The sequence below is a fragment of the Pseudorasbora parva genome, chromosome 18 (genome assembly GCF_024679245.1).
Source record: "Pseudorasbora parva isolate DD20220531a chromosome 18, ASM2467924v1, whole genome shotgun sequence".
NCBI lineage: Eukaryota > Metazoa > Chordata > Actinopteri > Cypriniformes > Gobionidae > Pseudorasbora > Pseudorasbora parva.
Window position 1 is genome coordinate 20,690,738 of NC_090189.1, and position 60,079 is coordinate 20,750,816.

At 40.2% G+C, this 60,079-nt stretch overlaps 3 protein-coding genes and 2 long non-coding RNA genes across 7 annotated transcripts; all 5 read right to left on the bottom strand.

The window, feature by feature from the left end:
• Positions 1-469: 469 nt before the first annotated feature.
• LOC137046706 (uncharacterized) lies at positions 470-2,137 on the bottom strand. The gene is made up of 3 exons (XR_010899026.1): positions 2,021-2,137; positions 1,089-1,140; positions 470-634 (listed from the first exon to the last, which is right to left on the bottom strand). It is a non-coding gene; the product is annotated as an uncharacterized lncRNA (long non-coding RNA).
• A 5,844-nt stretch (positions 2,138-7,981) lies between these two features.
• LOC137046875 (uncharacterized) lies at positions 7,982-9,183 on the bottom strand. The gene is made up of 3 exons (XR_010899104.1): positions 8,971-9,183; positions 8,660-8,882; positions 7,982-8,544 (listed from the first exon to the last, which is right to left on the bottom strand). It is a non-coding gene; the product is annotated as an uncharacterized lncRNA (long non-coding RNA).
• Positions 9,184-9,198: 15 nt separating this feature from the next.
• LOC137046023 (uncharacterized) lies at positions 9,199-18,981 on the bottom strand. Its single transcript, XM_067423079.1, has 8 exons — positions 18,783-18,981; positions 18,093-18,348; positions 17,756-18,004; positions 11,275-11,586; positions 10,964-11,190; positions 10,829-10,879; positions 10,551-10,650; positions 9,199-10,447 (listed from the first exon to the last, which is right to left on the bottom strand). Exons 1-8 carry the CDS (start codon positions 18,979-18,981, stop codon positions 10,252-10,254), a joined length of 1,590 nt encoding a protein of 529 aa, XP_067279180.1. The 3' UTR covers positions 9,199-10,251.
• On the bottom strand, positions 18,832-25,272 carry LOC137046874 (uncharacterized). Of its 2 annotated transcripts, XM_067424315.1 has the most exons (6): positions 24,775-25,272; positions 24,464-24,690; positions 24,329-24,379; positions 24,076-24,152; positions 22,930-23,959; positions 20,132-20,877 (listed from the first exon to the last, which is right to left on the bottom strand). In XM_067424315.1, exons 1-5 carry the CDS (start codon positions 25,266-25,268, stop codon positions 23,762-23,764), a joined length of 1,047 nt encoding a protein of 348 aa, XP_067280416.1. In that variant the 5' UTR covers positions 25,269-25,272; the 3' UTR covers positions 20,132-20,877; positions 22,930-23,761. The 2 variants fall into 2 exon arrangements, with proteins under 2 accessions (XP_067280417.1, XP_067280416.1); XM_067424316.1 differs by lacking the exons at positions 24,076-24,152; positions 24,329-24,379; positions 24,464-24,690; positions 24,775-25,272 and adding exons at positions 18,832-18,995; positions 19,102-19,889 and having other exon boundaries at positions 20,000-20,877; positions 22,930-23,762.
• An 11,313-nt stretch (positions 25,273-36,585) lies between these two features.
• On the bottom strand, positions 36,586-53,757 carry LOC137046804 (uncharacterized). Of its 2 annotated transcripts, none has more exons than XM_067424212.1 (10): positions 53,560-53,757; positions 52,247-52,320; positions 51,698-52,158; positions 51,287-51,602; positions 47,866-48,631; positions 47,595-47,777; positions 44,418-44,749; positions 39,090-39,340; positions 38,788-38,955; positions 36,586-37,052 (listed from the first exon to the last, which is right to left on the bottom strand). In XM_067424212.1, exons 2-10 carry the CDS (start codon positions 52,289-52,291, stop codon positions 36,602-36,604), a joined length of 2,973 nt encoding a protein of 990 aa, XP_067280313.1. In that variant the 5' UTR covers positions 52,292-52,320; positions 53,560-53,757; the 3' UTR covers positions 36,586-36,601. The 2 variants fall into 2 exon arrangements, with proteins under 2 accessions (XP_067280313.1, XP_067280312.1); XM_067424211.1 differs by having other exon boundaries at positions 38,788-38,988.
• Between the last annotated feature and the right edge of the window lie 6,322 nt (positions 53,758-60,079).

A 60,079-nucleotide genomic window follows, 5' to 3' on the forward strand; every position in this document is an offset into this window, starting at 1 on the left:
TCCTGAAATAAATTAAATGTATTTGGATTCAACAGTGATTATTACAACTCGCCAAAGAACCAGTATTTGGCCAGGAATTGGACTTTCAGACATTTATATGTACCTGATTCCAATGCCGGGGAAATATATAAAGCAAAGCCTGTGAACACTTTATCTGCTAAACAAATACTATAAATACAGTTTAGGTAGCTCTAAATCCAGATGATTATATAATCGTCATATTACGAGTTGTCAATACAGTATATGACCTAGTATATGATTTTAGCCCAAAATTTTACATATCTAACATAAAATGTTCTGATGTCTGGATTCAGGTTGTTTCTGAGAATAGCAGCAATCTATTTGTTTGTCTTTCTGTAGCTTTCGGAAGGTTGTACAAAGATTGCTCTGATTTATTGTTGAATGTGCAGTCAACTGTATCTATTTGTACCTAACCCTTTCCCAGATGTGTTTTGGGTGTTTCGCTGTTTTTGCAGCATTCACGCTGAACACCAATCCTGCCACTCAGTGTTTTTGCCACTCAGTTGGTGTAATACAGTTACACTCCGTCTACTGGGACATCATGTGCACACTCTTATATTGGAACCTCAGTTCTAACAAACTGTTGCCTTCTCATGCCGTTCTAAGGCAGCATCTGAAACAATAAAGAAGATAAAAAATGTTGCATTAGTCAGTGGCCACTTGAGGTAGTTGTGATTAAGTTATTTGTTGCATTCTGCAAGTTTCATAGCTTAAAACATCCTCCTCATTATAAACAAAGCATTGATTTAATCCAAAAATGGATGTTGCAGGATCTGTAATTATATTAGCACGAGACTGCTTCCAGAGCAAGACATCAATAAATACTATTTTGACAAAGAGAACTGATTGTCTCCTCTCCAACAATAAGCTGGGATGTTCTCGTTCAATGTGGCTGTTGTCGTGTCATCAAGGTGGATGATGCACATTAGTGGTGGAGGAGATTCCCCCCTTCCATATGTAAAGCGCTTTGAGTACCCAGTAAAGTGCTATATAAATAACTATTAAAAAAAACATAACCCCAAACTTTTGAATGGTACTAGTGCATGTTTGAGATTTTACATACGTACCGGTACATAGGACCTCTGAGATAGGACCTGCAGTCCATCAGCATGGAATAATCTAGAAAAATAAAAATGAACAATTTGTCAAAGTGCCAAAAAAATATTGTTTAAAATGTCAGTTTTAAAAGAAAAAAAATGCATGTTTTTTTTATATATTTTTTTTAGGTTTACTAATTTTGTATTGTTCATTCAGTGTCACTGTACATACTGTTTGACATTTGGATGTCAAAGCCGTCTTAAAATGAGTAATAAGATATATATATCATTTTCATAAGAAATTTACAGATGCAAAGTGATACAGGTAAATGTTGTGAAAAAAAATTATATTAACTTATTTAATTAGCTTTTTCAGTTCACCACCTGTATTTCTGTAAGGCTAAACCTTACAGTTTATGGATAGATGCTATATAAATGCTACATGTACAGCATTATCTACTGTGTTTGTGTACAAACTGTATTCGTAGTTTAGTGGCTTTCAATAATGCACATTCATATTATTAAATGTATTAAAGCTTTCCTTTGTTGTAGAGGTTTTTTATGTCGCTCCTGAAATCACAGAACATTTGATCCATATTTGTTTACCATGAGAGACCAGAACAGGTTTCAACTACTTGGATTTTCGCACTCTGCGAAGTCCGTTAGGTTAAATAAATGTGCTTATTGCTATCATCCATTGACAAATTTATCAGCAAAACCTTTACATAACTATCAAAACCTCTCATCTAAACATAAAATGTGATTAAACGTTCAAAAACAATAGTTAGCCTAAATTACCTGTTTTAAAAAATGTTAGTTCTGTTTTGCATATCTACTTCTTCAAAGACACTAACGTCACATTTCTATCAAGTAAATATAACAGAATCGTTTCAATTAAAGGTAAGAAAAGTGTCAGGAACAGTAATGTGTATTACTTGTGTGATTTTATGGACTAAACTCACCTTAAAAGCGGCGAAAACAACAGCGAGAGCCGAAGTTTTACTGCATGTTTGTCGTTTCCCCACACAGATGCAGGTAGCTCGTAGGTAGATCATTTCTAAAGACGTACATAAATGAATGCGCATGCTCAAGCGTCTACGCCAATAAAATTCGCTATATTATAAACCAATGAAATTGGGTGTAGGCGGAGCGACACGTGTCGCCCCGCCTTAATGTGTCGCCCCGCCCCATCGTCCAGACTGCACTCTGGGGTTACTCGATAAAAACGTGTGTTCCATGGCTCTTCAATAAACATCAGAAATACGATTAATGCCTCCTTGCAAATGCATACTAGACACCTTGCTGCTTCTGAAAGTGTGCAGAACTTAATACTTTTAGTAATATTACGAAGTCAGCATGGCAGACGAAAGGTAATATATTTATTTTAACTTAGCAAACAGTAATTATCGGTTGTATTTTACGCGCATTTTCATAAAATGTAGAGACGTGGTGTTTGTGTACACTACTTTTGGATTCTCCCTCCACTTTGGTGCATTTTATAACGTGTACAACTTTTGGTGAACTATAAGAAGCACTGAACACAGTGATAAACTTGCTTGTTAAAAACATGTCTTTAGATCACTGGTGCGATGTTCGACAGGACGCTTTTTCAAATGCATTTTAGTCGAATAGGTTAAGTGCTGTTGGCGCGCGCCACCAGTAGTGTTGTGACGCGCGAGGATGATTTTTTTCACCAATCGTGAATTTATTTTAGCAAATATTAATCGTTAAAGTTTTTTGCATCAATTTAATGTTTGGTTTCATTGCTTTATATAGGGTTTTGTTTGTCTGAGACATTATAGGGGCTATATTTGGTATCAAAACCGCTCGCGACAAATGGCGGGCATCACAGAACTTATGGGAGCGTGGGATCTAAAGCAGTAACTTATGCTGTCAGTTTTCTCAAATATTACATAGTGTAGTAAGAGGTTATGCATACTCATTTTATACATTGTAGTAGTAGGCTGAACAACATAAGGGAGATGTATAATTGGGAACACGAGGAAATGGTTTCATATTGCTTTCTGCTGCTAACGTTACCTCTATAAATATCACCTTAATCTTTGTTTTTATGTAGGCCGTTTCAAGAACTGAGTGAGAATTTGGAGGGGTCCTTGTGCAGGCCTCAGAGAACTAAATGGAAAAGGCGGCCCTCCTGCAGCGGGGGTCTAGACACTGAAAACACTCCAAACGAGCTCATCCAGCAGTGGTCACCCCCGCATAAAAAGCTCCTGATCTCTGCAAAAGGGAAAGAAAATGAGGAAAACGTCTTTGTTTTAGCCAGACGTCCTAGGAAAAGGAAAGAATCATCAGGTTTGTGTCTGAGAATTTTAACCCTATAAAGCCCACTACTGTCATATATCTACGTCAAGATCTACGTCATGCATTTTGCCCACTTATTGATAGTTCATACTTTTTAGTAATAAAAAGGTCATTTTAGTATAATTTTAGTTTGTGGCGTGAAAGCTTTGAAATTATACAGTAAACTTTTATAATAAAAAAAATTCAAGAGGAACATTCACTGAATGCAGTTTACTTCATTATTCATGAAATTGCTTAAAGAAAAAACATGTTCGAGTTCAAGTATAAAACATCAGGTTTTTTGTAGTTTTATATTTTATAGTTTGATACTGCACCAAATTCATACAGATTCCCTCCTCCCCTCCTTGAGTGTGAAATCAATGTTCTCACGGTATCAAATTATATTTTCCATAAAAGCTTGCTGTATCAAATATGAAAAGAGACATCTATCCAAGAAGCACAAATGCAAACATGTGCGTATGTTTAGCATTCATATATATATTTTTGTTGAAAGGTTTAATACAAAACACATGTTAGACTACAGACTTGAGCAATGAGCAAACTTGTTATTAAAACCCTGGAAACTACAGACTAACCCTAGTATCGTAGTATCCCCTTTTTCAAGATGTTCCTTTTGGAAACAAAATCTTGTATTTTTATAAAGAAAAATTGCTTTTTTTAAATCCTATTGCATATTTTTGACATTTTAATTTTGTGTTAAGAGTATGGTAAATACTGGTAAATGTTACAATGATCACATTTAAAAACAAACATGTTTTATCATGCCATAAAAATAATGTAGTCTAAATTATATCTTTTAGTGAAAACCATGTAGCCCACCAACATTTAATTGAACCGTAGAACTGAAATTGTAGCTGTAGGGAAGTGGAAAATTAAAAAAGTTGTACATTTTAAAATCATGTTGCGTTTTTGTGCTTGCAATCTTCTAACATTACACTCGTTGAGACCGTATTTCTTGGCACACTCGTTTTACCCGTGTTTGCCACCACCTGTTGTTACGGGTGTAGTATTTATGTGTAAAAATCTAGACCCTGAATATAAGTTAAACCTGTGTTTTTAGCTGTGTTTCTAAGATAAAAAATATATATATATTCTTTTTATATATATATATATATATATGAAGAGTTCGGTTGCAAAACGCGATAAACGCCATTTTTTGACATTTAGATTTTATTATTGGAAATCACTGTTTAGATGTACCTTAATCTATGTGTGAATTGCTGCCATTAATAAGATTTAAAAATGTACATTTTAAGCCTCCTACAAAATGTATTTTTTCACACAACGCGATATCCGCCAGCCCAGTTTCTTTACAAAGTGCGATAAAGTTCGTTCAGGATGCTGAGCAAGCTCAGTATGTCACGCGAGGAGAGAGTCACCGCCGGCGAAGTGCTCAGAGTTTGCTCAGTGATTTAACAATAATAGCAAAACAAAAAACATATTTTTAAAAAGAGGATTCAATAGGCTAACTAAAAAAGGTTTACCATTTAATTGTTTATACTGTAGGCTACGTCACTGATCAACAGCTGTCTGTCTGTCAGTCAGAGAATCAAAGCTTCAGAGTCAAGCTTAACGTTATGGATTTCGATGACTGATTGGAGCCGGTCAGGAAGGCATCTAAAGAAAATCATCAAATAGACCAAACGGGCAAGGCATTCAGGGGAGGGAAAACATCCAAAGATTTATTTTTGTTGGTCTGTGTCATGCGCGCACACACACATTCACTAGCTTTTCTTAATGGTATTACAGTAGAATAATATAGCCTATGGTGGATATATAGCGTTTTGTAAAAAAAAAACCAAAATGTTATGTATGTTCTGGCCAAAACTAACTCGGAATTTTATTGTTAATCAATCTTTGTATATACTATTCCATATATTTATGATGTATTGTTTTTTTTAACCAATTTAAGATGTTTGACAATGTTAAGATAAATATGTTGCATTTTGACATGGTTTTTGACTTATTTATGAACTATTTATGGACATAAAATTAAATAAAAAATATCCTGGATTTGAAGAATATTGTGTCCCTGGCCTACACTGAGCTCAAGTAATAGTTTAATGTACAAAAAATTGTGAATGAACTTTACTGTTGATGTCTTAAATAATAATGTCAAATAACCAACATTTCTCAAAATGGATATCTCGTTTTGCAACGAAACTCTTCATATATATATATATATATATATATATATATATATATATATATATATATATATATATATATATATAGTCTTGCCTTATATTCGGAACATTACGTTACTTTAATTGGCACTAACTGATTTGTAATATAAAGATGTAGCATGGGCTGTAATTTGTTTACTTGCTCCTACCCCAGCAGGCTTGTGTTGGGACAGTCTACCTGATCTAACTGCAAGGTCTCCTCAGGACATCACGGGTCTGCAAGCGCTGGCATCGTTTATCGTAAGTTATTATGCTTTTTTTTTTTTTTACAAAGCCAGTTTTGGAAGTTTGGTAGACCACTGATCACCTGTTATGTAAATAATAATAGTCAAAATTCTGCATTTGCAGGTTTGATGAGTCTCTGTGGACCTGGTGGGAAAAGCTCAGTTAGATGCCGAGCTTGGGCAGGTGCTCTCAGCTGGGGCGTTGAGGCTGCGCTCTCCACACACCTGCATCGGTCAACCCGGTTTTAAAAGTACAGAGTGAGTAATGTGTGTTTTCGTAGTGTCCCACTTAGTGTTGTCATGATACCAAATTTTTGACTTCGATATGATACCAGACTAAAATACCTCGATACCGATACTAAATCGATACCACGGTAAAAACAAACAAAAAACAGGTAATATGAATAATATGACAACTGAACTTATTATTCTATTTTTTTTAAACTAAAAATTCACTTGGCCAGCATGTTACTGCCCCCTAACCCACCCATTAAAAAAACCACACTGACCTCCAGTTATCTCTAAGGAGGAGAAGATTCAGGGAGAGCCTGAAGCTGCTCCATCAACAAGCCAGCAGTGGCCTCCAAAGCTGAAAACTGTGAAAGTATCAGGTAAGATCTTTAAACAATAAATCAATGTAAAGGAATGAGCTCGTATGAAAGTATGTCTGAAATAACTTTTTTTTTTGTCTTTACAATTCCTCCGTGTGCAGAATTATCTGTGCATCCTCCTCCTCCAGCTGCAGCCCTTAGCAGAATTCCAAGGGCCACTGCGTGGAGAAGAAAGAAGAGGGCAGAGGAAGATAGGAAGGCCCTGAAATATAGTAAAGCTACCGCGCGCCGAAGGTATCCAAAGGGGTATCCCTGTCGGCAATGCAAGCAGCCCAAAAGGCTCGAGTTTGGACACAGTTTTTTTTAAAGGGAAACCTTTCTGTGCCACAGCCGAGGGACGGACGGTCTCAGAGTGGCTATCAGAGCAAAGAAGACAGGCGGGAGCAGATAATGTCAGAGATGTTCCTCAGACGAGGGCTTGGAGGTGGAAGAAGAGAGGAGAAAGGCCTTTCTCCAAAAAAGGAAAGAAAAACTTTAACCTGCAGCCTCTGCCAGCAACCTAAAACCAAACAGTATGGTCACTCGAGGTACCGCGGGAAAGCATTCTGCAGTTCGTATGAAGGGAAGAGTGTGGAACTGTGGTTGGCAAAGCAACGGGCTCTTGCTCCTTGTAAATAAGGTTTTTTTAAAAATGTTTTATCTTTAATTTTTTATCTTTAATTAATCTTTATCTTTTGTTTGACTGGGTTATTAAGGGTTAGAATTGCTATTAGTAAAAAAAAAAAAAAGGAAGATGATTAGAATTTTGTAAAAAAAAAAAAAAAAAGATTTTTTAGATGTGATTTCCTGCATTATGGTGCGTTTTAGGCCATATCCCTTTCCTATACCAAAAAAGACCTCAAACCAGTCAATAGTCTAATAAAAAGGCTATATTCATTTAACTGCCATAGACATCAACAGTTTCACAGATAATGATAATGAACAAGTTGCATGTTTCTTATGCTCCGTGTCCAGACAGAAAAAGGCTTCTTTACCGTGGCTATAGAGTAGGGGTAAGACGCATGGTATCAAGTTTTGATGCAAATCGCGAGCAAATGTTCGAATCCGCCTTTTGCCACACTCGCTCTACTCGCTTTCCCCATCACATATCAGATCGGAAAGGTATTTATTTTCAATTTTAAAAAAAAGATAATATTAGAAAAGGGGAAATAAAGCGTTTAACATGTTTAATAATAAGTTTATCGGTTAAGGGGTAGTCAATGTAAGCAGACGTGCTGAATTAGAGACGATAAAAGTGAGGGGGTCCTATATCATTGGTCTTAAAAAATGGGTGGGTCTTATCCCACCCACACACAATAGTTCCGACGCCCATGTAACAATGTACTAAAAAAATAAGATTAGAATGCTAATGCATAATTTAAAAACAATTACACATAAATAAATGGCTAAGACAATGAACTGACCTTTATGAAGGCAAATAAATGAAGGAAGAGCAATTTTTGATTATTTACATGAACTTTATTAAATACGAACACAGAATAATTTTATATATATATATATATATATATATATATATATATATATATATATATATATATATATATATATATATATATATATATATATATACATATTTACAGTATTTTACAGAGAAGGATTTCCCTGGCTTCTTTCTTGCAGCCACTCCTCCAGTGTCTTTCCCTCTGCCGTGGCACAGAAGAAGAATGTGCCCACCCTGTTGTGCCCAAACTCCTTTCTCATGGGCTGCCCACATCGACTGCATGTGTAGTCTGTTCGGGGTGGTTGCTGTGGAGGGGGCAGCCCTTGCCTTTGTGCTGAAAGTGCTGCTGCCTTTCTCTTCCTCCACTGTGTGGTTCTGCTCATGGATGTTGCAGCCACTGGTGGATGAGTAGAGAGGGATGCAGCCGGCAGAGGAGCAGAGAGGTCAATCGGCCGAGGAGCAGAGGGGGCAGCTGATGGTGGAACAATGGATGCTGATGAAGGGGGAGGGGGTCGCTGTCCGCGTCTTGTGACCTGACCTGACATGTCGGGGTTGTCAGAGTAGGGGAAAGGGTTCAGGGCTGGCATAGATGTTTCCATGATGGGTACAGGAAGCTGTGTGTGAAGGACCATTTTAATTGGTGGCAACGACACACTCAGCGCCAGCACATCAGTTTCTTGTATTTTCAAGTAGTTGTTGTGCCTGTTTGAAATTACACAAATAATAGGATTGAAAATAATATAAGAATTTTAAAATGACTTTTATAGCTGTCTTTCAAAGAAACTACTTATCAGAGAGAAAGCGTTTGCTGGTTGACCTCAAACAGCTGAATTTTTGCCCATCCCCTCAGTGCTGGGCAGTTCCCCACCAGCCTTCTTATGGCCTGGTAGTCCTGTAGAATGGCAGCCCAGCGGTTCAGGGAAACACCCCACTTCACCTTCCCCGCTGGATGAATGGAGCAGAGCTCCAGACATACTGCCTCTACAGTCCTACTAATGTTAGGCCACTGCGAAGGACCCGAGCCCTGTCCCAGCACACACCTGTACAATAAAAAGTGGATTACAAAGCATTAAAAAAAAGCATAGTCATTTATATTTTTATAGCTCATTGTGAAAACATTTAACTTACCGCTACAGGCTCTCTTTGCCAGAACAGGTAGAGGTCTTGGAGTGGGTGGCTGCGAACCTGTCTTGCACAAGTCTCGCCGGATAGGAAACGCCGGCCTGCCGGTCAGAGCCGAACAATTTCAGCGGCTTCCCTATCTGAGACACAAGGCTTTTCTCTGAGCCCGACAAGGTATCTGGCCAGCTCCCCCACTCTGTCATACCCCGGAGTCCCGTCTGGCCCCGCGGAGTCTTAAAAAGTCTTAAAAGTATTAAATTTCAAAATCAAAATATAAGGCCTTAAAAAGTCTTAAATTTGCGGAAGCATTGCGTTCTAGGTCTAATGTTAAACAGGTCTTAATTTTCCTACGTCCATGTAACGCTACCTCATTGAAACGCTCTCGCCTCCCGCAGCACGCGAGCACGTGTGTGTGTGTGTTTGTTCCGTGGTGTTTGTAGTTCTTTCTTTCGCTAGACCAACTATTGTTTGCTCTATTACAACTACAAATTAGACAAGCATGCATCTTATATTGCAGCCAATCAGCTTTCGTGTTATTGGCACGAGCCTCTTTCTGATCGTAGCCTACCCCACAGATTTTATTCTTCAGCTGAGTCTGACGGTTCTTGCAGTTCCGCGATCGTGAACGCGAAGGCGACTCTCTCACCATCTTGCTTAATGACCAAATAAAAGTATAATATACCCGATTGCACTAAAATAGTTAATAACAGTGATGTAAACTCCGATGTCAGGCTGCGCGTGTTTGCTGTCTGTCAGCGCTCGCGCGAGTGTATTGAATGTGTTATTTCTAGGCTCATTAGCCGTAAGTTACTCTTGAACGATCAAACCCGTATCGATACAACCCGTAACGGTCCCGGATCGAGCTGACACGTGACATCCGGATGTGACGTATAATGGCGAGCGATCTCAGCTTCAGCGCGGATAGTAAGGAGCTCCGTGGTCTCGACTTGTGTCCAGTTTGCGCACATTTCTGCTTGTTTAATTTTAGCTTCTTTTGTATACGAACACTCTCTGCGTTTAAAACACCGACTAGCTCTTCTGGTACAGCAGGGTTGTATTATTGAAAAAACAAGTTCTAGGAGTCGCACGATAACTACGTACATATTGCGGGATTAGTTTTGGCTTTTGTTCACACAGCGCTCATCCCGGATCGAACTCCGCCACGTTACTAGGTCCCTGACCCGGTTCAATTCGGTAATCAATTCCGGGACGTGGTTGCTTTCACACAGAAGGCGACCCGGCAATGTTCTCGGAATATTGCGGGTCCAACGTGCAGTGTGAAAGGTGCTAAAGAGGCCAGGTGAAGAACTCGTCCGGCGAGGCTGGAAGCTGTTGATACTGCAGACGTGGCTGGGGAGGAAACCACCACATCTGCAGGTTATCTGTCAGCACCGCCCTCCCACCCTGGCTTCGGAAGAGGGAGCGGCCAATCCACTCATGTTTTTTTAGGGAGGGAACGCTTCCAGGCCTCAGGGAGAACAACCTATACATACAGAAGAATTGGATATATGAATCATAACAAATTAGTAAATTAATAATAACAATAACATGTTCAGATTATATATTATCTAACGAAATACAAGCACATTGAAAACTGTACCTCAGAAGCCACTGACACCAGCCTTTGTGCGGCTCTTTGCTCTAAGCAAGGTGAGCGTATAGGCTGTGAAGGTGGTGGTGGAAGTACTGTGAGGAACACAATTTTAATTTTGTAATTAGTACTAATGATTTAATAATTTTCTGTTTGAAGACATTTATGATTACGTAACAATAGTATATGATATTAATGATATCTTCACATTTAGGATTCAGGTGAGCATGATTTTTTTTTTTTAATCCACACAAAAGAAAACAAAACATTCACCATGTGGCTCCACCTCCAAGGCTGAAGCCAGGAAGTCGTCATCTGTTGGCTCTGAGGGCAGAAAATTGACAATGTTATTCATAATTACATTACAGCGTGCATCGAACTATGCCACGTATAGATCTAAAAACTCACCCTGTGCTGTGGCTGGCTGGGAATGGAAGCTTTGGGTGGGGGGAGGAGGAGAAGCAGCCAGTAATGCAGTGTGCGGGGCAGCAAGCTGGGATGCCGAAGATGCAGAGGACGACCTTTTTTTCCTTTCAGCCCTAATTTTATGATGGTCCCTCTGCAGGATGTACTTCTTCAATGCATCCATCTTGCTACCTGCACTGGTGCGCTGGTTCCTTATGAACTCCACGTAGCTAGAAACAATAATATATTCATGATAAGAGTAAAATAAATGCAAAACAGCATACAATTAACACGCAAGCAGAAGTGTATATTACCTTTTCCTCTCCCTGTCCTTGGCCTCATAGCGCTCCTTATAGGTGCTCTTCCTGTGGGCCCCAAAGTCCACCAGACAGTCACCCTCACAGCCAGGCAGCGTGTCCTCTCTCTGCCTGCGCCCTTTGATGGCCTCTGCAACCTTCTTAAATGCGCAGGCATATTGGAGAAAGACATCCTTGTTGGCCATGAGGTCACCTCTGTCCAGTCTGCCAGCCTCATGCTCCCGCTGATCCCCAGACAGGATCATAAGGGAGTAACCAAGGGCATTCTCCAACAACCACTTGAAGGTCTCCACCGTCCATAACCCTGACCTTGGGGAAAAGGAAAAAGAAAATGAGGTGCATAGAAGTGGCACCATCATTGTTATTTTCTATTATAAGTTTAATACAATTACTATTACTTGATATTAGTACTGCTACTATTTAACATAAGTATTGTCCCAATATTAGTAACTGCAGCTGTAGCCATCCATTTAATGATTGAAAATGATGCGATTACAATAAAAAGATAGATGTTCAAAGCTGAGCAGGTTGGAAAAATCATGGCAGCGGTGTTGAAAAACAAAACAAACATAAGAGTGTAAAAAGGTGTCATTAAATTTGATCAAAAGCCCCGTTAGCCGGCACGACCAGAAGGTGTAGTAGACCTCCTTCAGGGTTCCTACAGATTTCTTCAAGTTAAATTCAAATATTTTTTAAGACCATTAATATAAAAAATGAATACCTATTTCACGTACCTATCAGCAAAGATTTTTTTTTTTTGCGCTTCTCCTTTGCTTGTTGCAGACCTGCAAACTCCTCAGAGAAGAAAAGGTGACAGTGTTGCGGAGGTGTCATTTGTGATTTTAATATGCAAATGACAATTTGCTGTTGGTGTATAGGCAAAAACAACACGCTCGCCAGATTGTTTATCTAAGTAGCCCTATGTTGTTAGAAACGCATCCCATGCAACAACAGATTAACACGTTGCAAAATTGCTTTATGTTACACTTACTCTCGCATCAGCTATTGAGTAAACAGTACCGTTCACATTTTAATCGGTACCAGCCAGTACCTGCAATTAGGTACCGGTACCCAACGATACCTTTTTTTTTTTTTTGTACTTAAGAGACACATCAATAACTGTAAAGAAACTGCAAGTTATTTATAAAAGTTTTATTGATATTATGCCAGAGCTACCTTGGTCTGCCATTGTCTGTGATGTTTGTTTACTGTAATATTTACCAGTAAATATAGGCCATAGCTACTGATTTCGTTGAATTCATTCAAACAAACGAAGATAATATTAATTTATACTTAATGAAACTTTTTTGGGTGCACAACTGAGCTTTATACTGTTCAAATTAAAACATGGGAGACAAATTGTGATATATTACTTTAAAAACAATGGTTTGATAATGAGTTTAATTGAGACGTCTCAACTCTACTTTACAACAGTGATATATTTCTCAAGTTAAACTGAACTTTTGTTTTTTTGGAAATGACGGAATCACGCGCAATTCTATGCGTGCGTGTGTGTGTGTGTGTGTGTGTGTGTGTTAAATAAACTGCGTCATTAATTACACAAACACGCAAGCAGGACACTCAGGATTCGCAAATGGTACTTTTGATGTTTAATATTCACAGACACTAGACCAGTCTATATCACCAGATACGTTCTCAATCTATTGATTAATCGGTATTCGGTAGTACGTAATCTGTCGGTGCCCTTAAAAGTAACGTTACCGAGTTTGGTACCCAATCCTAGTAAACAGTCACATTTAACTTCTTACCCACAGCATGAATGGCTTGTTTATACTTTAGCCTGGCACCGCAGTGCGAGCCTCGATCCGCTGAATGAGCGCGCATCTCTCCAAACGGATCAGATGATCATACCACTGATATTTTTTTTTACGGTCTATGGTTTAGACCCGACGCGCAAAACTGGTTGCCTGTGGGATGAGACGTATCCGTCTGCTCGGGCAGATTCGGATGACGTCATTTTTGCCGCGCCTACGTAGCGTTCTTAATTATTGGTTCCACCCACCACTCGTTATTTATACCACGTTATTTAATCAAAATAATCGTGGTTGACAAATGAAACTTTTGAGGAAAAATACGGAGAAATACAGCACAATTTTTTAGACCCAGAAATCAAAATTCAAGACTTTTTAAAGGGGGGGTGAAACACTCAGTTTCAGTCAATCTCATGTCAATCTTGAGTACCTATAGAGTAGTATTGCATCCTTCATATCTCCGAAAAGTCTTTCGTTTTATTATATTTGTAAAAGAAATATGGGCTGTACCGAGTCTTTCCGGAAAAAAACGAGCGCCTGGAGGCGTATCGTGTGGGCGGAGCTAAAGAATGACATATGCGCAAAGCGGTGACGTCCTCAAGCGTGGAGAAACCATAGACTGTAAAAAAATAGAAACCCATCGCTATCTCAGCTAATAGATATGATCCAGAATCTAATTCGGAGGCTGAAATAGAAACAGCAACAGCAGGACGTCCGTCTCTGTGGTATGTACTGTATTTAGAGGCCTGTCAACATGACATGATTTGGTTTATGGACTATTGTATGCGACCAAACCTTAGTAGCAAGCAAAACGGTTTTGCACGTCAGAGTAGTGTAACAAGTTACATTGAACAGCAATGAAGTCCGTTAGTGCATTTGAATGACGAAGCACGCGATCGTGTCGTTTACTGATGTTTACATACGCGACGATAAGCAACAGCACAGACATTTGAATCAGTTTTACTTACCGGCTGCTTCCAAAGCAGGACCGAACCTTTATCGCTGGGACGGCTCCGTCAAAAACACACTTCTTGGAGTGTAGAGATCCACTTTGCGATGCGACTGAAGCATTTCTGCGTTCAAATCGGTTCAAATGCAGCGCTTCCTTCCCAGAATGCTGTGCTGAAGCGTTGAAGTCGCTTAATGTCAAAGTGGAGGAATGAAGTGGAGCGCGGCGCGGACTATAACCGACATTAGTGTTCACGGATGACTGGATCTGCAGCTGAGAGCAGTTTACTGTTTACAGCATGCATTTCCTCTCTCGCGCTAGTGACGCGCGTGCGCGCACCCTACCGGGAGAAGAGCCCGTACGGCCCATACAAGGACCTTCCGATCTTTTAACGTCAAGTAGACCCATAATCGAAAAAAACTCTCCGAAACTTGTGAGAAACCGGAAGGAGTATTTTTGACACAGAAATACACTATCAAACGTCCAACATTAGTTTTTGAAACTTTGACTATGTTTAGGATGGGAATCCAAGTCTTTAACAGTGTAAAAAGCTCAGTATGCATGAAACAGCATTTCACCCCCCCTTTAAGGTATTATTTCCAAATTAAATGCTTTTTAAGACCCCCGCGGGTGTATCCACAAATCAAAATCAAAATCTATTTTATCTACTCAAAAAGAGCAAAAGAGCAAATGCCATCACCCCTGCTAGCACCCGTGTCCCCCATCCCCCAGCCAGAGGTTGCGGGTCGTTTTCACACCCTGATTTTTACCTACCTGACTCACTACAGCGGTATACAACAACCATAGTTTTACTTTTACTACAGTAGCTACAACAACCACGTAACTACCACAAAGCCATGAAATAAAACAATAACCAATAAACGTATTATTTTAAACTTGGCAGTTAGGTGTGATGTAAAATCACGGCGTCTCGTCCACAGAGTGGTCCCGCCCACTGGCCAATCGGAGAGCACGCTAAGTGGAACTCCTGCAAAGGACCAATGGGCAGCTACTCGCAATGACCATGTAGGGAAGCTAGCTAAGTGGAACAGATAGCGGGCCAATCAGGATGCAGGGAAAGTGGTACAAGTGGGACAGAAGCGGGACCGAAGATCGGCTCGCGCGGACGCAAGAAGAACCGGGCCAATCTTCTCTGTTGGGCCCAATGTGGCCCATACGCACCTGAGCCACGCCCATTCACCAGAGTGGCTCTCCTCTGTGAACCCAAGCCCCACCCATTCACCTGAGCCCTGCCCCCTGACCCACCCCTTCACCTGAGCCCTGCCCCCTGACCCATCCACTCACCTGAGCCCTGCCCCCTGGCCTACAGTCACTCCACAGGGTGAAATGTTGACCAGATCAGATCAACATGGCAAGAAAGATGAGATGGCCTCCAGTCCTCTCCAAAAGAGACCAGCAACGGAGGGAGATATTCAGAGAGAAGTTAGCGAAGAACCTGGAGAACACTTCTCTGCGTGCTTTCAAAAGAGGATCACAAAAGATCACAAATGCAGCATCACAAAAGATCTTATCATTCAGTAAACCACACTGACCTCCTGTTATTTCTCAGGAGGAAAAGGAGAGGAGGAAAAAATTCAGGGAGAGCCTGAAGCTGCTGCTCCATCTGCTTGTTGCCAGCAGTGGCCTCCAAAGATGGAAACTGTGAAAGTATCAGGTAAGATCTTTAAACAATGTAAAGGAATGTAAAGGAATGAACTCGTATGAAAGTATGTCTGAAATAACTTTTTTTTTTGTCTTTACAGTTCCTCCATGTGCATCGTCTGTGCTCCCTCCTCCTCCAGCTGTGGCTGATGCAGCAGCCCTTAGCAGAGTTCCAAGGGCCACTGCGTGGAGACGGAAGAAGAGGGCCAAAGAAGACAGAAAGGCCCTGAAATTTGGTAAAGCGACAGCGCGCCGAACTGATCCAAAAGGGTATCCCTGTCGGCAATGTGGACAGCCCAAAAGGCTTGAGTTTGGCCATAGCTTTTTTAGAGGAAAGCATTTCTGTGCCACAGCCGAGGGAAGGACCGTCTCCGAGTGGCTTTCTGAACAAAAAAGACAAGCTGCTGCAGATAACGTCCGAGATGTTCCTCGGACGACGGCTTGGAGGAGGAAGAAAGTGGAAGAGAAAGGCCTTTCTCCAAAAAAGGAGAGAAAAACATTAACCTGCAGCCTCTGCCAGCAACCGAAAACAAAGCAATATGGTCACTCCAGGTACGGTGGTAAAGCCTTCTGCAGTTCATATGAAGGAAAGACTGTGGAACTGTGGTTGGCAGAGCAACGGGCTCTTGCTCCTCTTGAATAAGGATTTTTTTTAAATGTTTTTTTGTTTAATTAATCTTTATCTTTTTTGTTTGTTCATTTTGTTATGATGCTTCCGATGTAAAATGTTTTTGTTTTGTTTGAATATTTCCATGAAGCATTTTTTTTACATATTTATTTTTTTCCTAATGTAAACTACTTAATAAATATTTTATTATCTTTGTTAATTTTGTTGTACTTTTTTGCTTTAATATTTCCAGTAAACATTTTGCTTACACACAAATATACTTTATTTTTTCCTAATGGGAACTTTTTAATAAATAATTTATTATCATTGTTTAATTCTGTTGGACTTTTTCTGCAATTTGCTTGTGCTTTAATATTTGCAATAAGCATTGTGTTTACATTTAAATATATTTTTATCCTTTATTTATTTTTTTCCTAATCTGAACTATTTAATAAATATTGTGTTTTTAAATTTGTTGTCAATTTTCTGCTATAATTTTTTGTGTGAACGATTTAATAGATTAAAAAAAAAAAATTTGATAAAAAAAAAAAAACCTGACTGACTGTTTGACTGGGTTATTAAGGGTTAGAATTGCTATTAAGTGCATACATTTATAATCAAGTTTATTTTCCAAAAATGTATATAACAATGTATTTAAAAAAAAGGAAGATTAGAATGCTAATGCATTCCATATATATATATATATATATATATATATATATATATATATATATATATATATATATATATATATATATATATATATATATATATATATATTTCACAGTGAAGGATTTCCCTGGCTTTTTTCCTGCAGCCACTCCTCCAGTGTCTTTCCCTCTGCTGTGGCACAGAAGAAAAATGTGCCCACCCTGGTGTGCCCAAACTCCTTTCCCCTGGGCTGCCCACATCGACTGCACGTGTAGTCTTTTCGTGGCGGTTGCTGTGGAGGGGGCAGCCCTTGCCTTTGGGCCGAAAGTGCTGCTGCCTTTCTCTTCCTCCACTGTGTGGTTCTGCTCATGGATGTAGCAGTCACTGGCGGAGGAGTAGAGAGGGAAGCAGCCGGCCGACGAGCAGAGAGGTCAATCGGCAGAGGAGCAGAGGGGGCAGCTGATGGTGGAGCAGAGAGGGCAGCTGATGGTGGAGCAGAGAGGGCAGCTGATGGTGGAGCAGAGAGGGCAGCTGATGGTGGAGCAATGGGTGCTGATGAAGGGGGAGGGGGTCGCTGTCCACGTCTTATGACCCGACCTGAAATGTCGGGGTTGTCAATGTAGGGGAAAGGGTTCAGTGCTGGCATTGATGTTGTCATATTGGGTACAGGAAGCTGTGTGAAGGACCATTTTAATTGGTGGCAACGAAACACTCAGCGCCAGCACAGCACTGCTTTTTCGAGTAGTTGTTGTGCCTGTTTGAAATTACACAAATAATAGGATGAATATAAGAATTCTAAAATTACTTTTATAGCTGTCTTTCAAAGAAACTACTTACCAGAGCGAAAGCATTCGCTGGTTGACCTCAAACAACTGAATTTTTGCCCGTCCCCTCAGTGCTGGGCAGTTCCCCACCAGCCTTCTTATGGCCTGGTAGTCCTGTAGAATGGCAGCCCAGCGGTTCAGGGAAACACCCCACTTCACCTTCCCCGCTGGATGAATGGAGCAGAGCTCCAGACATACTGCCTCTACAGTCCTACTAATGTTAGGCCACTGCGAAGGTCCCGAGCCCTGTCCCAGCACACACCTGTACAATAAAAAGTGGATTACAAAGCATTAAAAAAAAGCATAGTCATTTATATTTTTATAGCTCATTGGGAAAACGTTTAACCTACCACTTCAGGCTCTCCTTGCCAGAACAGGTAGAGGTCTTGGAGTGGGTGGCCTTGAACCTGCCTTGCACAAGTCTCGCCTTGTGTCTCGCCGGATAGGAAACGGCCTGCCTGTCACTGTCCGGCAGTCTGCCCCAGAGCCGAACAATTTCAGCGGCTTCCCTATCCGAGACACAAGGCCTTTCTCTGAGCCCGACAAGGTATCTGGCCAGCTCCACCACTCTGTCGTACCCCGGAGTCCCGTTGGCCCTCTGCACACCTAACAAGATGAAGGAAGATCAGTTAGTATGAATGAAAAAGTCCTCCAAGTTATGCCATGGATGCTTGCTTGCATACATACATCTTCTCTGGGCTCTTGTGCCGGGTTCTGGAAGGACTGAGAGGGTGAACCCAGGGGCAAGCGTATAGCTTCCTTGGTCTATGCCAAAGATAGAGGAGAGATGGTGTGGTCCTGCTCCTCTGACTCATCCCCAAATCCCTCATCTTCAGCATCTCCCAAGTCCTCTGGGATTCCCTCAGGCAGATCTGGGTTCCGCCCAAAGTTCTCCCTGAACTCCCAGGACTGCTGCGAGCTCAGGTACTCCACCCCGATGAGCTAGCCTGACAAAAGAAAATTTAAAAGAAAACAAGGTTGTAAATCAGAAGTCTGTGCATTACAAACAAACAACCAAGCCTGGCATTATAGACACGTACCTGTGTACGGTCCTGGCATAGAGTAGCCTTGTACAAGACTACAGCCAAGGAGACGCTGGCTGAGCTCATTGAGGCTGTGCTGGAACGAACCACTGTAGCAGCGCAGCGTCGGTGGAGCACCATGATTGACGGCGGTAGCAGCGCGGTCCTCGTTCCACCGCTCCAAACCCTCAAGCAGATAAGCCTGGAAATTTTCCATGTTAGCGCTCGTTCCTGATTAAAAACAAAACATGAGACATTAACACAAATGTATAATTACAAATGCCATGACATGGGCTATCACAAAAACACACTTTGAGGAGCATGTGTGCAATCTTACCGGGTATGAAGCGGTTGAGGTGGTTGTGGAAGGACTCCAGGGAAGTGGACCCCCGTGCGCAGCGGTAGACAGGAAGTGTGAGCCCTCCCTTCGTAATACTTCCTGTCTGGGTGTACAGCTGCAATCCAGGGGGGTCCTCGAGGCAGGGAAGATGGCGCCTTTGAGTGGCCCAGATGACGTCCATCCTCTCCTGGTCCACCAAGGGGATGCCCATGGTCTCCGTGGCGTCCTTGAAGGCCTCCAGAATCGCACCGATCAGCTGCTCCGTCTCCTCCACGCCACGTGTGCAGCGTCGACAGTGCCGTGCCAGCTGTTTGGAGGTGAGCCTGTCGGTCAGCTGCTCTTCGGTGAGGCCCGTGATGCCCTGCCCTTGCTCCAGCTCCCTCCTGTTCGCCTCCCTCAGCAGGGCCACATCTCCCGAAAATGTAGGCAGAGAGCTTTGCCATGAACAGGCCGTAGAATGGATGGCTGTTGGTGTGCAGGCCTGCAGTTACGCGCCGCATGAAGTGCCACACGTCCAGACGAACCACCAGATCACTCCAGCCGCTGAACATGGCAGCTGCTCTGGATGTGCCCACAGCAGAGCAGCAGTCTCTGTCCATGTAAAGGAGCGTGGGGGGAGCGACTCCAGCCGCCTCGTACCTCCTCACCAGGCCTGTGGTCATGGGCAGCAGTCCCTGACCCTCATGTGAGGTGAGCACAGACATTAGGACCTGTCCGTGCTCATTGCCCACATTGCTGACCCAGGCCGCGGTCCCAGCTGCAGCTCCCGCCAGTTTTTTGGTCACCTGTTGTCATAAAACAAAATTCAATGAACACCAAAAAATGCCTTACATTTACAAAGGATTAAATCTATATGTACAGTAGTACTTAAAATAATCTGTGATTAATACGTTACCTTTTTCGTTGAGTCCATTTTCAGTACGGACCCAAAGACAGAGGTGACCCTGGCCTTTAGCTCAGTATACCGGGACCAGACATCCTTGACATGGACGTAGAGCAGCCACTTGGCAGTTGGTACGGGCGGCATCGGAGGTGGAGCCGTCTTCGGCGCAAAAATTCCGATCTTTCATGTATTCATACTCTTGTGTAATCGACGCCCCATCCCAAATAAATCCGTCTCTTCCGTGATACCCTGAAATTTTGAATATTCCAATCTAATATGATTTCTGACCTGTAAGGTTGCCAGAATAATAATCTTACACGGTGTGTTAATAGGCCAGAGGAGAACTGGCACCCCGACTGAGTCTGGTTTCTCCCAAGGTTTATTTTTCTCCATCACGCCCTGATGGAGTTTTGGTTCCTGTCGCCTTTGGCTTGGCTTGCTCAGTTGGGGACACTAAAATTATGATTAAAGTTATTCAACTAATTATACAAAAAAAATTATGAATTAGGTTTTATTTAATTCTATAAACTATAATACTGATATGCCAACATTGTCGCTATATGATAAATTAAAACAAGCTGAAAACATCACTGTTTTCTCCAGTATGACTGTACAGCCAAATCTAATTTTGTTGCAATATTGTCCTGTTTGACACTGTGAAGCTGCTTTGACACAATCGTGATTGTAAAAGCGCTATACAAATAAAGTTGATTGATTGATTGGAGGTGTTAAGGGCTGTGTGATGGTGGCCTGGAACCGGTCACACGCAGACAGGTACAGCAGGGTCCTCTCCATCCAGTCCTCACTATGCTGTTCGCATCGTTTGTGATACAGCATTGTGGTGCTGTTGCTCCCTCATCAACTTCACCACATGCATATCACAGGAGAACCTGTTAAAAATAAACAGACAAACCAAGGCAAAGTTTATTAAATTTTATTCAAAGTGTTATTTTTTAGGTGCAAAGCTGTGATGCCTCTAATAACTCCTGAACAGGGGGAGGGGTGCAGGTGTTCAAGGTGTTCAGAGTTTCACACCTTTGAAAGTTCAAGTTAAGTTCAGTTGGGGGGAGGATTGGTCGTTCACACATTCTGTGAATAAAAGCTTCACAGGCAGACACAGTGTCTTTCATGGCAGACACAGTGTCTTGTGAAAAAATTTCAAAAGAGATGTGGCACACACACACACACACACACACTCACACACACACACACACACACACACACACACACACACACACACACACCTAAATGTGGGGTCACTAACTCCTGAACAGGGGGATGGGTGCAGGTGCTCAAGGTGTTGGAATGCTACTGTTCAGAGTTTCAAACCTTTGAAAGGTCAAGTTAAGTTCAGTTGGGGGGGGGATTGGTCGTTCACACATTCTGTGAATAAAAGCTTCACAGGCAGACACAGTGTCTTTCATGGCAGACACAGTGTCTTGTGGAAAAATTTCTAAAGAAAGATGTGGCTTGTTTTGTGTAATGTTAACACTTTACAATAAGGTCTCATTTGTTAACTTTAGTTAAATGTATTAACTAACATGAACTAACCATGCGCAATACATTTGTATTTGGTAATCTTTAGTTTGTTCATGTTAGTTCTGAAGGGGGGAGTGGGCCGACACCCTTGCCTCTTCATCATATGCATCTTCATCATATGCATCTTATCCTTTTGAATGATTTTTAATAACCTCATGAATTTAATAATCAGTTATTATCCTTTCAAAATAATGAATTATTTTGACAATCAATTTTATTTGATCATTAATACATTTAACTATTATTTAATATGATTTTGACTCTATGTCTGCTGTATGGTGTCTAATTTGCTTTCCAGAGACGGTCTGACAAAGACAGTCTGACCCCTATCTATGTGCCCTGACATAGATAGCCTGACCAACAGGGCCTTGGAGAAAGTCAGAACTTCCAAGAGGTGAATCCTGCCTGTTGTTAATAACCCCAGGACAGGAAGGGGTGGGAGGATTTGAGTCTCCCAATAATGATTTCTTCCCATTTATATAGTGTGATTTTTCCCATTGATAGAAGTACATTTTTTGTCTTTATATTTCTTTATAGAATGAGGTAGATGACATTAGTCATACTTTTCTTTCTGGAGATGTGTTTGTCATGTGGTGTTGATATCTTGTTCTGTTGATAAGCTCACTGCTGCGCTAACCTTGGAGGAGAGATGTGCCCTAGAGTCTTGTGTGTGTGTGTGTTACATGTTCTGTGCAGGTCTATGGACTGGATTGGACCGCTTTTCTCACACCCTAGACCTCTTGGCGTCTTTCTAGGACTCCCCTGAAGTCAACACTACCCCAATCTTGGGATTGTCTGATGTATACATCCTGATTAACAACAACAACATCTCCTCTCTATTCTCGCGTGACACATTGTTTAGACTTTATGCCAATCAGTAATATTCCACGTGTTTGTAATGATGTAAATCATGCCCTTGAAATTGGTATAACTGGTGTGGTAATTTTGTGTAGAGTAGAGTCTGGCCTGACACCGCCCTGAGAGACTCTAAAGCTGACTCTACTGATGAAACTGCAAACTATTCTTCAGTAAAATTCTCTCCGATGATTGAACATCCTGACTCCTGGTCTTCATTTCGCATATCTGGTCTATGGGTCAAAACTGTAACCCCTAACAGTTCACAGTGCATTAACTAATGGTAACAAATACAACTTTTGATTTTAATCATGTGTCAGTAAATGAACATTGAAATTAACATTAACAAAGATTAATAAATTATGTAGAAGTGCAGGTCGTAATTAGTTCATGTAAACTAATGACCTGAGTAATTTACATGTAATACATTCTCAAAAGAACTAAAATAAAGTAATTTAAGTTGCATTATTGTCACTAACATCTTAGTAGTTAATTTCACCTGCCTATGTATTTATGCCTATAATAAGAATAATTTTTTCATGACTCACCGGTAAGTGAGGATAGCTAGGAACATCTTTGCGGTGAGCCGGATCCAGCTGGTCCAGTATGTCGTAGGACCACGCGGCCAGCTTTTTATGGCAGCGCTGACACTCCAGGTATTCCGTCGCCAGAAAATACCAGCCGTGAAGGTTCAACACCCGCCTCACTGTCTTGTAGAGCCCACAAGCTGTCAGTCACTGACCAAGCCGTCTGCAGTCTGGCATGCTGCAGATCAGATTGTAGGCCCACATCCTGTAGGGCATCCTCAAACAAAAATCCCTTTCACACTGCGATTCCGGCAAATACACGGATAATGCGACCCGGCATTTGTTCCCAGGCCGCTATATTTGGTCCATTCACACTGCCAGCGAAATACCGTAATATGTGCGCTCACACACAACCCGTAACGGTCCCGGATCGAGCTGACACGTGACATCCGGATATGACGTATAATGGCGAGCGATCTCAGCTTCAGCGCGGATAGTAAGGAGCTCCGTGGTCTCGACTTGTGTCCAGTTTGCGCACATTTCTGCTTGTTTAATTTTAGCTTCTTTTGTATACGAACACTCTCTGCGTTTAAAACACTGACTAGCTCTTCTGGTACAGCAGGGTTGTATTATTGAAAAAACAAGTTCTAGGAGTCGCACGATAACTACGAACACGTTGCGGCATTAGTTTTGGCTTTTGTTCACACAGCGCTCTTCCCGGATCGAACTCCGCCATGTTACTAGGTCCCCGACCCGGTTCAATTCGGTAATCAATTCGTGGTTGCTTTCACACAGAAGGCGACCCGGCAATGTTCCCGGAATATTGCGGGTCCAACGTGCAGTGTGAAAGGGGCTAAAGAGGCCAGGTGAAGAACTCGTCCGGCGAGGCTGGAAGCTGTTGATACTGCAGACGTGGCTGGGGAGGAAACCGCCACATCTGCAGGTTATCTGTCAGCACCGTCCTCCCACCCTGGCTTCGGAAGAGGGAGCGGCCAATCCACTCATGTTTTTTTTGAGGGAGGGAACGCTTCCAGGCCTCAGGGAGAACAACCTATACATACAGAAGAATTGGATATATGAATCATAACAAATTAGTAAATTAATAATAACAATAACATGTTCAGATTATATATTATCTAACGAAATACAAGCACATTAAAACTGTACCCCAGAAGCCAGCCTTTGTGCGGCTCTTTGCTCTAAGCGAGGTGAGCGTATAGGCTGTGAAGGTGGTGGTGGAAGTACTGTGAGGAACACAATTTTAATTTTGTAATTAGTACTAATGATTTAATAATTTTCTGTTTGAAGACATTTATGATTACGTAACAATAGTATTTGATATTAATGATATCTTCACATATAGGGTTCAGGTGAGCATGATTTTTTTTTTAATCCACACAAAAGAAAACAAAACACTCACCATGTGGCTCCACCTCCAAGGCTGAAGCCAGGAAGTCGTCATCTGTTGGCTCTGAGGGCAGAAAATTGACAATGTTATTCATAATTACATTACAGCGTGCATCGAACTATGCCACGTATAGATCTAAAAACTCACCCTGTGCTGTGGCTGGCTGGGAATGGAAGCTTTGGGTGGGGGGAGGAGGAGAAGCAGCCAGTAATGCAGTGTGCGGGGCAGCAAGCTGGGATGCCAAAGATGCAGAGGACGACCTTTTTTTCCTTTCAGCCCTAATTTTATGATGGTCCCTCTGCAGGATGTACTTCTTCAATGCATCCATCTTGCTACCTGCACTGGTGCGCTGGTTTCTTATGAACTCCACGTAGCTAGAAACAATAATATATTCATGATAAGAGTAAAATAATTGCAAAACAGCATACAATTAACACGCAAGCAGAAGTGTATATTACCTTTTCCTCTCCCTGTCCTTGGCCTCATAGCGCTCCTTATAGGTGCTCTTCCTGTGGGCCCCAAAGACCACCAGACAGTCACCCTCACAGCCAGACAGCGTGTCCTCTCTCTGCCTGCGCCTTTTGATGGCCTCTGCAACCTTCTTAAATGCGCAGGCATATTGGAGAAAGACATCCTTGTTGGCCATGAGGTCACCTCTGTCCAGTCTGCCAGCCTCATGCTCCCGCTGATCCCCAGACAGGATCATGAGGGAGTAACCAAGGTCATTCTCCAACAACCACTTGAAGGTCTCCACCGTCGATAACCCTGACCTTGGGAATTTTAATTTTGTGTCTTGTAGGACATGGATTACAGTGCTCTGTTTCCGCATGGAGGCCACCGGTGAGCTGACCCTTAAACCCTCCCCTGAGGTAGCGGCTCTTTCCACTGCATACAGGAAAAATCCCACCCTGGGACGCTCGTGGCCTGCGGCGAGGGTCAAGGAGGAGGCCATCGCTCGTGTGGCGGCAGCGGGAGGTGATTCGTCAAATCACCAGCTGGTGCTTAGCGAGAGCGCCCTGCAGTTCGGCCAGTACCGGGGCAAACATTCAAATGGCTGCTTTCCAATGATGTTGGTTACGCAGCCATGGTGCTGGCCATGCATCAGCGGGAGCGTGAGGGCGGAGACACCACCCAGTCTCCTGTCATGGGGAACAAAGATGCGTTGCTGCGGTACGCTGGCCTGTTCCCTAAAATGGTTGCTGCCATCCGCGAGCGCCGGGTCAGAGAGGGACGTGGGACACCAGCCCAGGAAGACCAGGTTCTTGTCGGATTCGGTAACTTTGCCACCGTGTCCTTCAATTGTAATTTTGTGTCTTGTAGGACATGGATTACAGTGCTCTGTTCCGCATGGAGGCCACCGGTGAGCTGACCCTTAAACCCTCCCCTGAGGCAGCGGCTCTTTCCACTGCATACAGGAAAAATCCCACCCTGGGACGCTCGTGGCCTGCGGCGAGGGTCAAGGAGGAGGCCATCGCTCGTGTGGTGGCAGCGGGAGGTGATTCGTCAAATCACCAGCTGGTGCTTAGCGAGAGCGCCCTGCAGTTCGGCCAGTACCGGGGCAAAACCTTCAAATGTCTGCTTTCCAATGATGTTGGTTACGCAGCCATGGTGCTGGCCATGCATCAGCGGGAGCGTGAGGGCGGAGACACCACCCAGTCTCCTGTCATGGGGAACAAAGATGCGTTGCTGCGGTACGCTGGCCTGTTCCCTAAAATGGTTGCTGCCATCCGCAAGCGCCGGGTCAGAGAGGGACGTGGGACACCAGCCCAGGAAGACCAGGTTCTTGTCGGATTCGGTAACTTTGCCACCGTGTCCTTCAAGGACATTTATGAGGCGACGGACCGTGACAGAAAAGGGTATGGGTTCACATCTCTAAACATTCTCTGCTTTCTGCATCCTCTGTTAGTGTTGGGGTTTGAGTTAATTATGTGTCTCTCCATTTCAAGCTTCATCAAGTGGGTGAAAAAGCAGGTTGCCAGACCTGGCACGAAGATGGAACTTTTGCAGAAGTACATCCGGAGGAGAGATGCAGTCCAAATCAGCGCCTCCAGGCATGACTTTGTGTTGTATTTGTAGGGTCTATATTACAATTCTTGCATGAACTTAACACACTTATTGAACTGAACTGAACCAATACTTGACTTGAGATGACGGTCCTTTTAGAGGAGCTTTAATGTTTTTTGTTGTTGTTGTTTTTTTGCATCCTTCTTTGAATTGTGTTAAACACTATTTAATGACAACTTGATTAACTCAGTTCATCCTGATATTAACAGTGACCACCGCCTCCTCTGCTTCTGCACCGAAACCATCTGATGAAGATCTGGTGGCTGCAGTGGCCCACATAGATGTTCCGGGTGAGCGTGGGATTAAATCTGTGGTTGAATTTAAGAATAATGTGCGTGTATGTACACTATATAAATTTCATTATGTATTATCAGTCTTCAGCTGGAGGTTTTTGGAAACAATTAAGGTATGAGGTGTATTACACCTTCTTGGCGTGCCGTCTAACGTCGTGCAGTCTTACTTTTTCCTGCTTTAAATAAAATCTAAGGGCACCTTTTTAACACTCTAAACCCCACCCCACCCCACCCGCCACCCTCCCCCAAAACGGCTGACATTTTTCCAACCTGCACAGCTTTGGGCATCTATCTTTTCATCAATATCATCATCATCATCTTTTTGTCATCACATTTCCAATCATTAAATGGATGGCTACAGCTGCAATCACTAATCTTAGCACAATACTCATGTTAAATAGTAGTACTAGAAAATAATGCTGATGGTGCCATTTCTATGCATCTCATTTCCTTTTCCCTTTAATGCAATGCAGCTGATGTGACTCAACAGTCACCCAGTCAGCCGGAACCTCTGTCGTCTGCCATGGGACCTGCTGCGACAGCAAAGCAGCCTCTGCCCACAGAAGAAGTAAGTAAAATGCTCAGATGGGTAGTCAAAATCAGCAGCAGGAAAAAAACAGACCTGCACGATTGATATTTTTCTTCCCTTTACACCTGTTGCTGCCTGAAGGCTGGAGACAGACCCTGCCCAAAGAGCAGCATCTGTGGGTCAGCAAGGCTCTTTTCATCAGAGACAAGTCTGGCAGGCTGGCGCCGACAAAAAAACTGCGTCTCTGGTGGCATCCTCCTGGGCCCCATCCTCTTTATTCCCAGCCTCCTTCATCACCTGACTCGTTTTACCATGCCAGGCTGTGCCTGTGGGTCCCTTACCGCTTGTGGTCATACAGGCTGCTTTGCTCCCAGCCCACCTGTCACCGTCTTGGCTGACAGCATGCGGAATGTACAAGACTGTCAGGAGGGTCTTGGATGTCAGTGGCTGGTACTTCATGGCTACAGAGTACCTGGAGTGCCGGTCCTGCAAGAAGAAGCTGGCAGCCTGGTCCCTGGATATTCTTAGCCAGTTGGATCCTGTCCACAGGGAAATGTTCCCAGCGGTTTTTACCTACAGGTTGGTACACTTTATTGTATGTATTTTACGTTTTAACACGAGAAAATGTCTTTCATGCTCATTAGTCTGATATTGAACTGTGTTTTTATTTAAATTTTTTTTTTTATTGTGCAGGCTGTCCTGTGATAAGGAGATTGTAAGGTGGATGCGGGGGCGCTCATTGGGGAACAGTGCGACTTCGGCGTACCGAAACCTCTGTGTGAGGCACAGGGAGCAGTGGATTGCCCAGACGACCCATTATCTTTCTGTTGTTGGAAAGTTCACCCACCATGCCACAGACCCTAGCACTCTCGCTGGCCAGCTGCCTCAGATGACACCTGTGCCTTGTCCGGCATGGCTGCTGTCAGTTTACGCCAAAGACGTACTGACACGGCTGCTGGAACTGAAGGCCAGGGTTACATCTATATATGGAACCATCCTTAAGATGGATTCCACTAAGAAGGTAAGAAGACACATGCTCATAACATGACCACTACTAGAGCTACGTGTAGGCTAGGTGAATACCTATTTATTCTTGTGGATTTTTCTGTAACAAAATTATATTTAATTCAATTTAAACAGACGGGTCTTTCCACATTAATACTTCTTTTCATCCCATTTCAGGTCACCAAGAAGCTGGCTGGTGGGGCTGCTGGAACAGCGGCATGGGTCACGGATGTGGGGAATGAGTTTGGGCAGGTCCTCGCAGGTCCTCCCCATGTGCTCTGGACTCATTGAGCGCTATCGGAGAGCTGGTGAAGCTCCTCCCCGAGTCCTCTACGTTGACCGGGACTGCTGCTCGGCCACCGGGAAAGGAAAGGCGGCGGCGATGTTTACCGAGTGGGACCAGCTGATCGTCAGGCTGGATGTGTGGCACTTCATGCGGAGGTTTGCAGTAGGCGTGACCACAGACAGCCACCCGCTTTATGGCCCCTTTATGAATTACTTAATAATTTACATTCATTAAGCAGGGGGATGCATTAAATTGATCAAGCGACAGTATAGACATTAAAATTGCTGCAAAAGCTTTATATTTCAGATAAATGCTGTTCTTTCGAACTTAGATCCATGAAATGTAAATTAAACCTTTTTTATAAACTAAATAATAAATAAATAAGACTTTTTACTTTATTTTATGGGGTACCTACAATTGTATCTACTCAAAAAGATAAGATAAAAAGATAAAATGGCATCACGACCATAGACCGTAAAAAAATATGGACAACTCGACATCATCCGTTTCCGCTTGGCAGATTTGAAGCTTTTAGGCGGCCTGCACGGCGCGGACATCTTGGACCGAGTCTGCGCAGTAGCGATTTCGGGACCGGAGTTGCGCAGTAGAGCGCAGGAAGTACAGCTGCGATATCAAAAGCCCGCCCACACTCTTGCAGATGCAGAACAATGAATTATGTTGGTGTGAAATAAACAGTTATGGAAATGTAGAAATTAAAGCTAAAGCTCCAATCTGCTCCCTAAAATTTCGAAAAAAGTCAGTTAGTGCCTCAGTGACAACTTCACTCAGAGAAGCCGTCAGTCTCAGCTGTCAATCATGACGTCACACCCCCCGTTTTTATAGCATCAAATAACTAACTAAAACTAAAGTTATTTTAAAAACGAACACTTGAAATGAAATCATCGTGATGATAACTGCCTTCAGTGACATAAACTAACTTTGGGGAAAAAATATTTGAAGTGTAATTTTATTATTTAGTTTGCCTCGTGTCCATTAGAAAACGCAGAGGGGCGGCTATACTGGGACCGGTCACCGGGGGGCGATCGAGGCGCGAAAGCTTCAGTAAATGAGAGGGAGACTGCATGCTTGATCACCACAGACACCTGTGTCCCCATCCCCCAGGCACAGGGCACAGGTTGGGGGTCGTTTTCACACCCTGATTTAACCTGACAGACATGGTTTTACTACAAAACAACTATTTTACTACGACAACGCGTTCGATAAAACAATAACCACGAAACTACCGATGCTTTACTGCGCGGTCCGTATTTTAAACACGATAGATGTGGTAAAAAGACCGGTAAAATTCACTTCACAGGTACAGGTGAGGCGGACCACACGAAAAGCAAGCAAATCGTAGTAAAGCCGTGCGCTCTTACCTCTTCAAGTCGAACAGTTAAAGAAATAGAACTGAACGATGATGATAACGGGTTTGGAAATGTCACTAAATGACGATGATAATGCTGACTGATGATCGCTCGCTCGCACGCTCGCTCTCTCGCTGTCAAAAAAGTACTGAGGAGTGAGCAACGTCTCCCGCCGAGCTGTCACGCCCACCCTATGCGCCCACCGGCCAATCGGAGCGCAGGCAAAAGTGGAACACGAGCGAAGGACCAATGGCACACTACATGCAATGGCCATGTAGGGAAGGAAAAAAGTGGAACAGATCTCCGACCAATGTGCCACAGCAGAGGGAAGGACTATCTCCGAGTGGCTATCAGAGCAAAAAAGACTGGCTGCAGCAGATAACGTAGCCTACGAGATTTTCCTCGGACGACGGCTTGGAGGTGGAAGAAGAAAGCAGAAAGAGAAAGGCCTTTCTCCAAAAAAGACAAGGAAAACATTAACCTGCAGCCTCCGCCAGCAACCTAAAACGAAGGAACATGGTCACTCGAGGTACGGCGGTAAAGCCTTCTGCAGTTCTTATGAAGGAAAGACTGTGGAACTTTGGTTGGCAGAGCAACTGGCAGAGGACTGGCTTGCTCCTCTTGAATGAAGTTTTTTTTTTTATGTTTTTATCTTTAATTAATCTTTATCCTTTGTTTTTGTTCATTTTGTTATGATGCTTCTGATGTAAACTGTTTTATTGTTTTATTTTAGTATTTTTTATTTTAGTATTTTGTTTACAATTTATATATTTCATTTCTAACCTGTTTAATAAATAATTTATCATTGTTAATTTATTTGCTCTAATATTTGCATTAAGCAATTTGTTTACATTTATATATTTTGATCCTTTATGTATTTTTTCCTAATGTGAACTATTTAATACGTCTGTTTTTGTTTGAATATTTTCATTAAGCATTTTGTTTACATATTTATTTTTTCCTAATGTAAACTACTTAATATTTTATTATCTTTGTTAATTTCGTTGTACTTTTTCTGCAATTTGTTTTGCTTAAATATTTGCAATAAGCATTTGTTTACATTTATATACTTGACCCTTTATTTATTTTTTCCTAATGTGAACTATTCAATATTTTTTTGCATTAAGCATTTTGTTTACATTTATATATATATATATATATATATATATATATATATATATATATATATATATATATATATATATATATATATATTCCTTTTTTCTCCTAATTTGAACTATTTAATAAATATTTTATTAGTGTTGTTGTTGTTAATTTTCTGCTGTAATTTGTGTGTGAACTATTTAATAGATTAAAAAAACTGACTATTTGACTGGTTAAGGGTTAGAATTACTACTAAGTTCATACATTTATAATCAAGTTTATTTTCCAAAAATGTAACAGTCTATTTTTTAAAAATAGGAAGATTAGAATGCTAATGTATAATTAAAAAAAAAAAATACATTAATAAATAGGTAAGACAAAAACATGACCTTTATGAAGGCAAATGTTTTAAAATTAAAAATATAAGTACAAGCATTCTAAAATAAAGAACAGTCTTTTATGACTGTTTGAAAACCATTATGAGGGCAAATAAGTTCTAAAATAAAGAACAATAATTTAAGACAATTAACATGGCATTAATGATGGCAGATAAATGAAGGAAGTGCAATTTTGGATTATTTACATGAACTTTATTAAATACGAACACAATAATATATATACAGTATTTTACAGAGAAGGATTTCCCTCATCTCTTCTCTGTTGCAGCCACTCCTCTAGTGTCTTTCCCTCTGCCGTGGCACAAAGTAGAATATGTCCAAACTCCTTTCTCCTGGGCTGCCCACATCGACTGCATGTGTAGTCTTTTCGGGGTGGTTGCTGAGGAGGGGGCAGCCTTTGCTGTTTTGCTAAAAGTGCTGGTGCCTTCCTCTTCCTCCACTGTGTGGTTCTGCTCATGGATGGAGCAGAGAGGGAGTATGAAGGTAAATTGATGCATATAGAATTGCAAGCGTAGGGTAAGATTTGTGAAAGTGTACATTGCAAGCGTAAATTAAATTTGCATGCACAAGATAAGTTTTGCAAAGGTGTAAATTGCCTTTCAAGTGTAAGAAAAAAAAATATTTGCAGCATTTTACTGTTATTCATAAGTGTAATTCATGTATTGTGAAACTGCAGCTTCATGTTAACGCAAAATAAATATGATCTGTATTCTTCCGACTTCCATTTTTCTGCGCTTACCCTTTTGACACGTTTATTTTGCCAAAATACAGCCAAAAGCATTGCACGCCTGTGAACATCGATTTGCAATATAATTAAGCTTCAGGTTGTGTTTGTGTGCGTCAGTGACCACAAGTAAATTATAATTATATCACATTCATAGATAAGTTAATATAAGTAATTTATGGTTTATGGAGTTTTACAGTCAGTGACAGCCTTTATCTCTGTTGTACTGTATGTGTAGCTTGTATGCTATTCGTATTGTAATTTACATTCAGGACATGTTTAGCACTGTTTATTTAAGTAGCTAGGGAGAGTTATTAGCCTCAACTGTGCCTATGATAGTAAATATCTATGTTTATTCCTTTCCTTTAGAACCATACTTACACTTTCAATTAATATCCCTGCCTTCCGTGTCCTGACTAGACACCCCATATTGGTGACAAAATTTCATAACCAGTAGAGCCCCAGTACATTACTCCTAGATTGAAAACTATTGCTTAGAAATGCTACTTTTCTCTGCTTTATCTTGAGGAGCAGGACGGGAACCTGCTGGCGTCGAGCCTACTGGAGGAGGTTTGCCTTGAACACACTGCACTGCCTGTCCGGATGCATCCTGCTGCACTCAACTCAAAGGCTTAGTTTCCGTGCTGGATCGGTTCCAGAAGTTTTGACAGCACAGGTGGGAGGAGTTCAGAGGCCACCAGAGGCAAAACAACCGGAAACGATCTATTTGGTTCAGTCATTATATCCCAGCACCATGCTCTGACAGGTGGTCCCACAGAGTGACATCTCATCTACTTTCTCCTGAGTAACAAAACCCTTATGGCGCATGGTACATGTGCATGTACTGCAGCAGGAGTGTGTGTGGGCGCTGCAGAAGATGTGGATGCAGCAGCTGCTGCCATTTAGCCCTCAGGAGGAGGTTGGCCTTGAAGACAATGTCTTGCCAGTCTAGATGCATTCTCGTGGATGGCAAACTCAAAGACTGGGTGCCCATGCTGGACTGGTTGAGGAAGTTTTGACAGCATGGGTGGTAGGATTTCAGAGGCCAGGGAGAAGAAAAGGGCTGAACATTTTGCTGCAAAACCACCTTTTTTTCAGCATCGTGCCTACATACAGAAAAGACAGCAATTAGCATATGTAGGAAGAGCCTGGTGGAATGTGCAAATAGACACAAATGAAAAATTAATTCCTGAACCTACCACTGGAAGAGTGTGAGCTGGTTTAGCTCGAAAAGCTTTAATTTCGTCCAGGCCATGTTTCCAGGGCTGTCCAGGACTACATCCCTGATCAGTGAAGTAACTCACTAATCCAGGTGTATGGTAAATGCTAAGCTGCTCCACTGGTAATGCCCAACTGAACCATCTACATGCACAGCTGCAGCAAGCAGATCTTGATCAGATGGTTCCTCTGCAGCAGAAGCTGAATTGGAAATGCCCACTGTGATAAAAATTGCAGGTTAATTCAGCTTTTTATATAGCTCTTTATACAACATAGCTTGTTTCAAAGCTGCTTCACAGTAATAAACCAGAAAATAATAGTCTGTCTGTGATGGAAAACATGAAGTTTATGTTAAGAAGGCGATATGATAAGCAGACAATAGTGTCATTATAAAGTTCAAGTCAGCTCTATTACAAGATTTGTGATATTGTGAGATAAAATCCAGAAACAAATGAGATTCATGCCTGGAGGCGCTGATTCCTCGGTCTGGCTTCCTCACCCACTTGATAAAGCTGAAAAGGAGGGACACACACACAATTAACTCGAGCCTACACAACACTACACATTCTTAACTGTCTGCATCCTCTGTGAGAGATGTAAACCATACCCTTTTCTATCCTGATCATTTGCCTTTACAAGGGCCTTGAAGGACATGCTGGCAAAGCTGCCAAAGCCAACGAGCACCTGGTCTGCCCTCTCAAACCCGGCACTCGCTGATGGCAGCCATCATGTCAAGGAACAGGGCAGCACGCCGGAGCAAGGCATCCTTGTTTCCCATGACAGCAGTGGAATTATTACACTCTTTTAGTTGTCTTATCATGCTTATTCTAAAACATCTAAAAGTAAAGTAATGAAGTAATGTCTACTTCAAAAGAATGGATCATCACAGTATTAATGCCTATGTATGGGGTAATAAACTTACCTGGCTCTGAGTGGCTGGCTCATATCTAATGGTCTCAGCAGGCAAGGAAGACACTGCTGAATGGCCCTGTACCTTCTGAAATTAAGACAATAAAGTCATTTTCAATTACAATAAAAAAAACAAATGATCATTATCACGGTGTTAATAATACTCATATACTGTACACTTACCTGGCTCTGAATGACTGGCTCATCTCTCATGGGCTCATGCAATGAAGACTCTGCTGTATCTGTCCAGATCTATGACAGAACAGGAGGTCATATGGCTGCTGCCTGCTGCTGAAAGGGTTTTGGGAGATTTAAGTTGAGGTCCATAATATCAAGGGGCTCACCATTGAAGTCCAAATCCTCAAACCCCTCATTACTGTCCAGATTACACTCCAGGTCTTCATCCCGAATCCCATCCGCAATATCAGGATTGGCACCAAAGTCTTCCTCAAAAGGTGTATTTGATTGGGAATATATGTATTTCACACCAATTAGTTCCCCTGAAATGCAGTTGTCACAGCTGCTACACAAAAGTGTGTGTGTGCAATGTTACCTGTGTATTCACCAGGGCTGGTATAATTAAACTGCCAAATTAAGGCAGTGGGTCATGGATACATTCAATGTGGCGTTACTGGGTCCGCCAGATCTCCTTTATCCTGTCTTTGTCCAGAAGCTTGATACCCATAGTGTCTGTTGCACCTGTGAAGTCCTTAAGGAGTTGTTCTATCAGCTCCTTAGTTTCCTGATTTAAGCTGAGGTTAAGCTGAGGTTTAAGCTGAGGCTCCACAGGTGTGGTGACGACAGTGCCTTGCCAACTCTTTAGCGGTGGGTTTGCTGCCACAGGCCTCCTTCAGCTTCTCCACATCACCAACATCCAGCTCAAATATGCAGGCTTAGAACCGTCCCAAGAGGCTGATGGATGGCCAGCACAATGGTCCCAATATCACTAGATACACAAATAACATGATCAATTTTTTATTATTCAAATCAGTTAAATGATTGTTAGGCTGCCTGAACCGGGAACACTTCCCATAACACCTGATGTACTTGTTACATTGGTACTGAGCCTGGTTTCTCCCAAGGTTTTCTTTTCTCCATTCTGACCTAGTTGAGTTTTGGTTCCTTGCCACCGTGGCCTTTGGCTTTTGGCTTGCTCAGTTGGGGACACTTAAATTTCAACGATATTACCGGTCTGCCTGCATTGACACTGTATGATAATTTAAATTAGCTGGATAAAATCACTGTTTTCTCCAGAGCGGTTGTACAGCCAAATTCTGTTGCATTATAAACAGAGGCCAAAACCACCGGAAACTTCTCATGGTGGACAGGATCTAGTTGGTTCAGGATATCCCATGACCAGGTTTTCAGCTTCTTTTTGAAGGACCGGCACTCAAGATACTTACTTAGTACTCATGAAATACCAGCTGCTGACATCTAAGACCTTCTTGACAATCTTGTACATCCCGCTATGTCAATTGGACGCCAAGTGCCTTCTCTAATCTGACACTTGTTGATGGCAGCCATCACATCAGGGAACAGGTCATCATATCCAAGCAAGGCATCCTTGTCCCCCATGACAGCATACTGGGTGGTGTCTCCTCCCGTCGATGGACGGCCAACACCACAGCTGCATGCCCAATATCATTGGACAGAAACCATTTAAAGGTTTACCCCGGTACTAACTGAACTCCAGGGCGCTTTCACTCAAAAGTTGTGCAGTCATTTTTAATCTTATTCTTTTTTTTTCTGTAATACTTTGGTGTTGCAGAACTATTATTTGACGACTGTGAAAAATGATCATATTATTTGTTTGATGCTAAATAAGAAAGTTATTTGTTCAGCCATTTTTGCTTCCACATTTGTGGTCACATATAAGTTATATACATTTTTTAATAATAGAACATACAGAAGTCAAGTAGCAAAATAGCCAAGCTTTTAATTGCAGATCAATGATGTGTTAAAATTATATAACTTTAAAATATTATATTATGTAATCTGTCATGCCCACTAAATGTCATAAAATCAAAAGGAAAAAACACCATAACAGCGAATATATACACAATTCCATCAAATTATGAAATTGTAATTCTGTATTTGTAATCTTTTGTGGAAAAAAATATTAACTGAGATGAGAATAAAAGGCCTTTATTACTATTTCACAAATGACAAAGCCAAAGAAATGTTTGTTTTTCACTTATTGCTATTACCTAATCCTAGATCAATATCAAAATATTTAAAAAAACAATGTATATATATATATATATATATATATATATATATATATATATATATATATATATATATATATATATATATATATATATATATATATATATATATATAAAACAATGGAATTTACAAATAACGCAAATAATTATTTGATAATGCTTATGTTGGCTTTGCCTTCCTCATCTCCTCCATCCACTGCTGTACAGTCTTTCCGGAGGCCTTGGCACAAAAGTGGACTCCACGGAACTGGCTGTGACCAAACTCTTTTGTCTTTGGTTTGCCACACTTTTGACACAAATACTGTTCGCAAAGCCGCTTCAGGGGTAGCCCTCTGCCCTCTGCCTTTCTCCGTCGCCAAGCGGTGGTCCTAGGCACGTTTGGACAAGGGAGTCTGGTGGCAAAAGTTCTTTGCTCTGGGTCTAGTCTTAAGTGTGGAGCTTCAGGGGGCATGGGACCTCCGATCACTACTTTAATTACATCTCCTACATGTCCATGTTGAAAGGCCTCTGGAACGTTGTACGGCACAGGAAGTAGGGGTTCAGAAACCTTCATGTGGTCAATGCACTGGTGCAAAACCAACTGCTCTTGCCTCTGTTTCCTGGAACTGTACCTATGTACAGAAAAGATAATACAGTAATTCCCAACTGAACAAACACTTAATTGAAAATAATCTGGGTTTCGGAAATTACAATCGCTAATGACTTGCTAATAGCTTCCAACTCTGACTCCCTGTGTCTTGTCATTCCCTTGGATCTTAGTAGCTTTTGATAATATTGACCACACATTGTTACTTAATCATCTTGAAGCTGTACTTGGTTTGTCAGAGACAGTTCTAGGCTAGTTTAGGTCGTATTTTACTGACCGCAGTCAATTTGTTTTTATGAGTGTTATACGTCCAAAATTAGTTCTGTTCATACTGTTTCACAGGAGTCAGTATTGGGTCCCTTGTTTTTTAGTATGTATATTAACCTCTTGGTCAACTACCAAGATCTTTTGACCTTAACTATAATTTTATGCTCATGATGCGCAATTATGGAAGCAAATAAGAAACATAATTCTTTAAAATTTAACAGCCACTGAATACTTCGTTTTGAAATATTTTATTTTGAAAAACATTTATCTGAATTTATTTGCCCTGAATTCAACCCTTTGAAATTATTTTACTTTGGAAACCATTCGAATTTACATCTCAAAACCTGAATTTTCGATGAAATTTTATCAATGCTCATAAATTCAGATAAAAAAATAATAATCAACTAACAGAATTTTAGATAAAATAGATTCAGTTTGATGAAATTTGATTGCTCAAATTCAGATCTCAAATTTCAAGTTCATATTTTTCAAAGAAAACAGTCTAATTCGACTGCTCAAATTCAGATAGAAAAATTCAAGTTAAATATTCACGTGGTAACATCTAGGATACTAGCCTAGAAATCTTGACGTACCCTAGCAACAGCAAAATCTAATCTGCCACGAGTGTCGTCTAGCAACTCTCAATACACTTCTGAGCTGTAAAAGCCAAACTCTGGTCGGGCTAATCACATCGTGTATAGAGTCGGTGGGCGGGGCTTAACATAATGACGGCCGAGTTGCGCTTGCATGCGACTAGTAAACACAGAAACTGGCGAATGGCGGTCTTTCGAATCAGCTTTGGCCGCGACTCTGGAAGACTTGGAGTTAAGCTTTTCCCTGAGAAAAGAACAAAGAACGGCACTGAAGTCATTCGTAAGAAGGGAAGATGTGTTCGGAGTTTTGCCGACCGAGTACGGCGAAAGTTTAATCTTCCAACGAGCTCTGCTTCACCTTCGTTGCTCTGGTTGGTTGTTGTAGTGCTATCCAATTTCGTGCACGCCGTGCAGAGGGAGTTTGAAAGACAACCTTTTATCCCGCCCCTCGGATTGAGCGCTGTCAATGGTGAGTTTCCAGACTAAACAACTAGATTTGGGTCTGGCTTGTCATGCTAAGAGGATACCCAGGACAGGAAAAACAGTTGAAAGCTTATCAGAGCACGATGACCTGCCTGTAGTGATCCAAGAATTCGATCGGCACGGAGGATAATAAACCTGTAAAGATGATTTTCAGGGAAACCAAAGGCACCCGGGTAAGTCTGCTGTTTGTGTACAGGGAAGCAAATCAGTGACTTTTAAATCCCTTCTCAAGACATTTTATTTTAGGATTGCTTTTACTTGGTTATTCATTTTATTTCAGCTTATTCTACTAGCCCTAACAGCCTACTAATACTCCACTAAGTGTTAAATGTAGGTGCAACATTACTAATAATCAACAGAATGTCTAAAGGGGACCATCACAATAAAGTGTAGCTTAATAATACATTTTTGACTCACCACTGGCACAATGCCCACTGGTTTATCTCAAGCAGCTGCAGCCGTGTCTGGGTCGAGAGGGCAGTGCTGTCCCGAACAATGTCCCTAATCATGTTGTAGTCCCGGAGGATGGCATCCCACCTGTTCACCCTGACACCGGCGATGGTCTGACCGGAAGGGTGGATGTGGCTGAGAGCGAGGCAAATGGCAGCGACAAGGGGGCTTAAATTTAAGCAGATTTGAAAACAGAAACAAAGGGTATATAAGGAATTTCAATAAAGATTAAAAAAATGCATGATGTTTTAATTGTCTGGCACACATACCTCTTTAGACCATCTATGCACGGAGTCACAAAGGTTTCGGTATGGCTGTTGTTAAAGCACAGTTTGTTTTCAGGCTGTGTCGGGTGGACAACAACACCCTTGTCATGCTCTGATAGCTTATTCCATAGTGAGACAATCTCATCCACCTTTTGCTGTGTGACAAATCCATGATTTCTAAGCTCAACCAGACTGTTGGCCAGCTTAATAACATGGTCATACCCAGAAACACCATCAGGTCCCATGCACTTTTCCTGCGAAAAAAGAGTATATCCTTTTTTTTCTTTTAAGTGTATAATAAACTTAAGAGCACAAACAAAGGGTAGAAAAGTCATGTTAAAATGGGTTAAGAGGTCAGATATATGCTGTGTGCAGGGTGGGAAATAACTTTTTTGCCAACCAGCCAGTGCCAAGTGAATTGTTTAATGTGTTGAGATAATTTTTAAGAAAATGTAAATAAATAAATAATACTGGTAAAAAAAGAAGAAAAAAGACAAATAACTATTTTAATCATTCAATAATTTTTAATAGTGCACATACAAATCCTTAAAACTTGCTAGTTGAGATTCAATTGTATTCACATTTATTTGTATAGCGTTTTTTCACAAAATATCGTTTCAAAGCAGCTTTACAGGAAATGCATGCATCTACATTACAATTAATCTGTCATCAGAGGTGACTGTCCAAATGTATTTCAAAAATGTATGCAGTTAGCTAAGAATGCATTAAATTCTATTTTTTAGAATTTTCTGAAAACAGCATACCCAAATAAAAATGGTATATATTTATAAAAATGGTCTTAATTTAAACTAGACACTTGAAATTGTGTTACCCAAGAGTCATAATAACTCAAAGTAGTATAGGAACAGAGTCAAACAAGGGGAAATATACATAAAAGAGACTCTTTTTTTATTCCCTTAGGGAAAAATGTATGAGATTTTAATTTTGAGGCCCTGAAAATAACCTTAATATAAAACTCAAATTTGAGGACGATTATCTTAAAAATGTAGCTTCTGTAAGCCTTTATGTCAAAAAAAGACTAAGCGTCCTTTCAAAAAGGCAGTTTATTTCAGAACATTTGTAATAGTAAAGAGTAGTTTTTTCATTCAAATATATCTGCAAATTATAATGTATCTACAGTTCCTGAAAAACTAAAGCAACTATTTACAGAATTTACAAAGTGTAAAAAAACTCATTTAGTTGATAAAAACAGTCTGTCATAGAGTCTGCGCGCTCCATTGCGTGTGCGCAAAAACTGGCAGGCACGTGCCAGTGCCATGGAAATGGTAAGCATGAAGAATATTCATTCCATGCTTGCAAACACTGCGCAAAATAATGCCTTTTGATTGATTACTACGTCCATAAATCAAACCTTTGCTGGCAAGGCATTGATAGCCTTTATCCAACGAAAACCATGGACAGTTTGATTGACAGCTCTGTGATTGAAGCAAAGACCTGGGAGGGTTTTTATATGATATGAGTCCAAAGTTCAAACTACAGGAATGTCAGAATAATGATTAAAATCAATATTTCATTGAAAATGGATATGGTTGATTACTCAATCTCAAAACGCTCATGCAAACAAAGGAGTTTTTCGTTTTTTCCCCTCATTTATTTATTTCATTTATTTTTTCATTGGTTTGATTTAAAAAGTGGGATGCATTAAGAGTGGACTCTTACACGGAAATGTATGCTGGTGTTTTTTGGATTTGTCCGTTCTGGATCTGATCTGCACGATAGAAGATGAAAGATGAGTACTGCGTTTATTATGTTAAAGGGGGGGTGAAACACTCAGTTTCAGTCAATCTCATGTCAATCTTGAGTACCTATAGAGTAGTATTGCATCCTTCATATCTCTGAAAAGTCTTTAGTTTTATTATATTTATAAAAGAAATATAGGCTGTACCGAGTCTTTCCGTAAAAAAACGAGCGCCTGGAGGCGTATCGTGTGGGCGGAGCTAAAGAATGACAATCGCGAACAAAGCGGTGACGTCCTCAAGCGTGGAGAAACCCATGGCTATCTCAGCTAATAGATATATGATCCAGAATAAAATCTGAGGCTGAAATAAATTGAACAGGAGAAACAGCAACAGCAGGACGTCCGTCTCTGTGGAATGTACTGTATTTAGTGGCCTGTCAACATTTGCGCTTGTTTACTCGCAGTTTATGAGGACATGATTCGGTTTATGGACTATTGTATGCGACTAAACCTTAGCAGTAGCAAGCAAAACGGTTTTGCACGTCAGACTAGTGTAACGTTATACATAGAACAACAATGGAGTAACCGTTAGCGCATTTGAATGACGAAGCACGCGATCGTGTCGTTTACTGATGTTTACTCACGCGACGATAGCCAAAAGCAGAGACATTTGAAGCAGTTTTACTCACCGACTGCTTCCAAAGCAGGACCGAACCTTTATCGCTGGGACCGCTCCGTCAAAAACACACTTCTTTGGTATGATTTGGTGAAGTCCTGTGACAGCAGTGGCATGGAAATCCACTTTGAGACACGACTGAAGCGATGTTGTGAAGCTTCCCTTCATTTCTGCGTTCAAATTGGTTCAAATGCAGCGCTGCCTTCCCGGAATGCTGTGCTGAAGCGTTGAAGTTGCTTGATGTCACTCATAGGAATAAAGTGGAGCGCGACGCGCGACATAAGTGTTCACGGACGACTGGATCTGCACCTGAGCGAGTGTTTATGGGCGTGCATTTCCTCTCTAGCTCTAGTCACGCGCGTGCACACCCTACCGGGAGAAGAGCCCGTACGGCCCATACAAGGACCTTCTACTCTTATTAACGTCAAGTCGAGCCATACTCGAAAAAAACTCTCCGAAACTTGTGAGAAACCGGAAGGAGTATTTTTGACACAGAAATATCAAACGTCCAACATTAGTTTTTGAAACTTTGTCTATGTTTAGGATGGGAATCAAAGTCTTTAACAGTGTAAAAAGCTCAGTATGCATGAAACAGCATTTCATGTTTAAATGTTAATGTTTAAATAGCTAGTGCTTCAGAATTTCATTTAACCCTTTCCTCTCTGGTGTATTTATTGCAAAAAACGAGTTCAGAACATAAATCTTGAGTGTTTTAGCTTTCACTCGTTTTTAGCTTTCAGAGTGCATAGTTTGTGAAAGTTGATTGAATAGTTTGTATAAAGCAAAAGTAAATAAAAGTAGAGACAAGCCCACGAGTCAACTATAAAGGTATATTTGGTGCAAAACAACTGAACACGTGTGAGAGTGAAATTTGTATCTGTAGAGCATATCCACACATGTATCAATAAATTTGAAGTCACAGAGAAAACAAATCTTTTAGGAGTTGTAAACTTGTAGCTTTTTTCTCTCTCTTACAAACACAACACAACAGTTACACCTTCACACATTCTTCACTGCAGGTGCACAAATCCTATTCTACGAATCACACATGAAGAAACTACGAAGAAGATATGCTAACATTTTTGCTACAGTTGCTGCAGTGCATATGGTGCATAACGCAGTCACACACCCATATCAAAAATGTGAAGTCATAGACAAATTTTGCACATCCGCGAATTAACATGTGAATCCATGCAATGAGAGTTGAACACTTGTAGAATATTTGGTCACAAATGCATTACTTTTCTTGGATATTTTTCTTACACAATCACAAGTCCATTCACTGCTTGAATCTTGAATCTGCTGCTGCGAGTCTCACAAGTTCAACAAGTTCAGCGCACTCTCACTTTTGCACCAAATACACAGAGAAATGTGGAGGAAAAGTGATTTGTGCATCTGAGAGGCAGCGGCAGGCCCTGTGCAGAGACTCTCAGCCAATCAGAAGAGCTTGTTTGTACGGAGCCCCGCCCCCAACAGGAAGAGGTGGTGGAAGATCATCATAGGGTCGCCCCCTCAGCCACACGTTTAATTACATATCAACCTGATTATTGGATTGAATTGATGTTGATTATTGATTATTGGTTCAGGCGTTAGGTCAGGCAAGTGCTCATCCCTTGCGCGTTCATCAAAAATGAGTTCGCGTTCATTAAATTTACTTAGCGTCTAAACCCCACGGATGCACAGGGATGGAAAAAGAGAAAGCCCAGTATAGAGGTTAGTCTTCTTATCTCAGTCAATAAGTTGTCAAACAAAATACATTTACTTAATATTATCAATATTATCAACTAATAATCATTTTAATAATATTATTAATATCGTCACTAATCTATCACTTGCTTATTTTCTACGTATTACTACGTATTACAAACATAACTTCACTGACAATAAACTACAATAACCTACATGGATGTAATTTAAATATCAAAAGTCCAGTACATTATAAATGTGGATAATGTATCATATGCATGCTAGTTATGAAAAGTGCAAATGCTCTCTACATGGCATCGGAAGCAAATAAAAAGTGGGTCCACTGTTTTTTCTTTTTTACTGGAGTAATGATAGGTGCCATATTATTTACATTAAACATAAATATACTGTTGTTTACTAAACGATTGATTAGGCCGAACAAAATTACGGAAATCACCGAATTCTTTACCGTGGCTATAGTGTAGGGGTTAAGAGTATGCCATCAAGTTGACACAAATCGATCATAGGTTCGAATCCGCCTTTTGCCACACTCGCTCTATTCCCTTTTCCCATCACATATCAGATCGTAAAGGCTTTTATTTTCAATAAAAATTGAGAAAATATTAAAAAGGTGGAAATAGCGCGTCTAACGTGTTAAATAATAAGTGTTTCTAGGAGTAGGTAAACAGACATGTGCTGAATTAGAGACGATAAAAGTGAGCGGATTGGGGAAAACTCCATCTCGCCTAGGGCAACCAGAGCTAGAGCCGGTCCTGGATGGATGGACGGACGGACGGACAGACAGACGGATAGATAGATAGATAGATAGATAGATAGATAGATAGATAGATAGATAGATAGATAGATAGATAGATAGATAGATAGATAGATAGATAGATAGATAGATAGATAGATAGATAGATAGATAGATAGATAGATAGCCATTTCAAACAGCTCAGTATGTTAATAATGGAGCGTTAGTGTTTTATTTTGAACTTGGACTTAATAGCTAGGATAGAAATACAGTCAGTGCTAGTTCAACAATTTTAGCAAAAAAAAAAAAATGTTGCGAACAAAACGGCAAGTTTACAACTCCTAAAAGATTTGTTTTCTCTGTGACTTCAAATTTATTGACACAAATTTCACTCTCACACGTGTTCAGATGTTTTGCACCAAATATACCTTCATAGTCAACCCCTCTTTCCTAGTATCTGTGATTCCAGAGTGCAGGGCAATTATTATTAATGTTTTTACAGTGAACAGAACTTACGTTACCATCCTCTTGCGAGATGACTTGTGTAAACTGGTCTGCAGTGTAAGGCTCATCCTTTATGGGCCCAGAGGTGGAAGACACTACTGGATCTGGCTGAGATGTTGATAGGCTGGAAAGTGATTGCAGTTGCACTGCCTGATACTGAAGTGGTTTGAGGCTGAACTCCAAGAACTCTGGTGATTTAAGGTCATCAAAGCCTGAATTCTCATATTGCAGGTCACCCTCCAGCTGTGCATCACTTCCATCAGGTGCATCAGGATCCATAATGTCATCCACCTCCAATACTCTGTTGGTTTGAGAGTACAAATACTCCACCCCTATGAGCTCGCCTGTGCAAACAGTATGTCACCAGAGTGGTTAATTATTTAAGTAATCAAAAAAATCAAAACAAGACAAAAAATAATGCACTAGTACAAGCATGACAAGCATACACTCGCGTTCACAGGTTTGGGGCTGGTAAGATATTTTGAAGGGATAGTTCACCCAAAAATGAAAATTCTGTCATTAATTTCTAATTTCTCCCTCATGTTGTTCCAAAACCATAAGACTTTCGTTCATCTTTGGAACACAAATTAAGATATTTTTGATGAAATCCAAGAGCTTTTAGGCCCTTCCATAGATAGCTATAGTGGGGCAAAACAAGTATTTAGTCAGCCACCAATTGTGCAAGATCTCCCACTTAAAAAGATGAGAGAGGCCGGTATTAAAAACAATGTTAACGCAGTGTACATTGTTAAAGGGTTAGTTCACCCAAAAATGAAAATTATTTAATGAATTACTCATACATAATGAATATGCCGCTGGACACTAGCAAGACCTTCGTTCATCTTCGGAAAACAAATGAAGATATTTTTGTTGAAAGCTGATGGCTCAGAAAGATTTCAGAAAGGTCTCTATTGGCATTCAGTACATTCCCACTCACAAGATCCATAAAGGCACTAAACACATCGATACGATCCATCTCACTACAGTGGCTGTACAATAATGTAACAATGCGACGAAAATAGCTTTTGTTTGCAAAAAAAAAAAAAAATCAAAATAATGACTTTATCCGCCAAGTTATTGCCTTCCGTGTAGGTCTCGGATGTGAACTCGCGATTACGACGCTCCTCTTCACTTCCAGGTCATGTATCTGAATGGCGGATCTGCGTCATATTCTTGCGCATGTGTCGAGTTCACGTCAATAATTTGGTGGATAAAGTCGTTATTTTGATTTTTGTGCGCACAATAACTATTTTCGTCGCATTGTAACATTATTGTACAGCCACACATTCGCAGGATACAACAGAAACAGCATAGAAGACTGGCACAGGCCAGAACAAAATTGGTGAATAAAGTATTATTTTTGTTTGTTTTTGCACACAAAAATTATTCTCATCGCTTCATTAAATAAAGTTTGAAACACTGGGGTCACATGGACTATTTTGACGATGTCTTTCGTACCTTTCTGGACCTTGAAAGTGTTAATTAAATTGCTGTCTATGGAGGGGTCAGAGAGCTCTTGGATTCCATCAAAAATATCTTAATTGGTGTTCTGAAGATGAAAGAACTCTCCAAAGGTTTTGAACGGCATGAAGGTGAGAAATTAATGACAGAATTTTCATTTTTAGGTGAACTTGCACCTTTAATGTTTATAAAAGAAGCTTCCTATGCTTGCCAAGGCGGCGTTATTTTTGTAAATACACTAATACTGTGAAATATTATTACAATTTAAAATAAATGTTTTAATTTGAATATATTTTTAATTAATTACATTTTTACATTATTATTATTAAAGACCCTGTAAAGTCAAAATTAAGCATGTGATCTGAGTTTGTCACACCACAGAAAAATATGTTATTAACCACAGCCAAATTTGAATGATAATAAAAGTCGGCAAGTAAATAAAATAAGAGATCAAAATCTTGAAAAAATTAGCAGTATTCTCTGCTCTCAAATGCTGGGGGCGTGTTCACTGGCTGCGCCGAAACCACCCCCACTCGCGGGAAAGCTACCTCCGCCTCACTCAAATGCCATACATGTTTGAGCCTCCAGAGCCAGAAACAAAATCACATTAGAGGGTTGCAGGATTTAGTTACTGTGGACTAATATAATGTTACCTGCTGTAATTATAACACAAGCACACAAGGAAACTTACACTCATTGGTGGGCACGTAACGTTATTGCGGATGATGTCTGCACCGGCTGTCGGCGAGACAGGAGGATGAAGGCGGGAGATAGTCGGGACAGCCCTATTCACCAGTAACAGCGGATTATCAGTGAATCCCAGTTGTCTCCGATGAAATATTATAAAACTATCCTTTGTAAAATGATCACTACAGAGGCGGTTGTTGGTGGTGATCCTCAGCTCTCCATCAAAGTGGCTCTTCATAAAATGAATCCACCTCTTCTTGATATGATCGTTTTTCGGATATTTAAATAAGGACACCGATCTGTTTTGTAAGTGACTACATCCAGGTAATGCATTTCTGCGACGAAGGAATAGCTAGCTAGCAAACTGTAGGCTATAGTAACTAATAGTACTCGCGATTGAGCGGCAAACTGACTCGAATGTGCTCTAGTTATGAGCCTCAGAGGCGCCAGTGCGTCATCGACAGTATGGGCGAGGCCAAGCGCAGAGGCTCCAGTGCGTCATCGAGCCACCGTTTTAGCCACGCCTAGAAAATCCGGAGCACAGCAATGGTGAAAAACTGTTTAACTGTCTAACTCCCCAATTGAGTACTTCACAGTTCACAGTCTTTGTAATGTGTTTTAGCAATACATTTCTAACATTTATAATGTGTTTAGATTTTTTTTATAGAATTTCCTGTACAGGGACTTTAATTACAATTACATTAATTATTAATTACATTTTTAAATAAATGTAATTTATTCAAGTGATGGGAAAGCAAAATTTTACGCAGCCATTACGTCAATCTTCAGTGTCACATGATCTTTCAGAAATCATTCTAATATGCGGGTTATAAAAATCTTACTGCCCCCAAACCTTTGAATGGTAGTGTATACACATTTCCAGCAGATCTCAAATGATGTATTGTGCTGTTGGAAATTATTTGCAATGGAAATGAAAGGCTGACTAAATTGACAGCTAGCTTTTTATGCATCTCAAATATACACAATAAAATAGATTTCCACACTTTTTTTTTATAAGCATATAAACATGCAGTGCATTACCAGTGTATTCTCCTGGGCAATTGTGATCCTCAATCAGTTTAGAGCCTAAAAATTTCTGGCTCAGACAGTTTGCATATTGCAGCAGCGGGCTTCCTTCATCGACAGCAACAGATTGGGCGTTGTTCCACTGTACTACACCTTCTAGCAGATAAACATGGAAGTACAAGTCATTTGTACATGTACCTAAAAAAAAAAGAGCAGTTAAAATAAATCATTTACATTCAAGTTGAGGCAATTCACAGAAATAACATTATTTATGGGTTGTGCAAACCTGGAATGAAGTGGTTCAGATGCTGATAAAATGATTCAAGGGATCCTACACCACGTGCACAGTGGTAGAGAGGCAAAATAAGCCCTCCTCTGGTCACCTCTCCAACCTTCCTATAAAGTTGTAAGTCTGGAGGGTCCTGGATACACAGAAGATGGCATTGTTGGACTCGCCAGATCTCTTCCATCCTCTCCTGGTCCACCAGTTTGTTGCCCATGAAGTCTGTAGCACCCATGAAGTCTTTCAACAGCTGTTCAATGAGCTGTTTGGTCACCTGAGCCTCACGTGTCTGGTGGCGGCAGTGCCTTAGTAATTCTTTGGCAGTAAGCTTCCCGATTGTTTTGGCATACTTAGATTGTCGCAGCTCATGTTGCTTGGCTTCCTGCAGTGTTTTTAAATCTCCAGCATTCCACTCAAATATACAGGAGAAGAGCCGTCCCATGAAGGGGCTGTATAGCGTGTGGCTTTCTGAAGTGAGGCCTGCTGTGAAGCGCTGCATAAACTGCCATGCGTCCAGCCTGACAACCAGCCGGTCCCACTCGTGGAACATGGCTTCCATTTTGCTCTTGCCCATAGTGGAACAACAGTCCTGACCCACGTACAGAACCTGCGGAGGAGGTTCTCTGGCTTGCCGGTAACGTTCCATCAGGCCAGAACACATGGGAAGCAGGCCCTCCCCCTCGGTTTGGGTCAGAACACACATTAGGACCTGCCCATTCTCATTTCCTATGTTTGTGGTCCACACAGCTGAATCATGTTTCTTAGTGACCTGACAGATGAAAAGAATTGGTAAACGCTAAAAGATGAATCTCAATTATATGGGTCAATGATGCTCCTTTTTTTAAAATCTATTAATTTATTTAAAGAATATAATAAAAACAATTCATAAATACAGACATGATTAAACCTATTTTATGATGGAATCAAATGAATTTTGATATCTTGATAAAAGTGTCATGATGATGCAATGATTAAGAGATTTGAGATGATTAAAGGATGAATACAATTCTTTAAAATAATTCAACCATATAAAGAAAAAAATAAATATTACTAATATTTATTTAATATGATTTATTATTTAATATTATTAATGTGATCCAACAAACATGTAAAAAAAAGAGGAAATAATATAGAGGATACCTGCAGACCCTGATGACTGAGTGTCTGTAAATGTCAATAAAGTCTTACAATATCTGATAATTTGACGCTTTTATAAAATGGAAATGTTACTTTTGATTGTAAAATGCCGTACCCGTACCCCCAACCCCCCAAAAAATGCAATGCAATAATAAAGATGATGATTTACAAAACTAATGAATTAAAGGTGCCCTAGAATAAAAAACTGAATTAACCTTGCCATGGTGAAATAATAAGAGTTCAGTATATGGACATCACAAACTGTGAGTCTCAAACATCATTGCCTCCTACTTCTTATGTAAATCTTGTGAATCCATAACGTAACAGAAAAAAAGTGCTTCTCAACATAAACCCAACCGTGACGCAAACGTTGGGGATCATTTATATGCAACATTTGCATCTGTCCAAACATGTGCATTGTCAGGCGGAAATGGAGCGAATCATCAGGTTCAAGCTACTCGCATGGACACACTTATGTTCCAGGCTGTTCAGGAGACCTGATGACTTTACATATCCTTCCCACAGATAAAAAAATGTCAACAGTCATGGTTGATGTTTATAATTCGATACCACAACAATTTAATTCAAGATCGTTCGTTTGTTCGGCCCATTTCAAGCAAGCTTCGCTCAGCATCTTAAAATGAAGAAACTGGCAACTATATTCCTGCAAGCAGTAAGTAGCGATTTTATCCACTTATTGACTGTTTAAACAATTTCAATTGAATGTTTCTTAGAGAGACCACGTTGTCTAGATAACGCAAGATGCTAGTACAGTAACAATAGGAAACACCAAGTACCATACACAACTAAATAGTGTCTAATGACAAAGGGTAATATTATTTTGTATTACAAAATACAACCGTAGATACTTTGCTTACACTAGGAAAAATGACTCAGTGGGGTTGTAATTGTAACAAACAAAAAATATTTATCGTCAACAAAAAAATCTATGTTTGGTACTTTACTTAATATTTTGAATATGAAATTAATATAATGTTGCTGTAAATACATGTTTTTTTAAATTAAATATTGTGTGTATTATCTTGAGTAATCTTTATTAGGCTTTTTAGATGTATGCCTTTTCGGGATCATTTTTAAGTAAAATTTATTTAAAACACTAAACAAGTGGATTTGGCAGTTAAAACGATTGTTCATGACCGAGCTATGATAATACTATGGTCAGTAAACCATTTACCAGTGGTTTTGGCACTGTGAGCAGGTTCCAGGTGCTTTTCATTATATGCTAATTTTTTGAGATACAATAAAAGACCTGAAATATTTCAGTTGGTGTGCAATGAAATATATGAAAGTTTAATTTTTTATCATTACATTATAGAAAATAATGAACTTTTATCACATATCCTAATTTTTTGAGAATGACCTGTATAGGGTTGTAAAAGGACCTGTAAAACTGTATCTGGACATTTTTCCCCTTAAATAAGCCACATACCCTCTATGTAGATATCAGAGAACAATTTAACATAATTGTTTCAAAGTATGTTACCGGTACTTTGTACTTGATTACATCACATGACGTTTTTAGAGTAATTTAATTAAATTTTAAAATGGTCATCAAAACCATTTGAAAAAAAAACAAATATAAACAGTGCATTACATGTGTTTTAAGCTACATTTCTAAAAAATATTTTACCTTTTCTTTATCATGGATATGGTCAAGTTTGGGGACGGAAAGTTTTAAAAAAAATTTAAATTTCTTTAAGAAATGAATTAGATTTAACAAGGATGCATTACATTGATCAAAAGTGACCGTAACGACATTTACATTGTTGCAAATGATTCCTATTTCATAAAATGCTGTTCTTTTGAACATTCTATTCAAAGAATCCTGAAAATAAACATAAAGCAGCAAAATGATAATAAGATAATAAGAAGAAATGTTTCTTGAGCAGCAAATCAGCATATTAGAATGATTTCTGAAGGATCATGTGATTCCTGAAGACTGTGGTAATGATGCTGACAATTCAACATTGCCATCACAGGTATAAATTACATTTAAAAGTATATTAAAATAGAAAACAGTTATTTTAAATTATAATAATATTTCATAACATTCTGTTTTTGCTGTCTTTATCTTTGATAAAATAAATGCGGCCTTCGTGAGCAAAAAATACTTTTTAAAACTTTTGAATGTTGTGACTAACTAGCCTGAAGTATACGTATACTCAATTCTAGTCAAAAATATGAGTCTGATACTGCTCCATTGAGCTGTAATTATGGGGCGTGTGTTTCAACTGAACCAGAAAAGACCTCAAATGTAGTTTCTCACCTTCATGGTGAAGTCCATCTTCAAAATGGAGCCGTAGATGGAAGTGACCCTGGCCTTCATCTCCCCGAGCCGTGTCAGTGCATCCTTTGCATATACCGCTAACAGCAATGACGGGGAAGGCACTGGCATCATCTGTGGCACCCTGACAGTAACAGCACTGAGATCTTGAAACTTTTTCAATACAGAGAGGTACTCTGCGGCCTGAGCCACCCACTGCTCCTTATGCCTGGCACAAAGGTGCCGGTACAGCTCTGTTGCACTCTTCCCTGGTGTCCGACACTGCATCAGTCTAACAAGTTCTTTATCACAGGACAGCCTTCGAACAAAAGCCACACATAAATCAAACCCTGAGCATTAAACACATCTTTACAAGGTTTTGATAGTCAAACATCTCAGCCCTACGGTCCCTACCTGTCGGTCAGGACTGCTGGGAATTTCTCACGATGGATAAGATCCAATTGATCCATAATGTCTTGCGACCAGCCTGCCATTTTCTTTTTGCAAGAACAGCACTCCAGGTACTCTGTGACAATGAAATACCACCCGCTCATGTCCAAAATCCTCCGGACGGTGTTGTACAGTCCACAAGGCCTCAAATAATTGCCGAGACGACGGCAGCTGGGCTTCGTGCACACTAGCCTGTATGCCCACATGCGATAGGGCATCCAAAGAAACAGTCTGCTATGAAAAAATGGGTCAGGAAAAGGAGGGGGCTGTGAATACAACAACTGGGGTCTGGGAGGTAACCACCACAGCTGCAGAGATTCAGTCAGCCTCAACTTCCCAGATGGATCTTTGGTGAAGAGAGCCTTACTGACCCAGAGATGTTGCTCTTTTGGCAGTGTATGCTTCCATCCCTCTGGTAGTAAAAGCTGTTAGAGAAACAGAGAGAAAGAAGTTGAACATGCAAATGTTTTCATTATTCTGCAAAATGAGGGCCACATCTATCATTCAACTTACTTCTTCAGGAGGATCAGGAAGCTTTTCAACTACTTGTTGAGCCATTTGTGACTAGGAGGATCAGCTTGCACAATCTGATGTTAAAGAAAAATATATATTAGTGATGCACTGAAAACACGGAAGCTGTGAATAAAGCCTTTTCATTTAGCCTTGAAAACTAAAATAAAGTTTTTGTAACTACATTTGGGACTTGATCTCTTTATGGGGTTCAGGGTGAGATGATCTCAATCATAGTAAAAATCTTCAACAAAAGGCCTCCACTCAATATTTCAGCCCAACAGACATTCCATATTGCTACTCTCTAATCTTTTTTTGTCATAGTGAAGTGCATCAGATGCAATTACAGTTAAAATGCATCATCAGAGAAGCACTAATTAAAACTAATTGGTTCAGTCAATTATTTAGTCTCTCCAAAACAATTTATTTTTCCTATTTTTTGGCTGAATCGTTCGTTTCAGCCAAATAATTTCGGCTGCCAATATTTTGATGCGTCACAAAAAAAGATGAGGTCCAATGAAAAAGAACTATACATTTATATTTTTGTTTTTGCAACAAATAACATTACTAATATACTAAATTAAATACAGTACAAACAACTTCAATGTTACATTACTAATGCACACTGTTAGCCATTTCGAATGTTAACAAATTTTAATTCAACACCATATTACATTCTAGACAATTCTGTGCTTCCAAATGTATTTTGAGCTGGGGCACCTGAATGGCTTTCAACAATATATTTGGATTTTTATATTATTAGTTATTTTATATGCATTAAATTAAAGTCAAAGGGGCTCAATGTTGTTGGTTTTACAGTTATTTTCAAAGGTGTTCAGAAGGCTTCAGATCTGGGCATTGTGCAGTCCAGTTCTTCAATACCAGACTCAGTAAATACTTTCTATATGGGCCTCGCTTTGTGCAAGGACAAGGACATTTTCATGCTGGAACAAAAAAGACCTTCCCTAACTTTTGCGACTAAGTTGGAAGCACAGAATTCTCTGGAATGTCATTGTATGGTGTAGCACTGAGATTTGTTTTCACTGGAGTTACTGGAATGGCCAAACCTGACATGGGGGTGTCCACATACTTCTGCCATTATAGTCATTCTCACAAATGCATAAGAGCTACATTAGACATGTGTTATTATTGTTAGTATAATTAAAGGTGCATACGACTATAAAAACAATACAATATCGTCAGTTAAGTGTAAAGCTTACGAACTACACAAGGAACTTAGCATATTGTGTAATGCTAATTCATTCGTAAATGTCATGATTGACTGTAAAGACTGAGACAAATATGTGAAGTCTTACCTTGAGGACGCCTAATTCATAGAGACAACTAAGATATATCAGCAACCAGTTTACTCCAATAACTGTTCATTTTGCTTTCTCAAATAAAATTGTGTGCTGTTTTGTTTCCCGTACTACAGCGTATCGCGAGCATCGTGCTTGTGGACCTCACGTCGCGAGCAGCGTTACCACACAATCAGAGACATTGGAAGAGGTGGAGACTTCCACTCCTATGGGACTAGTGGGAGTGAATGAGGAATATCATAAAGTTCAACATTTAGTCCCGCCCTCCAGCTTAAAGTGCCAATAGCATTTCTGATAAAGGACTGAAAGTCCCGCCTTCCAGTTACAAGAGCCAATCGCTATTTTCACAGTGTCTCCTCGCTCGTTTGTTTACTCTTTACTGCGCATGCGCATTAGACCAGATGAAAATGCACCGTTGCAGTCAGATGTTATTCTTGATTGTAGGCTAGGCTGGTAGGCTGTATACAGGCTAAGTTTAACATTGATCTGCAGTTTTCAGGGGAGTTCATTTTTTCCCTTCTTATAATAGGTGGGAGCTGTAGGCTACTTGTACATCTGTCGTCATTGTTTGGGCAGTGAGGTAGGAAGGATCACAAAATATATTGGTCCAATAAAAATGAAGCCCATTCATGAATATGCCCATTAATTAGAATTATATTAAACAAATAAAATAATCATAAAATAATTTCTGTCATAGGGAATGCCAGCATTTTGTCATGGCTTTGAGGCCATAATTAGAAAATATTTAACAAAATGTTTCCAGTGTCTTTAATTGTTGGCAATATTGTAAGTATTTATTTGTCTTATTTTCTTGTGAACAATATTTTTCTAAAAAAGGGTTGGACTAATGTGATGTCCCTCCGTTTGAACTCAACCCCGTCACACCAACCATTCTTCAACTATTTAGACCAGCCATATGTGACATAATTTTAACAGAAATTAGATAATTCAGGTCTCTTTAACAGTGGTGCAGAATACGGTAAGTAGTATGCTTTTTATTATTATTTTTAGTCAGGGAATTTTACTGTCAAGCTTAACAACTCAACCTTATCACATAAAATTAAGATGGAAAATTGTTATTTCAAATTAATTATTAAAGCTGCGAGCAGCGATGACGGGCCCAAGCCGGGGGCACCGCCACCCCGGTGGCATCAGCTTAACTGTGCGCAGCAGGCCAATAGGCATTTAATATGGGAAAAATAAATAAAGGGACTATGTCAAAGTCATTTGAATTCACCTCATTAACTGCAGCAACTGGTGCTGCTATGACCAGGAACCACAACACTCACATCTCTGAGATCAATTACATTTTATTCATTAATTTTATGTCAGATGATGTCAAATGTCAATTTCAAAATGAGTGCAGAATACTGTCCAAATGCTGAAGTTGTATTATCCTTAGCCTTCTCTTAAAACTAAATTAAGCCAAATCACAGAGACTGCAACAATGATTTTAATATCAGTGTCAGGTAAGAGTAATATGCGTGCATATAATTTATGGAAGTTTATAATAAACAGCCACTTTTATAAAATCATGGGAAATTTAATTTTTGAATTCATTTGAATTCTATCAATAAATAATTAATTTAAAGAGGTGTCATACATGATCTTTGCAAACACAGCACATGACCTTCTTTAAAGCCCGTGTTATAGAAAACAATTAAAAGTATTAGGATATCACTTTCAATTATGTGCAAATGTATTTTTTGCAGCTCAAAATATTGTAAGTTCAGAAGACCAGTATTATATATATAATACATTTTTTTAAAACTTATTTTTCACAATAAAGTGATAGATATTGCTGATAGCAATTATGATATGAAAGGGTTAAATTATGAAAAAACAAGAGACAAGGTGACACAGACAGAGTGAGAGAGACCCCCTCCACACACACACACACACACACACACACACACACACACACACACACACACACACACACACAGAGTGATCCTGAGAGAGTGAGGGGGGAGGGGAATGACAGACACAAAATCTAAACAGTGAGCGATCATTGTTTTTATTTCACTGTCTGAAAACACTGTGTTGCAATAACAACAATAGTTTTATCTTCAAAACAGTGTTCCCTTGGACATATCCAACCTGGTTACTAAATAAGGCTACACTTCCACCTTCTGGTTATTCTATATTTAGTTATTCTATATTTATATTTAAACAAAAGGCATTAATCTACTTTTTTTTAAAAAGACAATTAAATGTGTTTTTTTCTTTTGTTAGTAATGTTTTTTTATATTTATATTTTTTTATTAATAATTATTTGTATTAACACAATTATTTAACTAATTATATAAAACAATATTGTCAATGCCCTAAAAATAAACTGGTTTTATGCATTAATTTTTTTATTCAAACCCAGAATAAAATGTTTTATCCTGTAATGCAGGCCAAAGCACAGCATTGAGAGGTAATCTTTTTAGACAGAAGAGTGGCTCACACACACACACACACACACACACACACACACACACACACACACACACACACACACACACACACACACACACACACACACACACACACACACTGTAGAAATCAGTGACACGTGTCCCCATGAGTCTGTGTACATTCAGGTTGAAGTCCCCACCAGGCTAGAAAAAAGAACACACACACACACACACGCACAAACACACACACAGTAGTAATGCTGAAGTATGCTGCAGGCAACTCTTATTAGTTAAGCCCATCCACCATCCCCCATCCACAACACACACACCCACCCACAAACACACACACAAACCAACACACACACACACACACACACACACACACACACACACACACACACACACACACACACACACACACACACACACACACACACACACACACACACACACACAAACACACACACACATACACACACACTCATGTCTGGTTCACTATCTTTCTGGGGACTCATAGACGTAATGGTTTTTATGCTGTACAAACCATATATTCTGTCATCCTACACTGCTCCTGCCCCTAAACCTACCCATTACACAAAACTTTCTTCAAAAGAACTCATTCTGTCTGATTTATAAGCTTTTGTACCCATTGGGAAGTCCCCATGAGTCTGTGTGCATTCAGGTTTAAGTCCCCACCAGGCTAGAAAACCATTCTCACACACACACAGAGGCAAGGTTTTTTGCTTGAAAACTTATACAATATTGCCCTCTACTGGTCATTTAAGTGAGAGCATAAGTATTGAAAAAAAAACAAAAAAAACAACAGTGTGATATATAGAATAACCAGCAGGTGGGAGTATAGCCTTATTTATGAACCAGGCACTTGTGTTCTTATTTTGTGTTTTTTAGGCTTTTGCTACGGGAAGACCATTTGAGATATCCAATAACCGTTCGCATTTTAGCATCTTCTGTATATTTACTTCATGTTGTCCGAGTTTGGAGGAGATTGAATGAATCGCTTTTGAGGAGAAGGTAAAAACTCAGAGCTCGCTTTCGACTTCTTGTTATCTTCCAACCAAATTATCTGACTTCCTGTTGGTCAGAGCTAATGACTGTAAATTAGAAAGTTGTCCGGCTCAAAATGTACAATATATATACCGAGTTTGGTGAATGTAGATAAAACTAACCCCCCGCTTTGGACAAAAGATGGCGCTACTGAGCCCCTCTACCACGCCCGTTTCTGAATCTTTGCTTGCATCTTCTGGACAGCATGTCTGATGTGTGTGTTGAGTTTCATGCAATTTCAAGCATGTGAAGAGTCTCAAAAACACCAAAAAAGATTATTAGACTTTGACACGTTGCCATGACAACAGTTTTTCTAGAATCAGGAATCCATTTATATGTCTATATCTGCTATGTTTTGACATAATACTGATGAAGTTTGAAGTAAATCGGGTGAAAATAAGATGGGGATTTAAAGCAATTTTGAAAGTGACACACTTCCTGCTGCCAGTTGGTGGCGCTATAACTTTGACTCACAAAAGTCATATCCATGTGATCGTCCTCTTACAACGAACACACAGCTGAAGTTTCATCAAAATGAATTAATGTATGCAAAAGTTATAACACACTTCCTGTTTCCCTTTTCTCGCCATAAATTTGTCTCTTCGCCACGGCCAAACCCTTTGAGATATCAAAAAGTTGCTCGCAATTTAGCATCCTCAGTGTCTTGACTTCATGCTGACCGAGTTTGGTGCTGATCGGGTGAATCGTCTAGGAGGAGTATCGCAAATTCCACAGCATGCGTTTTCCGAACAACCCATAATAGCTCACTTCCTGTTGGGCTGACGCATAACTTAGAGCACGAAAGTTGTTCGGCCCGATGAGCTCTATATGTGTACCGAGTTTCATATATGTACGTGCAAGTGTGTTTGATTTATAGACCCCGTTTTCAGACCCCACTTTAGGGGGCGCTGTCGAGCCTCCTTGCCACGCCCGGGTCCCAGCCTCAGCCCGGCCCTGATGGCCGCGCATTCTGATGCGTGTGCAAACTTTCAAGAGTTTTCGAGCATGGGAAAGGCCCCAAAAATGCCCAAATAGTCGGTAAAAAAAATAATAATAAATAATAATTAAAGCTGCGAGCAGCGATGACGGGCCCAAGCCGGGGGCACCGCCACCCCGGTGGCATCAGCTTAACTGTGCGCAGAAGGCCAATAGGCATTTAATATGGGAAAAAAATAAAAGGACTATGTCAAAGTCATTTGAATTCACCTCATTAACTGCAGAAACTGGTGCTGCTATGACCAGGAACCACAACAGTCACATTTATGAGATCAATTACATTTTATTCACTAATTTTATGTCAGATGATGTCAAATGTCAATTTCAAAATGAGTGCAGAATACCGTCCAAATGCTGAAGTTGTATTATCCTTACACTTCTCTTTGTGTTTTTGACCTACCGTAGCTTCTGTTTGTTCACCAGTCTTATGCAGTAAAAAGCATGCATGTTTTTATTTTAATATGTGTGGCATTCAATATTTTTAAAAATATAAATAAATAAATAAATCTAAATCACAGAATCCACAAAAATGATTTTAATATCAGTGTCAGGTAAGAGTAATACACATGCACAATTTTGTAAGTCCAGAAGGCCTGTATATTTTTTAAAGATATGTTATATTTTGTGTGGTATTTTTAACTTATTTTTCACATCAAAGTTATAGCTATTTGTGATAGCCTATGATATAAAAGCGTTAAATTATGACAATCAAGAGACAAGGTGACACACACACACACACACACACACACACACACACACACACACACACACACACACACACACACACACACACACACACAGAGTGAGAGAGACCCCCCCCCACCACACACACACACACTCACACACACACACACGCACACACACACACACACACACACAGAGTGAGCCTGAGAGAGTGGGGGGGGGGGGGGGAGTAAGGACAGACAGAAAGAGAGAGGCATAGTCTGATTCCGATTGAACAAGGTTTGAAACAAAAAATTAAATTTACATTCTCAAAAGAACTCATTCTGTGTGATTTATAAGCTTTTGTACCCATTGGGACCTCAGTTTAGGTCCCTACAGTGACACGAGTCCCCATGAGTCTGTGTGCATTCAGGTTGAAGTCCCCACCAGGCTAGAAAAACATGAATATTGAACAAGATTTTAAACAAAAAATAATAATAAAATCTAAATGGTCGGAGAAAATTATTTGAAAAAGAAACTCAAATGTGTTTTTTTATGTTAGTATTTTAGTTTTAAGAATTAATCTTCAAATACAAAATGTTAAAGAAAACCAATATATTGATAAAAAAAATACAAAAAGTACATTCATTTTACATTTTTATTCTTTCTGTGTTTGGTGACTATAGATAAAACTAGCCAAGTGTTTTATTTTTATACATTTTTCTCAGACTTATCCAGCCGTGTTCATAAATAAGGCTATACTCCCACCTTCTTTGTATTAACACAATTATTAAACTAATTATATAAAAAATATTGTCAATGCCTGTCAAATCTTCAGTGTCCTTTGTTTCATGTTGACCGAGTTGACTTTAGTATTTATCTAAAGGTCTTTTTATATTTGTATTTTCACAATTACGAAACTAATTATATAAAACGGTATTGTCAATGCTCTACAAATTAACTGGTTCCATACTTTTTCCATTTTTTTATTCAAACCCAGAAATATATATATATATATATATATATATATATATATATATATATATATATATATATATATATATATATATATATATATATATATATATATATATATATATATATATATACATATTTATCCTTTAATGCTGGCCAAAGCACACAGCAATAAAAGAGCTAATCTTTTCCTCATCAAAATGCAACTGGCACCCATCCCCCATCAGACACACACACACACACACACACACACACACACACACACACACACACACACACACACACACACACACACACACACACACACACACAGTCAGAGTCACATGTCTGGTCTCTGGTGTACTATCTTTCTGGGGACTCACCATAGACTTAATGGTTTTTATACTGTACAAACCATATATTCTGTCCTCCTACAC

Coding starts and splice junctions, on each gene's coding strand:
- LOC137046804 (XM_067424211.1), bottom strand. CDS start 52,291: ATGGCTCAACAAGTAGTTGAAAAGCTTCCTGATCCTCCTGAAGAA. Junction 52,159..52,246: donor TTCCTGATCCTCCTGAAGAA/GTAAGTTGAATG, acceptor TTTCTCTAACAG/CTTTTACTACCAGAGGGATG. Junction 39,341..44,417: donor TCTCGCAAGAGGATGGTAAC/GTAAGTTCTGTT, acceptor CTTTTTTCGCAG/GAAAAGTGCATGGGACCTGA.
- LOC137046874 (XM_067424315.1), bottom strand. CDS start 25,268: ATGGCCTCCTCCTTGACCCTCGCCGCAGGCCACGAGCGTCCCAGGGTG. Junction 24,691..24,774: donor AAGGACAGGGAGAGGAAAAG/GTAATATACACT, acceptor TATTGTTTCTAG/CTACGTGGAGTTCATAAGAA. Junction 23,960..24,075: donor CACAAAGGCTGGCTTCTGGG/GTACAGTTTTAA, acceptor CTGTATGTATAG/GTTGTTCTCCCTGAGGCCTG.
- LOC137046023 (XM_067423079.1), bottom strand. CDS start 18,981: ATGGAAAATTTCCAGGCTTATCTGCTTGAGGGTTTGGAGCGGTGGAAC. Junction 10,880..10,963: donor CCAGCCAGCCACAGCACAGG/GTGAGTTTTTAG, acceptor TTCTGCCCTCAG/AGCCAACAGATGACGACTTC. Junction 10,651..10,828: donor CTTGGAGGTGGAGCCACATG/GTGAATGTTTTG, acceptor TGTTCCTCACAG/TACTTCCACCACCACCTTCA.